Source organism: Nelumbo nucifera, chromosome 3 (assembly GCF_055504915.1).
Source record: "Nelumbo nucifera cultivar China Antique chromosome 3, China Antique-T2T, whole genome shotgun sequence".
NCBI lineage: Eukaryota > Viridiplantae > Streptophyta > Magnoliopsida > Proteales > Nelumbonaceae > Nelumbo > Nelumbo nucifera.
Genome location: NC_142651.1, coordinates 67088061 through 67160149, shown reverse-complemented (window position 1 = coordinate 67160149; position 72089 = coordinate 67088061). Strand labels below are relative to the sequence as shown.

Genomic DNA, 72089 nt, shown 5'->3' with positions numbered 1-72089 from the left:
CTTTCTCACCGGGACTAATTGCCTAAGCAGACTTTGAGAATGATTATATGATTGAAAAATTTTTCAATTGGGTTGAGTGCCTAGGGGGACTTTAACAATGATTAAAAAGTGTGATGATTGAAAATTTGTAGTGATTTTCTCAATAGGTACAAAGTGTTTAGGGAGACTTTGAGAATGATGGAAAATGTGATTTGGTGAAAATAGTGATGATTGAAACTTTCTTAGCATCACTAAATTCCTGGGAGACTCCACAAAATGATTGAAAATGCGATTGATTGAAAATGGTGACAATTGAAACGACATGGCTGAGTGCCATGAGAGAATATACAAAATGATTGAAAATGCGACTAATTGAAAAAAAAAATATTATTGAAAACTTTCTCAACTTGGTTGAGTGCCCAATAGGACTTTTACAAAATGATTGAAAATATAATCGATTGAAACTTTCTTAATGTGATTGAGTGCCCTAGGAGTTTTTGCAAAATGATTGAAAATGTTAGTGATTGAAAAACTTTCTTAGCGAGGTTGAGAGCCCAAGGGGACTAAACAGTTATTTGATTAAAAGAATGTGATGATTAAAGATCTAAATAATTGGAAATTTGAAACAAATATATGATTGGAAAATGTTAAGATTATAAATCTAAATTATTAAAAGTTTTTTCAACAAAGCAGAGTGACTAGGGGTCACCTCTACTTTTAACTTTCTGTCACACTCTGTCATACATACATACATACATACATACATACACAATATTTTTATTTATATATAATAATAATAACTAATTATTATAATTATTAATTTTTAAAAAATATTTTTTTTTTACTTTTATAAAGTATTTAACTCACAATTGAGCTCGAGCTTATGAGCTTTTGACTCAAGTCTCTAGCTTGAACCAAGCTCAAGCCTCATACTGTCTTGGCGAGCCGAGCTCGAGTAACCAATTATTCGAATCGAATTGGCTCAAATCCACTCCTACCCGTGGGATCCACTTAGGGTCAAATACCTAGGTATGTTAGAGTGGTTTAGGATTTTACTTGAGTGGGTGATCATAGTGATAACATTAACCCCTTTATAAGACAAAGTGAATGTTAGGGTTTAGACTCTCTCTGATAGAAACCTAAAACTATCAATAGTGGATTTGAATTGTATTTGAAATCGGTTTTGCAAAGTGTATTTATACTTATATTATATTATTCCTAGAATCCATCTAAGCAAAGGGTGTGATACTATATTTTGCAGTTTGGGAAGAGGTCATTCCCTATGAGTAGTGTTTTGATCATTTAGGGTTGAGAGGCTAAGGGAAAAAGGCCATTATAGGACTTATAACCTGATGGGCTTTATCTCATAACAATCCATTATCCTTGGGCTTCATAGGGTGACTAAAACTAAGGATCAAATAGACTTAAGTATTGGGCCTAAACTAAGCCCAACTTGATTGGGTCAGGGGTCCATTGCCCTTGTGTAGTGAATTTGGCCTATTTCTTTCTAGACATGGGCTAATCCCATATGAACTTATGTGAGATCTCTACGGGTCCCATACTGTACAATAGTCGAGTATAAGAAACTATGCAACACCTATGTATGTGAATTAGTAAAGGAAATAGGCATAAGCTCATTACTAGTAAGACAAGTTAATGAAGTCACATAACAACTTAGGAAGTCATGTGATATGGATCGAATATGGGTATAAAAATGGGTATAATGCTTCATTCTGTTATAGGCATTAAGTTCTAATTCAAATATGATTTGGATCAAGACCTAATCTCATTAGGAGAGAGCTCTAAATAGAGATCAAACCATGCATTCTCTACACCCTTTCTTGCTCTCTTTCTCTTCTCCCTTGTTCCTAAAACCTAGTTCAAAAGACTGATCCCTCACCATCTTTGTGTTGAGTTTTGAAGAAAAACATCAGAGAAGAAGTGGTTCATACGACTAAACTGAATTCCACTAGTTGGAGTGCAATTTGACTAAAGTAGTGTTAAAGGATTGACCTCAAATTTTCAATTGTGTCATCTTTATTAGGGAGGTTGATCTAGGCTAATTTTAGGTTGAACTACCACTTTGGAAGTTGCAATTTTTTGACTCTGTATCAGGTATATTTAGATTTAATTTGGGTTTCAAATGCAATGCAATTCAACACAAGTTTGATACAGAAAATTCAGATTTTCAAATACTAAGAAATTTGTTCCTCGGTTGGACTGGTTTTTTTTATATAAATTCAGCCAGGAACCCTGACAGGTTCATACATGAAATATCAGAATTTCAGTCCTTCCAACAAGGGAATGCTCTTCATATCTTTCATCACTATGTGTCATGCTCTCTTATTGATTAGGGAGGATTTTGATTTAGAACAAAATGTAAATGGGTTAAGGAAATCGAAATTGGAGGGTGAATGTTAGTGATAAGGAATATTACACTAATTGGATGGAACTACTCCTAATTCGTGAATGAACTTCTTCATCTATACTACTTCCTTGGCAGCTTCACTTACGGCAATGTACTCAGCCTCGGTCGTGAAATCTGTTGTGGACCCTTGTTTATTGCTTTTCTAGCTAACTACACAGGACCCCATCATGAAGATGTATCCAGATGTAGACTTTCTATCATTTGAATCTGATTGCAAGTCAGCATCAATATACCCTGGGATCTGTAGTGAACTACCATCGAATGCCACACAAAACTCTTTTATCCTTCGAAAATATTTGAGTATGTTCTTCATAGCTATCCAGTGCTCCTGTCCTAGGTTTGATTGGCATCTACTTACCACACTCACGGCCTGAGCAATGTCTGGTCGAGTGCACAACATGGCATACATGATGCTCCTTACGGCCGAAGCATAGGAAACTTCCTTCATGCTCTCAATCTCCTTAGGAGTCTTGGGAGGCATACCCTTGGAGAGAGTGGCTCCATGCCTAAAAGGGACAAATCCATTCTTAGAGTTCTCCATGTTGTATCTTTCGACAATCTTGTCATTGTAAATAGATTGGGATAATCCTATTATCCTTTTCAATCTATCTCTATTGACTCAAAGTCCCAAGATATAAGAGGCTTATCCAAAATCTTTCAAGGAGAATTGCTGTGAAAATCATACCTTCGGCGTAATCAACATTCCTACATCATTCTCAATGAGTAGAATGTTGTCTACACACCAAACCAAGAACGTAACCTTGTCTCCCACTGCTTTCCTATAAACACAGGGTTCATCCAGATTTTGCTCAAAGTCAAACTGTTTGAAAGTAGAGTCAAATCGGATGTTCCAACTTATTGAAACTTGCTTAAGTTCATAGATGGATCGGTTAAGTTTACACATCATGTGTTCTAGACCTGTAGAAATGAAACCTTGCGGTTGCTGGATATAGATATCTTCAGTAAAATCTCCGTTCAGGAATGCGGTTTTGACATCTATTTACCAAATCTCAAAGTCATAGTGTGCTGCTACACATATCAGGATCCGTATGGGTTTAATCATGGCCATTGGCGAAAAAGTTTCCTCATAATTGATTCCCTCTTTCTAAGTGTACCCTTTGCTATAAGATGATCTTTATAGGTCTCAACCTTCCCATCATAACCCTTCTTCCTCTTGTAAATCCATTTACAACCACTTGTAAATCCATTTACAACCACTTGGTTTCCATTAAGTCAATCTTGGCTTTCATGGCATCTACCCACTTCAAGGAATATATGTCCAACATAGCTTCTGTATAAGTCATGGGATCTTCCTCACAGATTGTAGCTTCCATAAAATAACTTTCTTGATCATAGTCATAATGAACTGGAGGTCTAGAAACCCGGGTAAATCTTCTAAGTTGGGTATTATTTGGAATGTGTGGGACATCTCCCACTACTCCTGAGCTCTTCTCATCAAGAACAACTTCTTGACGATGATTGTCCAAGATGTAATCTTCCCCCAAGAAATAAGCATTTCAACTACAAAACACTTTTTGTTCTCTTGGGTCATAGAAAATGTATCTTACAGATCTTTTGGGGTAACCTACAAATAGGCAATGGCTGGTCTTGGATTCCAATTTGTCAGTAGCACTTGCTTTTTTAACATGTTCTGGACAACCCCAAATTTTCAAGTGTCTCACACTTGGTTTCTTACTAGTCCAAAGCTCATAGAGAGTCTTGAGAATGGATTTGGTTGGAACATGGTTCAACATGTAAATCACAGACTCCAATGCGTACCCCAAAAGGACATAGGTAGTTTTGAGTGGACGAGAATTAACGGACTTGGTTGGTGTCGAATCCAACCAAAGATAAATGTCCTGCTCAAATTAAATATTTGTATATAGTGAAGAGCAAGGTCATCTCCACAGGGATTGGGTGGATTTATTTCCAAGCAAACGAAATAGGGGTTGTAAAGATAAGGAAAATAAGATGAAATAAAAGAAAACAACAGAAAGCAATGATCAAATCGATGGGAGATAGCTTCTGGTTGAGGGGACAAGTTCAACTTTGACTCTTATCATTGATCATCGATGCAAGGATAAATTCATATGTTTATGAATAAATTGGTTATAGCCATTAACAAGCTCTAACAGCCAGCCTCTACTCGTATCATTCGGAAACCAAAACAAGCTCTTTGATTGCTTCTCTTATTAATAGACTGTCCTAAACAAACTCTTAGGATTTAATCTATTAATAGCATTAAGAGGGGAGAGACCCAATTCTGGTTAGCGATCTCACAAGCTCGGACCATTTAAACTAGATCATATATCTTCCTAACATAAATCGAAATTTTTTCTATAATCAATTATGTTAGTTGCCACCATGATTAAACCTACCAATCATATACGAAATTGGAGGTTCAATCGGCCATAGATTATTCTTGTTGAATGAGCAAGGGTGCCTTCTTGCTTAATCAATAAAAATAATCTTCACAGGAAATCACAGAAAACATATGAATACCCATAAACAATGAACTAAAATAAAAATCAATTAGATCTCACAATGTTTATAGAATCAAAACTTCCCTAACCTTTTAACCAGAAAATAAAACCTTACACACACTTCATGTAGAAATCATAGCTTCTAGAAGAGAAGGGGCGAACTCCGCCTCTTCCTCCTTGGTTGTTGATTGCTCTCTTCGAAGGTTGAAGCCCTCTTGGAGGATAGTCCGCCCCCTTTATATAGACTTAGGAGGGAGTTGTCTCTTGCTCCTCTTAGGAGTTCTTTCTCCATTAGGAGTTCAGTTCTCTAAAAGATAATGCCTATATTAGATCTAATTTACTCCTATCTCTTAATTGGTAATCTTAATTTCTCTTATCTTTCTAGAAATACAACAGAAAGTTGAATCTGATAGGACTCCTTGATGCTTCAGCCGAATTCTTATTAGGATAGATGGAGTGGGCCCATTCTCTTGCATGCTAAATTCGTATTGGGCTTCCTCAATAATTTGGGCCGCGGCAAGGCTTTTCTGTGAATTGGGCTTCTGCGAACTGGGTTTCTCTACGAGTTGCTTACAATTCGGGCCCCATTTTGACCTCGATGCATTCCGAATCTATCAAAACTTGAAACATGAAAGTTGTAGAGTTTTTCCTATCTTTCCAATGCAATTTGAATCATTTCAATCTAAGTCCGTATGGGAGAGTTATGTCCAAGTTACCATGTGGCACCGAAAATATGCAAAATTACCCGATTAGCCTTGTTTGTCACCTAACACCTTCTTTCGTGCCCTAAATCAAAATACAAGAATAGTGAGTCCAATTAGGCATTATATAAGTATAAAAATCTGAATATTACTGGTCCAAAGCTCATAGAGAGTCTTGAGAATGGATTTGGTTGGAACTTGGTTCAACATGTAAATCGTAGACTCCAATGGGTACCTCAAAAGGATATAGGTAGTTCTGAGTGGACGAGAAGTAAACGGACCATATCTAATAGAATCCGGTTTCTCCTCTCTGAAACACCATTTAATTGTGGCATAGCGAGAGGAGATAACTGTGATACAATTGAAAGAATGGTAGGATCCATCGTATGGATGCCAAAAAAGTTGCGGAATGGGTGGGCGAATTTCAAAAATTTCCTACCTTTCTTTCAACTGAGAATCGCATTCCCTTATTTTAGAATCAAATATTCAAGGATCTACTCGAACCAAACCATACCAGATCAGAACCAAAGATCAGGGGAAAGGGTTATACCTTATACGGAGAATCAAAATCTCCCAACGTCGGTGTTCACACCCAAAGAAAGATCCAAGATCTGCTCCCGCTAAAGATGACACAGCGATGGTGGGGCAGAACCAACAGTGTACATCTCACATATCGAACTCTTCACAAGAACTCGTTGGAGGCTTAGAGCACCGAACCAAATCAGCCTTTCAGCAAAGACTAATATCAAGAACAGATTTCTTGATTCTCCCTTCAATGAAGTTTGAACTATGCAACAAGGTGGCAGCGGCAGGAGGAGATCCCTAAGGCTGAAAGTGGCGTGAAGCAGTTTTTCAGCTTAAGGAAGATGAGATCCTATCTCAGGTTGCAGAGAGAGTTTACTACAAAACCCTAGGTCAAATTCTTGTAATTCTTGATTAGGGTTTTCTCCTTTCTTAGTGATTAAGAAACCTCCTAATCTTATTAGGAGTTATCCCAATCCAAATATGTATTTGGATAGGGGACAATCTTAATCCTATCTACAGATTAGATCAGCCCATTCCTAATCTCATTAGGAGGTTAGTCTTAATCTTATATGCAGATTCGCCCCCTTAAGTGGGTGATCATATCAGCACAGTTTGAAATGGGCTTTTAAGCCCAATAAGTAATTAGTGCTCAAAAAGTTTCCAAACTACTGCCCAGTTAGGCTTCTTTGTATGGTGTGGGACCCAAGCATTGATCTCCACATCAGCCACATGGGTTCGGCCCAGCCTTTGTTAAGGCTTAGCCGAATTCACTAGAAAGCCCAGTGAACCCCTTGAGCCCATCACATGGACCCTATGGGCCCAACACTTACACTAAGTGGTCTCTGGGCCAAGCCATCTCATAAAAACCCAGGGACTGTGGGCAGATGCAAGATTAGCCTATCAGGTATTATCCTAAACGGCCTTACACTTAACCTCTCAACCCATAATGATCAAGCATTGCCCGACAAGAGAGGACCTCTCCCTCGGCTACAATGAACAATGTTGCACTCTCTACTCACATGGATCCCGGGAATTAAAACATAGGGACTGTGTGGTCCCTGGGCCAAGCCATCTCATAAAAACCCAGGGACTGTGGGCAGATACAAGATTAGCCCATCAGGTATTATACTAAATGGCCTTACACTTAACCTCTCAACCCATAATGATCAAGCATTGCCTGACAAGAGAGGACTTCTCCTTCGGTTACAATGAACAATGTGGCACTCTCTACTCACATGGATCCCGGGAATTAAAACCATTTGCAAACATTTTGAAACCGTATATAAATATATATCATATATATAATTTTTGCAAAACAAAATTCCAACGATTGAAATCAACTGCCGACAGTTTGGTTTCCTTCAGAGAGAGTGCATCCCCGATCATTACCTTTGTTCGACAAAGGGGCTGATTTCGTCACTATGATCACCCACTCAGATGAATTCTTAGACTGTCCCAACATACCCAGGTTTTGACCCCCGCTAAGGATCTCACTGATTGGCATATCAAAGACAGCCCAATCCAACATCTAGTGCAGCACCATAATCGGGTCTAGGGGTCAGGTGTAACTTTCCAGTTTTGCCCATCAATCTCCAAGGTCCAGGGCAATACTAGAAATCTGGTCCGGTTCAAGGGTTCAAGTAATCCAACACTACATGTGCCTTAGGTCTCACCCCGGCGACTGAGACAAGCCACCCCAACAGTTGACAGCACAGCAGTGTCATCCTTGGTAGGATAAATCTCCCCAGACTTATCCAATGGTTGTGAACATTTAAAACTAACACAAGTTTCATTAAGTGTCCAGTTTTAGGGTCTTACACAGAAGCATACCACACAACATGAATCAAACATGTACTTTATTTATTTACATTAAATATCAAGAGTACATCAAAACTGATTGGAGCTAAGGGCATAAAAAACTGTCCAACAACAATCTCATTGTCCTTTAAGTAGTCATTGAATTCGTCAGAGAGATATTCGCCTCCTCGATCTTATCGAAGGGCTTTGATTTGTCTCCCAAACTATTTCTCGACCTCATCTGAACTCTTTGAACTTTTCAAATGATTCGGACTGATGTCTCATTAGGTACACGTAACCATACCAAGAATAATCATTGGTGAAAGTTATGAAATAAATGTGTTGGTTACATGTCCTAACATTTATGGGACTACATAAATCAGTATGTATCAGCTCAAATGTGCCCGTAGATTTTTCAGGCTTTTCCGCAAATGGTCGTTTCGTTATCTTACCCTAAAGGCAATGTTCACAAGTTGGAAGATCTTTTACATTTTAGAAAATCCAAAGGACCGTCCTTTACCAGCCTTGTGATATTATCTATATTAATATGGCCAAATCGGTAATGCCACAGGCACGTGGGATTAACTGTATCACATGTTTTTTTCTTGGGGATAATTTTTTATGTAGTTTTGGTTATGTTTATTTCCAGAAAAGGACGGGGGACATAGAGACCATTCTCAAGTTCTCCATAAGTGAGGAATTTGTTCTTCAATTTAATAGTAATCTATTACTAAAAAAAATAGAATAACCATCTTTGCATAATTTTGAAACAAAAATCAAATTTCTTCTCAAAATGGTACATAAACACAATTTTTAAGTTTGATAATGTCTTCTCTGAAAACTAATTCTATAGTTCCTATAGTTGTACCTGCAATAATTGCAGAAGTCTCCAAGTAAAGTATCACCTCGTCGTTACTCGGCCTTCTACTTTCTTTGAACCCCTGGAATGTGTTAAATGCCTAAGTAGAAGCCCTAGAGTCAATACACCAGGATGCAGAAGTGACCAATATATTGGTTTCTATGACAAGAGATTCAAAATTACCTTCTTTGTTCTTGGTTTCTAGATACTGAGGATTGTTCCTCTTTTAATGCCCGGTCTATTTGCAAAAGTGACATGCATCTGATGCCTTGTCTTTCTTCTACGTTTTTAGCTTGCTTGTTTTTTTCTGAGGCCTCTCATTGCCCATCTTCTTTCTCTTGTCTGACTTGCCACCTTCAACAAGCATAGCTATCAACTTATCCTTCTTTATCAGTTCTTCGGACCTCTGCAACATATTGCTGAGTTCCTAAAGGCTAACTTTTAGTTTGTTCATGTTGTAGTTCATGACAAACTGATCGAAGGAGGGAGGCAGAGAGTTTAAGATTGCATCAGTTTTGGTGTCCTCATCTAGCTAAGAACCAAGAGCCTCCAGTTCGTTAATACAACCCATCATTTTTAAAAAGTGGTCATGGACCTGTTGACTCTCGGTCGTCTGGGTGGTCATCAACAATTTAAGGACCTTTTGACGAGTAGAACGATTCTGCTCATTGTACATGGTCTTTAGATTGTCTAGGATGTCTTTAGAGACTTCGATCTTATCGAATTGCCTCTTGATAGCATTATCTAAAGATGCTATGATGTAACACTGGGCAAGAGAATTTTTCTCCTCCCATTCCTAATACTCTTTTCCATAAGCCTTAGAAGCCCTGTCACCCGGACATTCCGGAGAAGGGTTCTTATCAACCTTGTCCAATTTCTCGGACGTCAGAACCATGTTAAGGTTACGAAACTAGTTAGCATAATTGGGTCCCTCAAGCTTATTATCATCCAACAACTTGGCGAATTATCCATTTGCCATTTATGATAAAAGGCAACACCGATTAGTCCATGACCTAAAATTAATTCATGTTAATTACATAGAAAGGTCTTTTGTCTATGTTCCATTTCTATTTATTCATCTCTGATATTTCCCTCCTATCCTAATGACGGAGAAACGGTACATGTCTCTAAAAATGTGAGAAATCAATAGGTGCATGGAGCCAACTGTTTCAGCTGCAAAACCCCACCGCTTTCTGCAAAGGATCCTATCCACTCATCAAATGAGCTTTTCCTTTGGCCCCTATTAGATAAGGTTCATTACCATTTTAGGTTAAACCTTTTTGTCTAGTAAGTGTTGACCTGTCATATCGTGGACCCCAAGGTATCGTGAAAGAGTCTTCCCTTTTAGGATAGGCCTCTCTCACATTGGTCTATGATGCCCCTTTCATCTTATGAAGCAATCCAACCAACTGGACACGCAAATGGATAGCCCAATTTTATGGTGCATCTCGTCATTGCCGATTCAGCCCGCTTTCAGGCTAATGATGGAATGCCTTTAGAGAATTCATCATATGAAATTCCCTATCACCTACACTTATATTAACTGGAGAGAACAAATAAAAATTGTCCCTAGGTTTGATTTAGGTCATACCAAAGTGGCTCCCAATAACTTTCATAAAGTTATATTCAAATGGGCCCAAAACGGGCTAGGGTTCCGCGAGGTTCTTCTTGAGGAGGAACTGATCTGGGCCTATTAAGAAGGGAAATCATCCAATGATCTGATAGGCATCATGGCAATGATGTGCATTCAGCCATGATGCTCGTAGAGAATCACATACGATTAAACATGGGCCAAGTGCTTATGGCCCATGTGCGAATCACATTCAGCACATCACATACATTCACATCCACAAATTGATCTAATCAATTAATAACTTGTAAAGATCCTAATTAATTTAAGTTAACACACAATCAGCCCATTGAGCCCATGTATTATCAAATAATAACATCTAGGTATATGAGCTAAACTGCAAAAAGCAGTTCAACCCATATAGCAGTTGGGCGGATGTTGCTTTTACTTAGCAGAAATTAGGTCTTACAAGGGAGGGCCGAATTGTATTATGTGATGGGCCATCAAACCCTTGGCCCATTACCAAATTTGAATCACCTAAAACGTGACCCACGGGTCTGAGATTAGACCCTATTGAACCATGGGTTTGGTCCAACCAGTTTGGACCAAATTGGGTCAATTCGGCCTAAGGTTTGGTGTCCAAAACATGTTACGATTTTCAAGATATTGATCTGAAATTATTAATAGCCGAAATTGACATTCAATCAAAGCAAGAAAATACATAACCTAGGGCTGTAAGTGTGATGGTCCGAATCTGATCTGGACGAATTGCAAACCCGCAAGAAAAGGGTTAATCGCAAATTACAGATTTCTTTTCTGCAAAAATTCTTCTTCTCCTCCATGCTTTCCAACAAGTCTTCCAATGTAAAAAAAAATAGAAAAACCTAATTTTCTATTAATTACATCAGAATAAATCCTATACACTTTGTTTAAAAATAAAAAAAAAATATATTTACGGACCAAAATGAATAAATAAAATTCTAGGGTGCACTAATCTTGGCGGCCATTAAAGAATTCGATCTCCATCACACCAACAGCCCAAGAATTCAAGAAACAATAATAGAACAATTCTAAAATCATTATAGAGTAATAAAGAATTAATTTCAGATCAAAATGCCCAAAATCTAAGAACTAAATCCTCAGAAAACTGCTAATTGCGCAAATTGGGTATAACAGTTCTACCGATTTGGTTCTTGCTTCAGATCTAGTTTATTTTGGTTCAAGATTGAACCTAGCTCTGATACCACTGAAGGGAAGGGAGATCCATCATATGGATGGCCGAACCATGTAGGGTGGCTGGGCAAAATTTAAAAAATTTCTTTTTCTCCCTTCTGGGAATCATATTCCCAATTTTAAAAAAACTACATTTTTCATGGATCATTCTTGCACCAAACCAAACCATATCTGAAACCAAAAAAAAGGAGAGGAATACCTGATATGGAATCCACACGTGTAGTTCCCAAAGTAGGTGTTAACGCCCAAAGAGGGTACCATAACCCGTTTCCAATGAAGATGGTGTAGTTTGAGATGAAGCAAGTTCAGCAATGAAGTCCATTAGCAAGAACTACAATCCAACAACTTGGATCGAGCAAGGGAGGTGAGCACGAGTTGGATCTGATTTTTCTTGCAAAAATCAGAATCAGAACTGATCTCTATCAATTCAAGAATGGAGGATCGAATAAGCTATGGCGGCAAGAGCAAAAGGAGAGAGGGAAAACTGAGAGCAGTGTGTAAACCTAGAGCAGTTCGCCCTCCACTATTTAAATACCTTAAAGAGATGATCTCTTAATCTAATTAGGAGTTTCCTAATCCAAATCTTTGTTTGGATCTAGACTCTTTAAGTGGATAAGACTTATCCTCTTATCCTTATTTGCTGATCTAAATCCATATCCATACCCAAATTCGCCCATGTCACATGACTACTTAAGCTATCATGTGACACCCTGGTTAATTCAATTAATCTTTGGGCTTTAGGCCCATTAAGGAGGTGGCTCATGTTGCTTATAAATTGCTGGCTAACTTGGCTCTCTTTGTATGGTATGAGACCCTAACATTGACCTTACAAAAGTCCACATGGGTTCAGCCTGACTTCTATAACAAAGCCTAGTCGAATTCACTATTGACATAGTGAACCCCCGAGTCCATCACTATGAGCTCTTAATGGGCCCAACATTTACACTAAATGGTCCTTGGGTCCAGCTATCCTATGAAGGCCCAAGGACAATGGACTTAAGTGAGATTAGCCCATCAGGTATAAAAGCCCTAAATAGTTTTACACTTAACCTCTCAGCCCTTAATGATCAAACATTACTCAACAAGAGAGGACCTCTCCCTCGGCTGCAAAGTACAGTGTTACACTTTGCTCGGATGGATCCCAGGAATTAAAACCTTTTGCAAACCTTTTTCATAAAACATAATATATATATTCATATAAATATATTTTGCAAAACAAATCTCAAACAAGCTTGAAAACAATTGCCGACAGTTTAGGTTTCCATCAGAGAGAGTGCAGTCCCCAATCATTCACTTTGTGCAACAAAGGGGATGATCTTGTCACTATGATCACCTAGTCAAGTGAATTCTCAGACTGCCCCAACATGCCCAAGTTTTGACCCCCTCTAAGGATTTCATTGATTGGCATATCAAAAACAGCCCAATCCAACACGCAGTGCAATACCATAATCGAGTCTAGAGGTTAGGTGTAACTTTCCAGTTTTGCCCACCAGTCTCTAAGGTCTAGGGCATAACTGAAAAATGGTTCGGGTTTAGTGTTTCAAACAAACACACACTACATGTGCTTCGGGTCTCACCCTAGTAGTTGAGACAAGCCACCCCAACCAACTTGGCAGCACATTAGTGTCAGCCTTGGCAAAATAAACTTCCCCAAGTCTATCCAATGGCTGAGAACATTCTAAACTAACATGACTTTCGTAAGTGTTCAGTTTAAGGGTAATTACACAAAAACACACCAAGTATAACATGAATCAATTATGTACTTTTGTTCATTTACAATAAATGTTTAATGTACATCAATTTGATTGGACTTAAGGCCATACACTGTCGAACATAATAAAAATATTATATATATAAAATTTTTATTTTTATATATAATAATAACTAATTATTATAAATTTTAAATTTTAAATATCAAATAAATAATTTTTTCTCAAGTCGAGCTCGAGCTTACGAGCTTTTGACTTGAGCCCGAGCTTGGCTCAAGGTTCTAGCTCGAACCAAGCTTGAGCTCGAGACTCGTACTGCCTTGGCAATCCGAGCTTGAATAGCTAGCTATTCAACTCGGCTCAGCTCGAATGGTTGGCGATGTCATCCAGTGTGAGTTTGTGCATGGGACAGGCATTGGTGCTGACCAGTCATGACCATGTGTGAGAGGGTGCAGAGGGGCGTCCAGTTTTGGTCGCTCTTGACCTGGAGTTGATGGACGAACCAGTTCGTTCCTTCGGCGTCATTTCATCTTCCCGAGGTTGACACAATGTGTAACTCGTCGGTTCAAGCTATCAAATCGGCTAGTTTGTGGCCATTGGGTCAAAGAGATTTGAGGTACATGTTTTCCTTTAAATAGGGACACTGGTTGAGCGAGTCTCGCTCGATCCTTGAGTCTTCGCTTGTGATCTTAGAGACCTCAAGTACCAATCAACTGATTCCTTAAGCCTTCTTTTCTCACACAAACATTACGTAAAGGACACTTGTCTTCAATCATGTTGGCTTCAAACTCTGGACCTGAGTGCTATGAACTAGGGGTTACCCAAATTGTGGGCCTTTATTGTGAACCAAACTAATAGTACCAGTTATTAGAAAACCGGTAACCAAAATCGAACCGAAACTAGTCGGTTAACCGGCGATTCGGTTTGTTAGTTTTTTTCTTTATAATATTTATTATAAAAATATATATATATATAAATATATAATAAAATATTATAAATATATATTTATATATAATGTTATTTATTAATTTATAATGTATAAAATATATAATATAAATAAATATATAGAAAAACATGTATACCAGTCGGTTTGGTTAATTGTTGGTTTTTTAAATTGGTTAACCAAAACTGAACCGATACCTTCGATTTTTAAAAACATTGAACTAAAACCGAATCGACTAGTTCGGTTAACTGATTTTTCGGTTCGATTTCAGTCAGATTTTTCAATCAGTTCGATTTTTCGATTTTTTTTTTTTTGCTCACCCCTACTATGAACATCCTGACTTGTGTGACCCTAGCAGCTCCTCTTCCACCTCAACCAATAGTGGGAGCTACAATAGTGCCTCTGAGAGCTACCCTCAGGCGTCTGGCATCCAAGTACTAAGGGAGAGGACCACCCTAGAGGGAGCCAAGTGTGACCGATGGGTCGTAGATTCTCCCGATAAAAGTATTGGCTCCACGAGGCCGAGGGCCGACGCCATGGGGAACGCCCTTGTGCTTCCTGAAGTGGTGGAGCCGGAGAAAGCTGAAGAACCTACTCCCATCCCGAGGAGTGCGTCAAGGTTGAACGCTAAGGCGTGAGGCTGATGCATTTCCCCCACTCTGACTTTGATAGTGAACTCGGTAGAGAGCAAGTGAGGGATTTCTTCGAGATGTACCATATCCTAGGGGGCTATATGGTTAGAGTCCCATGTATAGGTGACCGGCCGTGGTAGCCCGCCGAGGGGGAGGTGTGTGTGCATGAGCAGTACTTCCACTTCGGCCTCTGTTTTCCCTTGCCTCCTCTCGCCCCTGAAATCCTTTATCATTACAACATTTCCCTCAGTCAGCTTACTTTGAACGTTGTTAGGACCATAGTGGCTGTGTTGGTAATGGCTCGCCTTCGAGGTGTGTCTGTGACCCTAAAAGTGTTATGGGGTCTATTCGCCTTGAGGAAGCATCTCGATGGTGATGACCTATGGTACTTCCAAGGTCAATGGGGTAGGGTAGTGGACAACCCATCATCCATCCACAACTGGAAGAATAAGTTTTTCTTTGTTTGCTGTCCATAGGGATGGTCCTTCTAGTCTGACTGGGGGACGCCGGATTCGCTAGCCGAGAGGATTAGGCCGTGCAACAGCGAGGAGGAGTCAACCGTGATGAATTGGATACGACTGATTGGGACAATTTACACTAGATCCTTAATAATAGAGGAAGCCTTGGTGTGGGTTGGCCTCAGCCTTGCCCCCCTGGTATGGGCATTCCTACTGTTAGCTAACTGTGTCGTTTGTTTAACCTTCATTGTCTTTCTTCTAATGTTGATTGCCTTTCTTGATTGCAGAAATGGACGGTGGCTTGAAGGAGAGGCTCCTGCAGGTGGCAATGGTTAACTCCAAGAAGGGCTCGGGTAAGGGGCCTTCGAGGAGGTTGGTGCCAAATAAGAGGCCGAGGGCAACAAGGGGATTTCGTTGGTGTCCGAAGCAAACAGATCCGACCTGTAAACAAGATAAAAGTACACGTCAAAGGCCTTGGGTGTTATCCCAGGGGCGGAGACTCCGACGGTCAAGTTAGCCAATAGCTTAAGAGGGGCCAAACCAGGCTAGAGACGAGGGCTCATAGCTTAATCCTTAATAGCCAATAATGATTTTCTTGGGATTCTGAATGCAAGAGAGTAAGTGTCTTTACCTTGAGATGAGCACCCCCTTTTATAGCTGACATTGCCTTGGAATATTTGGAAGCAATTGGTGATGTGTGGCCAGGATTTGATCTGACTGATGCCATGTTGTCATGGGGGTAGTTCTACAGCGGAAGAAACCCGTGCGGCGTCCTGGCCAAGGCAGGCCAGGACAAGCCTTTATGCGCTTAGAGGCTAGGAGTTGCCCGATGGGATGGCTCCACCAAAGTCAGTAGCACTGGATCATGACCTCAAGTCCAATGGCCGGGGCACTCTCTTGGCTTAGACCGGTCCATGGGAGGCGCCGCTTACGTGCTAAAGGGGGACAACCATAATGGAAGGCGACCATGCGCCGATGAGTTGACTTGGCACCGATGTGAAGGGTCTCCTGTATGCCGATGATGACAGGCACCTGTGTGCCATGATGATAGGCAACCGCTTGGGCCGGAACCCACCCGTGCACTAGGGGCAACGGGATAGCTCAATCAGCTTGGGCAAGGGGCTGGCGAAGTGAAGGACATGCTTGAGCCAGGCCCGCATGCCAAGCTTCCCTTGAGTATCGGTAGCGCAGTGCCGGTCCAACACTGTCCCCATGAGCAAGTGTGCGCCCATGAGGAACCCTGGTAGCCATGCTAGCCATTAACCAGGGCCGCCCTGCAAGGGGATGAAGGTCTAGGAGTGCCAAGGTTAGGCACCTAAGGAGGTCGACCACCCCTCCTCAAAGAGTACGTTAAGCTTTTGGTGGTCTGCCTGAAGATGACATCAGTTCTCCCAAAAATCTTACAGGCGAAAATGACGGGCATGTCCCTAACGTAAGCCTGCCAAGCGTAGGCAAGGCTAAGCCTGCTTTGAACCGTAACAATGTGGCATAATTCGAGGCCCACCAAGTGTCTTTACATAAAAAATCAATAAATATTATAATATAATTAGATTTAGATTTTAATTAGATATGATCGAGTAAAATCTAAAAATGATCTGATTACTAATCGAATATCTATACTACTAATAAAAGAGTGAATAGCCCCATTTTTTGGATTTTTCATAAGACATTTTTACCCCTTATCTAAACAACATAAAAAGGACATATATGTCAATTACTCTCACTCCAAAAACTGTCCACTTAGTTCAAAAATTATCTATGAATTGTAAATAGTTTTATCTTGGAGATACTATTATGTGTAAATGCAAGTACATATTTAATATTAAATTATAAAAATCTAAATCTGATCCATTTACATAAACACGTCATTAGAATGCAAAATAATTGGAATGCAAAATAATTGGATCAGATACGGGATCTGGCGCCGATTTTCGGGTATCATTGACCTTGTTTTTAGAGTTTTACATCCACTTCAGAAGTGGTCAATTTTTTATCCCAAAAGTATTTATGCCCAACTCTTCCTATAAACATCATCCCGTGAATTTGGCATATTTCTTCGTAGTATTAACCCAAACTGTACGATTGTGATATGATTATGAATTATAAACCCCACTTTTTCTTTTATCATTGACCGAGATGAGGAATTGAAGCGGATAAACAAAATTGAATTGTTTTGAGTACAGAAAGTTGAGAGATTCAAAAGCTAAGCTGATGTGGCGTTCTTCTATTCGTGGGTACAGAGAGTTTTCGCACTGTAGTTTGTTGTTGAAGCTTACTGAAATGTTCTTCCGTGTCTTTGCCGCCCACCGACTTTAGCCGCTCTGGCAGGGACCCCTGCATCTCCCACTCCCTTGTTCTTTTCTTTCTCTATTTCTTTGCAGTTGCAGAGGTAGAATAAAAAGAACGAAAAGTTGGGAAGATTTGTTGTTTTTATGGATCTCAGGAGTTCGATCTATGTTATTTGTATTGTGATTCTATTTCTTGCTACAAGTGTATCTGCCAATGGGGTATTCAGGGTTCAGCACAAATTCGCGGGTCGGAAGCGGTCGTTGAGCGATATTAAAGCTCATGATGAGCGGCGTCACCGTCGGCTTCTTTCCGGCCTTGACCTTCCTCTGGGTGGAAATGGCCATCCTGCAGATACTGGGTTTGTTCTTTATTTTCTGGGCTCACTTTTATTTCTCTTGATGAAATTCCTGCCTTTTATTTGATAGGTTTGGGCCGTTTGGTGTAGAATTTGATGCCTTGCCTTTGTAGTTGAGAATTGTTCTTGTTATTGTTGCTGTTTTTTCTCCAAGTCCGTGCTTTGCTAACGTTGATCCGGATAATTGCCTAATTGGTAGATTAATGGATTTAGCTCATTTTGAGTTACGTTGCTAAATGAGTCAAATTTTGTTGCTGCTTGTTTAAGGCTTTACTTTGCTAAAATTGGAATTGGGACTCCTCCAAAGGACTACTATGTACAAGTTGATACAGGAAGCGACATTCTATGGGTGAACTGTATTCAGTGCACCCGGTGTCCAACGAAAAGCGACATCGGTGTATGCTTGTTCTTTTGATTTATATGCATTGATTCCCTTTTTCTTCTTCATCCCACTTATTTTATGTCAACTTCATGTTAGTAGATTACCAAAAAAAATGTTAGTATTTGTCATTTCTGAAATGTTTGTGGGATTTGTGCTTGTTGTATACAGGTAGAACTCACTCTGTATGATTTAAAGGCCTCACAGACGGGAAGGGAGGTTACATGTGATCAAGATTTTTGCTCTGCCATGTATGATTTCCAAAATATTCCTGGCTGCACTGCCAATGATTACTGCCAATACCGTGTGGTGTATGGTGATGGGAGCACAACTACTGGATACTATGTAAGAGATTTTGTAGAATATGCTAAAGTATCTGGAAACCTACAAACAAAACCAGCGAATGCAAGTGTTATATTTGGGTAAGTCAGACTTCTGTTATCTTTATCTAAGTATGTAAATGACAATATTTAGTATAATGGCTTCAGATATTAATGACCATAGCTTTGGTCTTTCCCTTCCTCTAAATAGAAGTGTGTAATGAGTTTGTAAGATCTAATATGCTTGCATTTTTCCATTAACAATCAAAGGAATTTTATTATACCAGAAAAGAAAAGGGTTAATTGTGTAAAAAAATCTCAAGAGAGGGAGTTTCCGGTTAAAGATACATAGTTGGGCCCTATTCCTCAAAAGGTTTTGGCTTTTTGCTGGGAACTGGGATATCATCAAAAGATAAATACATATTGTTTGGACTCGACTTAAATGGGGTATTTTACTCCTTACATTAAATTACGTTATTACTATGTATATGTATATATGTATGTTTGTTTGATTGTTCTTGCTTGATTACTGGAGGAGTGGTTGGGTCCATTAGATGATCCATTGCTGGAGTCAAAATTGTCATTAATATCCTATATATGTCTAACTTAGTAGTTGAGAATGCATTAGGTAGTCCCGTGTCTTGTAATTTTTGGAGTCATAGTAAGTTGTGACTGCATTAAATGGTCATCTTGTTAATTGTGTTAGCCAAAGAGTCCTTTGGGAATCATTGACTGTTGGGGAATGTGGGAGTATTTATAATGTAGGTGAGTTCCTATGAAAGTGTCATTAGTACTGCTGTTGTTGAAGGGTTTATATAGATGGAGTGAAACTTTGCAGTCCAGCACTTCATTTTGCAACTTGATGGTTTCTAGTTTTTGAAATTGTTGTGTGTTCAACTTTGCAACTTGATGGTTTAGGACTTAGGAGGTTGAACAACAATAGAAGATGAACTTCTAGTAAAAGGAAGTGGAGCTAGAAGAAAAACAAAGGAACTATCAGTAGAAAAAGTAATACATTCAAAACTGTAGAGACAGATGGAGAAAGGCTTTGTACCAACAAGGAGATGGAGAAAGGTTCTGAATATGGAGGCAAAGACATTCGTTCTGGAAGAAGTGTGGACCAGGAAAACAGCTGCATTGAAGATTGTAGAACTGAGACAAAGGTGGTTTGTCCATATAGGACAGGCATTTTGGAGAAGAGAAGTTCTAGGTGGACACACCTGTTTAGGGCAAGACAAAGGTGGTTTTTCCATATAGGACAGACCATTTGAAGAAAAGAAGTTCTGGGTGGATATTGAATGTCTTTGTTACAAGCATCATTACGGGAAGTTCAGTTTTCATCAACAGCGAAATGGAGAAGAGAAGTGGATATTGAAGCTAAGAAGTTCTATTCTGAAGAAGGTAGAAACAAGGGTAGGTGGTCATTAATGATTAGAGAAGAAAAAGAGCCACCATTTACGCAGCTGAGGAGGTGATTGGATGGCTGAAAGGCTTCATGGATGGGACGACTTTCTCTATTAAGAAACAAGGTTGGAAGAGTGCAGTGTGAGCAGATGGGAAAAGGTTTGAAGTTGAGATGAGGAAAAAGGAGAAAGGTTGGTTTGTAGTGGTCATGCAAATGCTTGGTGATAACAAAAAACAGATGTTATGTGTTCTGGAAGATAGAAAGAAAACAGGATGGAGAATGCTTGTAGACTTATTACAGGAGTTTCTATTGAAGGTGGAGGAAAGACCGAATCCAAAACAAGGCAACGGTCTAGAGGTCTGTGATAAACACAGCCATAATGAGAACTCAAAGAAGGGAAATTAAAAAAAAAGCTCTAGAAGCTATAGTGTGTAGCGGCACCAAAAGTCAAAGGATGATGACTAGGGGTGCAAATGGATCAGATCATGATCCGACCCAATCCGATCCTATTTGGTCGAATTCGGATCACCCCTTTTTGGATCTGATAATAGGATCCGATTAGAAATCGGATCGGATTCGGATCACCTCTATTCGATTCGACAAGATCCGATCCGATATATATATATTATATTTATAAATATAAATATACATAATACATATATATATGTTATTTATTTATTTATAAACATATTTTTTATATTATATTTTTATAAATTTGTTATATTATTTATTTTTTTATAAAAAACATGTACATATATGATGAAAATTGTGAATAGGTTGATTAACCCTAGTTCAGTTCTAGATCTGGAGTATGTAAGAGAAGAAGAAGAGAGAAAGAGAGAAAGAGAAAGAGAAGAAGAAAGGTTCGGCTGTTTCTTATTGTAAGTGAATGCAACGAAAAGACCCGGAAATAACGAATAATGGGACAATTCATTTATTGACATTTCGTGGGGAATCTTGGACAATGGGCGAAAGCCCGATCCAACAATATCATGTGAGTGAAGAAGGGCAATGCCGCTTGTAAAGCTCTTTCATCGAGTGCGTGATCATGACAGGACTCGAGGAAGAAGCCCCGCCTTATTCCGTCACCCGAGATCCAAGTCAGTACCGACAAAGATCTCTTGATTCCTCGCGGCCGGGCCGGCTTGGAAGCAAGGTAAGCTACCGAAAGCTTCTGACGACTCGCTTCTACGCCCGGCCCGCCACCTATCCTATTGGCTTGGTAAGTCCTCTCTTCTAGCCGACCCACTTTGTATTTATATTGTATATACTGAATTACAAAAGTTAGTATTGTCCCTCACATAACTTAAACCCAGACAAAATGGACTATTCAATCTCAATTAGATAGTCAAAAGACCAAAATACCCTTGCACTGTCGACTCTAACACTCCCCCTCAAGCTGGAGAATGTCATATGGTCCCAGCTTGTCACATATCCACTCTGCCCCGAGACAGTCCCTTTATAAATAGATCTGCCCATTGGTTTACTGAACTCACATGAGCTGTAGTTATCACTCCATCGATAACTTTTTCTCTTAAAAAGTGGCAGTCGGCTTCAATATGCTTTGTTCTCTCATGGAAGACTGGATTAGAAGAAATGTGTACAACAGCTTGATTATCACAGCATAACCTCATGGGTCTGTCAATTGAGAACCCCATTTCTTGTAAGAGATTTTTCAGCCATACTAGTTCACATGTAGTATGAGCCATAGCCCTGTACTCAGCTTCTGTGCTGCTCCTTGCCACCATTGTTTGTTTCTTGCTCTTCCAAGTTACTAGATTGCCACTAAGGAAGACAATATCCTGTAATTGACCTTTGGTCTGACACAGATTTGGCCCAATCAGCATTAGTATACCCTTTTATTCTCAAGAGTTCCTCCACTTTTGTATAACAGACCACAATCTAGAGCACCCTTCATTGACCTGACTATTCTTAAAACTGCTTCCCAATGTGGAACCCGAGGATGTTGCATAAACTAACTCACCATACTTACAACAAATGATATATCTAGCCGTGTGATAGTTAGATAGTTAAATTTTCCCACCAACCTCCTATTACCTTCTAGGATCATCAAACTCTTCACTTGCATCAATACTCAACTTAGCATTCGGTTCCATGGGTGTTTAAGCTGGTTTGGCACCTAACAGCCCTGTTTATTCAAGTAAGTCAAGGACATATTTCCTTTGACACAAGTTAATTCCATGTTTTGACCTTGCAATTTCTATTCCTAGGAAGTATTTCAGCTTACCAAGATCCTTCGTGTGGAAGTGATCCTGTAGGAAGTTTTTCAATCTGTCAATCCCATTGATGTCACTGTCAGCTTTGACAATATCATCCACATACACCACTAGCAAGATTTTCCCATCTTTGGAGTCACGGCTGAACGTAGAATGGTTTACTTGACATTGTTTCATGCCAAAGTTCTTCACTACTTCATTGAATCTACCAAACCATGCACGTGGAGATTGTTTCAGCCCATAGATTGCCTTTTTAAGTCTACAAACTTTACCATCCTCCCCTTGAGCAACAAACCCTGGTGGTTGCTCCATATATACTTCAGTTCCTCAACTAGATCACCATGTAAGAAGGCATTCTTGATGTCCAGCTGAAAGAGAGGCCAATCATACATTGCTATTAATGAAATTAATACCTGAATTTAACCAATTTTAGCCATAGGAGAGAATGTCTCTGTATAGTCAACACCATATAACTGAGAATAGCCCTTGGCTACTAACCTGGCCTTTAATCGTTCCACACTGCCATCTGAAAGATACTTCACTGTGTAGACCCACTTACATCCAACAACATGCTTATTGGGAGGGAGAGTAGTAAGTTCCCACGTGTGATTATGTTGTAAAGCAGACAATTCCTCTTCCATTGCTTGTTGCCACCCTAGAGAAGTAAGGGCTTTCTGGATAGTCTTAGGAGTGGAAGCAGAGGATAGCAAAGATATAAAATGGCGATGGGAAGTAGAAAGGTGAGCAACAGATACATAATGAGAAATAGGATGAGATGTACAACTACATTTACCTTTCCGCAATGCAATAGGAAGATCAAGGTCAGAAGGAGAAGGCGCAACCACAGGATCTGTTAACGAGGGTTGAACTGGAGGAGGGGCCGATGCTCTTCTATGAGTATACACTTGTGTTATTAGTGGCCTCTCAGTATTAGCCTACACTGGAGAAGGTGGGGATAGAACTTGAACAAGAACCACGGGAAGGGGGCCCTCAACTAGAAATGGAAATGGAACCATAGGAGTAGGAGGAGGAGCATCAGTACTCGAGAAAAATGGAATGGACTCAAAGAAAGTGACATCTGAGCACACAAAGGACCAATGAGAGCTAGGGTTATAACACTTATACCCTTTTTGGGTCTTGGAGTATCCAAGGAAGATGCACCTGGTGGCACGCACATCTAACTTGTCTAAACCAGATCCTAAATTTTGAACAAAGCAAACACAACCAAAGACTCTAGGAGTAAGAGGTAATGGAGAAAGAGTACGAAACTAGTGTTTTAAAAGCGAAAGGCGCACAAAAAGCGACAGGTTCCAAATGCACCTGAGGCGCAAGGCGCAAGGTGAAGCACACGCCTTTTTAAAAAAGGCGCACAAAATAAAAAAAAAAAAACTAAAAAAATAGAAAAATAGAAAAGGGGGTGGAGCCCCTGTTTTAGTGTAAAACAGTTCCAGAAGAAGAAGAAAAGTGAAGAAACACAATTAAAAAAAAAGATTGGGCAGAGCCCCCGTTTTTCTGTGAAGAAGAAGAAGAAGTACTTGATGATCGAGCTGCTGAAGGCCCGAGGAGTTGAAGAGGGGCACACCTTACGCTCAGAGGTGAGCGCCTTCCTAAAGTCTGGCCGCCTTGACCCATGCGAGGCGCCTACTCTAGAATGTGCCTCAAGCGCACCTTTTAAAACACTGTAGGGAACAAGATTGAGAAAGGTGATTGGCTTCCAAGGATGGACATAGACATCCGATTGATGAGGAAACATGACCCCCTTTTGCTGAAGGAGCAACAGGAAAACAAAGTGAGTGGTGTTGACTCTGAATCCGATGCGAGACAGGAGCCGCAAAATAATGATGGTAATGATGGTGAACTAGTGAGGTGACCCTCTAGGAAATTGTGAATACAGAGGATACACTTAGGAAAAGCTTGGGTCAGTTTTTTTTTTTGGGTTGATGCAGGATCTTTGTGATTCAGCAGTATACTTGCAAACAACTTAGGCCTAGATGTGTAGTACAAACAAAGAACTAACAGAGAAAGAAGAGAAGAGATGGAAATGAGATGAAAACCCTAGGCAATCACACCCCCAACTTGGCAATCACACCAAATTCTGTAGAGAACTTTCTTTCTTCATTAGCAAAAACTGTCTTCGAAATGAGGATAGAGAGGTCACAGTTGGGAAAGCGTGGACCTGGTGTTCTGGAGTGGGGAGGAATTTGCTAGGAGGGCGTTCGAAGAATTTGAAAGAAAAAAGCATGGCAAAAAAGGAACAAGGAATGGGATGAGGAATTCTCGAATCAAGAGGATGAGTTCACAGTTGAAGACTGATGTGGGCATCTGGAAGGGTTCTTGCTTCTGATTAGATTGGGGGGATGGTTTCTAGCTTTTTTGGGGGATTTTGTAATGGGTCTGTCCTGTGATCTTTTTTCAGAGTTATTTGGGGTTTCTTCTATTTTTAAGGTGTGGTTTTATTAGGATATTTTTTGGGTTTTCTGAGGATGTTCCTTGCTTCTGGTGATATCTTATCACCTCCTGCTGTACTTTATCTTTCTTTTCATTTTTAATGAAATTTTATTTTTATTCTTCAAAAAGAAAAAAAAACTGTCTTCAAAATGAGCCATACAAGGTTAATAAAAAGAAGCTTTCAAAGGGAGAAACTTGCCCCAGAAGCTAGGCTAGATTAAACCTGCCCCAAACAATTACAAACATAAATCCAAATGAAGGGAAGTTACTAGACTAAGATCTGTTCCCAAACATAACCCCTAAATATGCAAAATTTCAAAAATACCCTTGCTGTCCAGAAATGTAAGAAAACCAAATTAGTCCTGTTCAGCAGCAAACTCATCCACACAAAGAGCATCTTAAGGTGGATTGAAGACTCTAGGGTCTTCCCAAGTTGATCCACTGCTAACCTAGCTCTCATGTGGGCTCCACATATTCATAATGATGCCAAATGAGCATGGGAGCAGCTTTGGTTCTCCTTTGATATGCCTTAAGTTGATTGCCAGCAGGGGTGGTGAGGAGTTTGCTAGAAGGGCTTTCGAGGATTTTGAAAGGAGAAGAAAGGAAGAGGAATTGAACCAAAAAGTTTGTCGGGAAGGAAGACAGGGTATGGGTTGAGGACGAGTCAACTCAGGATGACACACTCAGATGAATGAAGACTGAAATCTTGGCTGTGAGGAGGGGTTTGTGTTTCTGGTCAGTTAACAGGTTGATGGTCTATGTTTTAATGGGGATTTGTATGAGGTATTTTCCTTGATCTTCGCTGAAATAGAGCCTGTATAGCAATCCAGCACAAAAAAAAAAGAAGAAAAAAACAGTTCTGAAATACCTAGAACCCTAGAACTGATCTGTTCTCAGTAGAAAACCTAGAACTAGCCCTAGAGATAATAGAAAAGATTCAGCTGCTCCTTCCAGAAGAGCCCAATCTCCTTCTTCAAGCTGTCAATCTCAGAAAAAGAATTGGTTTCTACTCAGAAAACCCTAGGCGCTGGCACCAATTGAAGGTTTAACTGCTAAACCTTAATCCGATCCAAAGAACTCTGGTCCTTCCTGGTTATTGGTGATCTCCAAGATTGCAGATCTTGGGCAGCACAAATTCCTCCAACAAACCTCCAAGAATGAGGAAAATCTGACTGAAAAATCCAGCCCTAGTTTATCCTCATGTAGTTGGCTTGGACAAGACTACATGAGAACCCTAGCAGGCCTTAAACCTTGCTCTGATACCAAGATGGCTGGTGTTGTTCACAGTTGGCCAGTGCTCTGGTGCAGTTTCTGCAAGAAAACAAAGAAAGCAAAGAAAATGAACAGAAGAAAGAAGAGAGGAAGAAAAGAGAAGATAAGAAGAATGAGAAAAGAAGGGAGGCATATGCAGTAGATTCCTGAAGAGGGAGATTTTCCAGAGGAGGACAAGGCAGAGGAACTGGAAGATCACCGCAAGGTTCGCCTACAAGGCCGGATTTTAGAATCCCTCTCCCATTCCCTTATGCAAGAAAGGAAGTCCTCACTATGAGGAGGCATAGATGATGGTAAAATCAACCAACCCCAGCCCCATTGCCCAACCACAGAAGAAGAGAAGAGAAGAGAGGACTCATCTTTTGTGACTTCCACCAATCCACAGCACACGGCCTAATGGACTGCTACAAACTCAGAATGTTTTTTGAAGATTTAGTTCGCTCCGAGAAAGGACAAGGCAACAACAGCAGCATGGTAGACACCGGTCCCCTCCCATCACACCCTCCCTCTGGTAGCATCGATGTCACTGGAGCAGCAGTGATCAGCAGTTTTGCTGATGCACCATTAGCAGCAAGGTTCAGCGGGAACCAGCACTTAAAACAATTCTTCCAATCAGAGGCGATTAGGAGGTCCAACATAGAAGTTATTGTTATTTGGATCTTGTGGGAGGAAAGCAATCCAAGAATGAAGAATCTTTGAGGGTAAAAAGAAAGAAGTAAGGAGGCAATAGTTGAAAGCATTATAGTGATGGTAGAAGATTGGGTGATGATAATGAACTTGTTCTCAGACTTCACAATGGATGATGTCTTTAGAAATTGGGGGGTAGTTGCAGGGTCATCATCTAAAAAGCCAAAATTAAAGAGGGACTAGACATTGCTAGATAGGGGGTGGTCGAAGCTGAGATTTGATGGAAGTAGTTTGGGTAATCCAGGGTCATCTGGAATAGGGTAGTAATAAGGGATGAGCATGGGGGGTTTACTTGCTATATATTCAGGTCCAGTAGGTGAAGGAGATCCAGTTAAGTTTGAACTTATGGCAGCAGTGTATAGAGTGCAAAAGGCTAAGGAGATGGGAGTTGAAAGAATGATTATTGAAGGCAATTCCAAAGTGGTTATCAGTTGGCAAGTGAAGGGGGTAGTAAAGCTGTTTGGAGCTATAGAAATGAAATCAGACACTTTAGATCAAACCTATCAGCTTGATTAGTAACTCATATAAGTTGTTAGCAAAGGTGTTGTTGAAAGCAGAAACAAATGTTTGAAGATCTCTGTTCAAATTTCATTGAGAAGATCTGTACAAATATATACAACTTCTAAGAATCAATCTAGGAGCTATTCTAGGAAACTAACCCACTAATTTAGCCTAAAGAAAAAAAGGAAACTAAATCACAGCCTAAAAAAAGGAAAATAATCACAGCCTAAATAAGAAAATAAATAACTAAAAAAAACAGGAAAGATTCTGACTCGGATTCCACAAGGAATAATCCTCGTCATCCCTTTCCAACACTCCCCGTCAAGCTGGTGAATGTATATCAATCATTCCCATTTTGGATACATTTGTCTCAAACCCGATCCTAAGTAATGGTTTAGTGAGGATATCTGTTTCCTGTGATCCAGATGGCACATAGGATAGACAAATTTTTCCACTTTCGATCTCTGATTTGATGAAATTTCTGTCAATGCGAACATGCTTCATTCGATCATGTTGAGAATAGGGTTGTGTACAATTGCTATTGTTGACTTACTGTCACTATACAGTTTCATTGGACTATCAAGTGGAACATTTAAGTATGATAGTAGTCGTTCAAGCCATATTAACTCACAAATCCCTTGTGCAATTGCCTTGTATTCTGCTTCTGCACTACTTCTGGACACAACAGTTTGCTTCTTACTTCGCCATGTAACAACATTCCCCCAAACCTTTGTACAATATCCTGTAGTAGACTTACTGTCTTCAACCGAACCAGCCCAATCAGCATCTGCAAATCCCTCAACTAACCGGTTATCACTTTTCTTGAACAATATACCCTTTCCAGGAGTTCCTTTCAAATATCTAAGGATTTGATCAACAACACATTGATGTCTCTCGGTTGGAGCATGCATAAACTGACTAACTATGCTAACACTATAGGCAATATCGGGCCTAGTAAGTGATAGATAGATTAGTTTTCCCACAAGATGTTGATATCTCTCTTTGTTAGCTGGAGGATCATTCTCAGAGATCTTATGCTTTCAATTCTTCTCCAGTGAAGTGCTAGCTGGACGACAACCAAGCTTCCCGGTTTCCTTCAACAAATTTAGGATGTATTTTCTTTGAGAAATGAAAATACCAGTTTTGCTTCTAGCAATTTCCATCCCAAGGAAATACTGAAGTTTTCCAAGATCCTTAACTTTGAACGCAGATTGTAGTAGGCCCTTGAGATTCGTAATCTCATCATTGTCATCACCCGTGATTACCATATCATCAACATACACAATCAAGATTGATTTTTTTCCATCCCTTGACTGTTTTATGAATAGGATGTGATATGCCTGTCCTTGTGTGTATCCAAATCTTTTCATAGCTGTGCTGAATCGAGTGAACCATGCCCTAGGAGATTGTTTTAACCCATACAGAGACTTCTTCAATTTACACACTGATCCTGGTTTTTCTTTGTCTTCGAAGCCAGGAGGCAGCTTCATGTAGACTTCTTCATCAAGAGTTCCATTCAGGAAAGCATTTGAAACATCCATTTGGTGCAATTCCCAATCCAAGTTGGCTGCCATAGACAAGAGAACCCGTATAGAGTTCAATTTTGCAACTGGTGCAAAAGTTTCTTCGTAGTCAAGCCCGTATTTTTGCGTTTACCCTTGAGCAACCAAACGCGCCTTGTATCTCTCTATTTTCCCTTCCAAGCCTACTTTCACCGTAAAAATCCACTTACAGCCCACTAACTTCTTCCCTTCAGGCATGTTTACAACTTCCCATGTATTATTGTCATTTAGTGCCTTCATCTCTTCCAAAATAGCAGCCTTCCATTTTGAATCTCTCAAGGCATCATATATATTTGCAGGAATTGTTACATTATCAAGTTGAGATACAAATGCCCTGTGAGTGTTAGATAAACGGCAATATGACAAATGATTTGAAATCGGATGTTGAGTACAAGATCTTACCCCCTTTCTTATAGCAATGGGAACATCCAGATCATCAATTGTAACAACACCTCTTTGTGAATCTTGTGGCGAATCTGCCATAGGTTCTGATGATTGGTTTTGCTGATAACACGGGGCCTCCTTGAGTAAACAAGTAGTTCACTTTGTTGTTGGACTGATTCTCCCCCTTGACCGAGACCTGTGGTTGTATCTGGTAGGGGTAATGGTGCAGACTCATAGGATGGTAAAGTGGACACTGATGGAGACTGGGGCAAAGACACAGGAAGAGATATCGAAGGGTCCCAATGATTATCTTCAATTAAGTTCTCCCCCTGAAGAGAATCATGGGAATAGAAGGATTGATCTTCTAGGAATGTAACATCTTAGGATACATAGAATTTTTTTGTGATAGGATTGTAACATTTATATCCTTTTTTAGTGGGAGAGTATCCTATGAAGGTACATTTGATGGCCTTTGGATCAAGTTTTCCCCGAGTAGGACTGGTATTATGAACAAACACAGAACACCCGAATATTTTTGGTGGGAGAGAGTTGAGTAAACGAATATGAGGGAATTCTTTTTGGAGACAACTGATTGGTGTACGAAATTTGAGGGGTTTTGATGGAAGTCTATTGATTAAATAGGCAGCAGTTAATACAGATTCTCCCAAAAAATGATGTGGAACAGCACTAGAAAACATGAGTGATCGAGCTACCTCCAACAAATGACGATTTTTTCGTTCTGCAACCCCATTTTGTTGTGGGGTAGATGTAAATGAGCTTTGATGAAATATGCCATTCTGAATGAGGTAATCTCCAAGAATCTGTGCAAAGTACTCTCCATTATCTATGCGGAGTATGTGAATGTTGCATTGGAACACATTCTTTATCATTTTATGGAACTGTTGAAACACATACCCGACATCAGATTTGTTCTTCAAGAGATAGACCCAGCAAGCACGAGTATGGTCATCTATGAAGGTGATGAACCATCTCTTGCCTGTTAAATCCACAACCCGTGATGCTCCCCAAATATCACTGTGAACAAGATGGAACGGTTTGGAAGGTTTGTAATTGTTAATAGGATAATTTTTTCTGGACTGTTTCGCAAGAATACATGACTCATGAAGGAAAGAAGAAGGATCTTTATTGAGAAATAAGTTTGGATACAAATGTTTCAAATATTGAAAACCAGGATGTCCTAAGCGTTTGTGCCATAGAATTACATCTGAATTCAACGAACTAGACGCAGAAAGAGATAGATGTGGTTTTGGCCTTGGAGAAGAATCAGTGAGATAGTAGAGATCATGTCGTTCTTCAGCATTGCCAATCATCTTCCCCGAAGACCGATCTTGAAAAATACAACGATCACAAAGAAATGTTACTTTGCAATTTTGATCCTTAGTTAACTTACTAACAGAAAGGAGATTATATCTTAAACTCGGAACATGAAGAACAGATTTCAAATAAAGTCCTTGGTAAAAAACATCTCCAACTCCAGCCACAATTATTGTATTCCCATTTGCCACTGAGACTTTTATTGTATTCAAAAAAGCTGTATGATGTCCTGTCATATGATCTGATGCACCGGTGTCAACAATCCAGTCATTGAGATAATCTTTTCGTGATAATAGAGATGATGAGATGTTACCTCGTTGTGCAATTGCTGCTGTAGGTGTAGAACTTGATGCCTCAGAAATTTGTTGCTGGTGAAGAAGAGACCTTAAAATCTCCATTTGTTCCGGTGTGAAAGCTGCTGTGTTAGGCTTCTTTGTCTCAGCAGATTCGGCTACATGAGCTGAAGGGTTGCCTTTCCTCTAATTCCGTGGTTTCCAATCTGGAGGTTTTCCAAGAATGTCCCAGCAAGTCTCCTTTGTGTGATACGGCTTTTTGCAGTGTTCACACCACTGGTGGTTTTCTTTTTTCTTCTGTGGTTGAGACCGAGTAGATGCAAGTGCAGATCCTTGAGATTGTTCCTCTAGGATTCCGTGTGAGGATGGGTTCAGCATGACTTTCCTCCTGCTTTCTTCTCGTCGAACCTCAAAGAACACCTCATGAAGTGAAGCAAGGGGTTTGATTCCAATAATATGACCTCGTACTTCATCCAGGTCTTTATTGAGTCCTTGAAGAAAATCAAGTACTCGATCTTTCTCAAGGACTTGATTGTACAGTACTCCATCATCAGTACACTTCCATGGAATTGTATAAAACAAATCCATTCTTGCCATAGATCAATCAGCCTATTGTAGTACTCTGTTACTGACATTGATCCCTGCCTTATGTTCCGCAGGAGAGAACGAATTTCAAAATACTGAGACGTGTTTCCAAGATCTGAGTACATCTCCTGAACAACCTTCCATATTTCGTGAGCATTCTTGTAAAACAGATACGTGCGTCCTATTTGCGGCTCCATGGAATTGATTAACCACGCCATGACAATGGAATTTTCAGCTTCCCATGTCTTGTAACTTGCATCACTGCTCGCTGGAGGAGGGATTTCACCAGTAAGGTAATCCACTTTTCCTTTTCCTCGAATCACTAATAAAACGGATTGAAACCATTCACGAAAGTTGGACCCATTTAATTTGTGTTGGGTAATTTGCAGAGAATGGCTTATGTCAGAGGTGGTGAAGGAGGTTCCTAGGGATCTCGATGCATTCATGGTTGAATCTACTGCTGTCGAGTCCACTTTTGATGAAGAATGGCTTGTTCCAGACATTGTCGCAGGCTCTGATACCATGAAAACATAAACAAATGTTTGAATATCTCTGTTCAAATTTCATTGAGAAGATCTGTACAAAACTTCTAAGAATCAATCTAGGAGCTATTCTAGGAAACTAACCCACTAATTTAGCCTAAAGAAAAAAAGGAAACTAAATCACAGCCTAAAAAAAGGAAAATAATCACAGCCTAAATAAGGAAATAAATAACTAAAAAAAACAGGAAAGATTCTGACTCAGATTCCACAAGGAATAATCCTCATCATCCCTTTCCAACAGTTGTCAAAAAGGTTAAGAAGTGTGATACATGAGGTGGTGGGGGAATCCCAAATGGCTTTTGTAGAAGGCAGATCTTGGATGGGGTGTTGATTCAAGAATTAGAAGAGGGAGGGCAGGGTTGGTATGCAAGATTGACATCGAAAAGGCTTACGGACATGTGGAGTGGGATTTTTTCGAGGAGATTCAGAGGATAATGGGTTTTAGTGAGAGGTGCAGAAGCTGGATGCATGCATGTGTATCTTTGGTTGCTTTTGGAGGCTATTTGTTGTTGGCAGACCTGCTTGGCTGGTCTGACAAGGGTTTTCTTTTTTATGCAGCTACTTCTTTGTTAAGCATTTTAATTCTCTTTATTGTCTGGTTGGGTGTTTGGTGTGATTGGTGTTTCTACTCTATTTAGCGAAGTTTTTTTTTTTTTTTTTTTGATAGGTTATTGTATTTAGTGATGTTTATGCTCTTTGGTGAGACATAACAATGGCAAGTGAAGATTCAGCCATATCTTCTATTAAGGGCACTCATGTAATTGTCCTTATTTTTTACAACAAAAAAAAAATAAATAAAAGAGATCATTGGGGGCTGAAGAGAAGTTTTGAACTACTTTCTCTTCTTCCCTCTATCACTTCTCTCTTTTCATTCTCCTTTTCTCCTGTTCTTTTTCTTTTAATTCAGATTATTGCAGGTGTGATTTACAACTTCTAATTTTTTTTGCTATTTGTGATTTGCTGTTCTGATTTATGTACTTTTGGGGGCCACATTCTGTCTTGGTTTGAATTGTAGTTCTTTTGTAGAACTGGTCCTTTTTTTTTGATAGCATAAGGTTCTCTTTGTACATGGCTTCCTAAATCTTTTCTATATTATTGGGACAGGTGTGGTGCTAAACAATCTGGAGATCTAGGTTCATCTAGTGCAGCACTTGATGGAATACTTGGTTTTGGGCAATCAAATGCATCCATGATTTCTCAGCTGGCTTCGACAGGAAAAGTGAAAAAGATGTTTTCCCACTGCTTAGATAATGTGAATGGAGGTGGAATCTTTGCAATTGGGCATGTGGTGCAGCCAAAAGTTAAGACTACTCCATTAGTACCAAATCAGTAAGTGATTTAATTTGTATAGAAGTTTATTATTATTATTATTATTGTTGTTGTGTAGACCAAGGTTCAAAATTTCGATATGGTACACCCTATCGTATCGTATCAGTAGCTTCTTGAAACCCCAAATAAGGGGTGTTTTGGGATTTGGACACTTTCAGGGGTAGGCAAGCATAAAACCGACCCCCTGAAACATTTTTGAGAAAAAAAACAAAAAAAAAGTTGTGAAGTATCAAAACACCCGATATGCCTGTTTGTGCGTATCAATACTTTAAACTTTGGTGTAGAATCTCCTTATTATTTTAGACTGATTTTATTCAAGTTTTACCAAAGGAATGTGGTCTGTTATCATTAATGGCATGATATCCCTTGAAATTAGTAAAATTTGGAAGGAAATGTTTTTTTATCAGTGTAATGATTCATGGAGAGTGGGGGAGAAAGAGAGAGAGAGAGAGAAGAAAAAAAGGAGATACGATTGAGAGGAAAAAAAGATACTTCTGGCAGCCGCCAGTTTTCTATTTATATTAACTTAATAAAAGAGAATAGAAATTACAAGTATGCCCCTGGCGGCACACCCTAGAACCAAACTAATAAGAAAAAAAGACAAGTAACTAACTGATAGTATCTTAAGGAGTCAACCTACTAACAACAACTATAAAGTAACAATTAAATAAGCCTTACAACACTCCCCCTCAAGTTGGGCTGAATATGTCTATCATGCCCAACTTGTCACATAATTCATTGTGCCGCGAGTATGGAAGCCCCTTTGTGAGGACATCAGCAAGTTGTTCTTTGAAGTTGACATAAGGGATGCAAATCTCCCTTTTTTCCATTTTTTCCCTTATGAAGTGTTTGTCCACCTTAATGTGCTTGGTCCTCTCATGTAGGACAGGGTTGCTGGTGATGTTTATTGCAGCCTTGTTGTTATAGTAAAGGGACATAGGACTATGAACAACAACTCCAAGCTCCCCTAGAAGATTCTTTAGCCAAAGGACTTCAGCCACCCCATGTGCCATAACTCTATATTCAGCTTCAACGCTTGACCTTGCTACCACACTTTGTTTCTTTCTTTTCCAGGTCACTAGATTTCCTCCCACAAATGTGCAATACCCACTTGTGGATTTTGTCATCCACAGCCCCTGCCCAATCAGCATCTGTAAAGACTTCCACCTTTAGGTGATTGTGTTTACTGAATAGTAGGCCTGTCCTGGGATATTTCTTCAAGTATCTAAGAACTCTCTCTGCTGCCTCCATGTGTGGTTTCTTAGGAGAGTGCATGAACTAGCTTAGGACCCCAACGGAATAGGCAATATCTGGACGGGTCATGGACAAATAAACCAGCTTTCCCACTAACCTTTGGAATTGTTTCACATCTTTCAGAGGTTCACCAACATAGTCACCTAACTTGTGGTCAATATCCATGGGAGTATCTGCCGACCTTGCACCTAATTTGCCTATATCCTGTAATAGATCAATGGTGTATTTCCTTTGAGAGATATAGATACCCTTTTCTGAGCGGGCAACTTCAATCCCAAGGAAATACTTCAGGGGACCTAGATCTTTCACTTCAAATTTAGATGCAAGGAATTATTTCAAGTTCTGTATCTTTGAGCTCTAACTTCCTGTAATGATGATATCATCCACATACACTATCAATACAACAACCTGTTCCTGACATCTCTTCACAAAAAGTGTATGATCAGACTGACATTGTTTGAAACCCATCTGTTGAACTACCATGTGAAACTTACTGAATCAGGCTCTGGGAGACTGTTTTAAGCCATAAAGTGACTTTCGCAGCTTGCACACCTTATTTTCACTTCCCTTGGCATAAAATCCAGGGGGTTGAACCATGTATACTTCCTCCTCTAAGTCACCATTCAGAAAAGCATTCTTTATGTCCAGTTGATGCAATTCCCAGTCAAGATCAGCAGCTAAGGACAGGAGAACCCTAATTGAGTTCATCTTAGCTACTGGAGCAAAAGTCTCATCATAATCAACCCCGTATACTTGGGTGTACCCTTTGGCTAATAATCTTGCTTTGTACCTTTCAACTGTTCCGTTTGCTTTGTGTTTGAACGTGAACATCCATTTACACCCCACGGGGTCTTTCCCCTTTGGAAGATCCACCAATTCCCAAGTTTGATTTTTGTGAAGAGCATTAATCTCCTCCTTCATGGCATCTATCCATTCAGGGCATTTTAAGGCTTTTGCAACATTTTTGGGAATAGGGATGCAATCAACTGCAGATAAGAAGGCTCAGTATGAGGGGGAAATGTGACCATAGGAGACAAAATGGGTAATGGGATGTTTGGTAGTGCATGACCTGACTCCCTTTCGTTGGGCAATAGGAATGTCAAGGTCATCCACAGTAGGAGTAGGGTTAGGGAGTGGACTTACCTCCTGGGAGTCTAATGGTGTCGGTTGCTCAGTGTTTGGCTGCTCCATATCTCTATCACACCGCTGATCTCTACGACGTGTACGTTGGAAGACACGGAAGGGAGTAAGGTCCGGAATAGAAGGAAGAGATACCTAGACTTGCTTCTCCTCTTCCACACTACTACTCTCCCCCTGAGGAGAAGCAGGGAAGAATGGCTCAAACTCAAAGCAGGGAGTCTGTATCAGCATCGCCCTTCTCCTACTAGGGTTTCCTTGGTATTACGACCAAGGAAAAAAACACAGGAAGTGCCGCCAGAAACTGCTAGGGTTTCCGCCAGTAACCTACTAGGGTTTCCACCAGAAATCTGCTAGGGTTTCCTCCAGTAACCTACTAGGGTTTCCCTGTCTTCCACGTCCAAGATTTTTAAGAAGGGAACCTTTCTCAAAACAGTAGGGATCGTAGGTCTTTTACAACCTAGAAAACCTGCTCTGATACCATGTAATGATTCATGGAGAGTGGGAGAGAAAGAGAGAGAGAGAGAGAGAGAAGAAAAAAAGGAGATACGATTGAGAGGAAAAAAAGATACTTTTGGCAGCCGCCAGTTTTCTATTTTTATCTACTTAATAAAAGAGAATAGAAATTACAAATATGCCCTTGGCGGCACACCCTAGAACCAAACTAATAAGAAAAAAAGACAAGTAACTAACTGACAGTATCTTAAGAAGTCAGCCTACTAACAGCAACTATAAAGTAACAATTAAATAAGCCTTACAACAATCAGCAACAACAAAAAATTATTAAACTAAATTAAAAGTACAACAATATACAGTTTTATGAATGATTCATGGAGAGTGGGAGAGAAAGAGAAAGAGAGAAAGAGAAGAAAAAAAGGAGATACGATTGAGAGGAAAAAAAGATACTTCTGGCAGCCGCCAGTTTTCTATTTATATTAACTTAATAAAAGAGAATAGAAATTACAAGTATGCCTCTGGCGGCACACCCTAGAACCAAACTAATAAGAAAAAAAGACAAGTAACTAACTGACAGTATCTTAAGAAGTTAGCCTACTAACAACAACTATAAAGTAACAATTAAATAAGCCTTACAACAATCAGCCACAACAAAAAATTATTAAACTAAATTAAAAGTACAACAATATACAGTTTTATGAATACAAAAAGGATCATAGCCCCCATTGTCGTGCCCTAATAACAATGTATTACAATACAACCCAAAATGTTTGGTTTCTATTGACCCCCTGGCTAACAGTTCAGCCAAACCCTTGACAGATTTAGTAACCCACTATACTTTGATTTGGAAATTCCTTGATAACTCATAACCATTTGAATCAGTGATTTAAAAGGTGCACCTAAGCGCACGGGCGAGGCACATTTCGAGGCATATGCTTTGCCTAGGATTAGGTGCAGCTCCTTTTAAAAGGCATGTGCCTGATGCACCTTGTGCCTCAGACCAGATGTGCACCTCTGTAATTGTGCACCTTTTGCCATATTTTTATCAGTGGCAACCCCAAAGAAGCTTATGTTAGGATCTTAAATTCTTAGCCCATACACAAAATATTGGTTTTGTAATTGTAATTATAGTTTCTTATCTTTGAAAAATTTATTGTACTAAAAGAACCCCATTTAATGCTAATATGGTTCATTCATCTTTTTAATACAATAAAATTTCAAAAGATAAAAACTATAATTACAATTACAAAACCAATATTTAATCTATAGGTTAAGAATTTAAGATCCTAAGATGTGCTTCTTTGGGGTTACCTCAAGGGGCTTGGTACAAAGTTGGCTTGTAGAATGAAGAATACATTAGCTATTTAGGCTGTGTTTGGTTTAAAAGAAAAGGTAGGGAAACTTGTGCCAGGTTTCCCTACCTTTCCCTTTCTTTCCCTACCTTTTCTTTCAAACTAAACACAGCCTTAAAGTAATGTGACTGGAAAAAAAATAAAGAGATCGACTATTTCACATGTTTGAATATGTTTTATATGTCATATTTGATTTTATTTTACGTTTTTACTTTGAATATATTTCATGTATTATGTTTATATATTTTAATTTGAGCCAATAGAATTTTTATGACATTTAGCTTAAAACTTGAGTTCGCATCTTCTAAGTTAATACTATTTTAATATTTTTAATTTATTTTGAATATTTTACATGTTTTGAATTTTTAAATTTTTTGTGCCTTGCTTCAGAAAAGGCGTCTTGCTGTGTGCCTTGTGTCTCAGGCACAAAAAGGTCCTTGCTCTTTTTTTGCTTGTTGTTCTTTCAAAAGACTAATTTGAATTTGTTGGGCAGATTTCTGTATGTTCAAATTGCATTCCCCTCGCTCAACAGCCAATTAATTACAACTTTTGAATCACCCTTTACAATTAACTTAGTCACCTTCAATTCCACAGCCTTTTGCACTCCATATATAACCTCCACAAATTCAGTTCTTATAGAATCCATATTCCCAATTGAGCCTGAAAACATAGCGGCTGCATTTGCATCCTCATTCCTGAAAACTCCTATTCTAGAACCTAGATGGCCCTAGTTTCCTATACTGCTAGCATCAAGATTTAACTTTAAAGCCCCTATACAGCTTAGTCCACTTACTAATATTCTTCATATTCCATGAGGAAGATCCTGCTTTCACAGCCCACTTTCTAATGATATCATTCATCCACAGAAAAAACAGCAAAAAGCTGCAAAGTCTTCAATGATGAAGTAGCTCTATATGTAATGCATTCAATAATTTCCTCTTTACTTATTTCCTTATCCTTAAAGATCCTTGCACTCCTCTTGTTCCTTATCCTCGGGATATGAGATTTGGGATGAAATATCTTCTATTTTTCTTTTTTTGATAAACAATCTGTTTTTTCCTTTTGCAACTGGTGTTTGCACTGCCATACTTGAATGTGAGGCATATTCAAGCTATTCTTTTTGTTTTTTTTTTTTTTTTTATCAATAACTGCTTTTTATTAATAATAAGAACAGTTTAGAAGTACAGAACAAACAATGAGAGATAAACCCTCTTATCTCTCCCTATGATATATTCTCACCCTTACAACTGTCCCCAGAATAAAGAATCTCTCCCCACCCCTTGTTTAGTTAAAGCATCAGCTACAGGGTTAGCACTCTGCTTAACCCAACTGTAATTTAATTCCATGTCTCTAGTTAGCCACCTGATTTTCTTCCTTCCATTGCTATATATCCACATCTTCATCTCCTCATTTTGTATCCGGTTCACAACCAGTTTTTAAACTCCCTACATGATTAATTGATTAGTTTACGAAGGTTCAGTGACTTCATCCTTTGTATGCCTTCCAACACTGCCATCACTTCTGCTCTAAGAGAATCTCCCTCCCCAGATGGTCCTGAGTATAAAGCAATGATTATACCCTCCTCATCTCTAAAGACACCTCCGATTCCTAATGGTACTGGCTTTCCCAAGCTGCTACCATCAAAATTTAGTATGATGAACCCTCTTTCCGGTGGAGACCTTTGATGATTGAAGACAGTCTTGTTTGTAGAAGAACTCGCTGCTTCCTTCCAATTCCTAAACATATCATTTGTTAATACTCATGAGAAACCTTCCAAGGATTTCAGCCAATGCACCATTTAATCATTATTAACTCCACTAAGTCTTCCTTATCTCTTTCTTTTTCTAGAAATAGTCTTGAATTCCTCTCCTCCCGTATTGTCCAAATTATAGTTGGAGCAAACATGCTTTGTACATCCATCAGAGGATTCCATCTGCACCTAAAAAAGAGAGACACCATTTCAAAATAGAAGTAATAAAAGGAGAAGAAATAAGTAAGTGATAGCAACTCTCACCATCAGCCTTACATAATACACACCAATGAGGGGATAAACATCAATTTGGTAATTTTCTTTGAAGATCACATGTGTTAATCTTTCCATGTACAACTTTCCCAACAAAAGATTGCAACCCTTGGAGGAATAGGCTTGCAGCACACCTTTTTCACTGGAAAAAGAAGGCAGAGAGCTAATGGAGGGTTGTAACAAGGCTTTGAAAAAGGAAGCACAAGAGAAAAAACCAGGAGAGGTGCAAGTCCAAATTCGGTTATCTGGCTTAGATGGTTCAAGGAAAAGTCCTTCCAAAATTTGAAGTAGATTAACCACACTTTGAAGTTCAGAATCTCTTAGACCCCTTTGGAAGCCCAAATCCCAACTAACACCATTACTTAAGTTGATGGGACAAGAAACTTGGAGATTGGCTCATTTTCAAAGCTTGTTAAGGCTTATAAGGAAGGAAATTGATCCTTTAGTGAGGAAGTCCCCAACCATACGTGCTCCCAAAATTTTATACAATTACCACCACAGAGATTGTACCTGAAATGAGGGAGGAACAATGGTAAGATTGCATTGGTGGCCTTCCATGGGGAGATTCGACTTTCTATAGGCAATATTCCAGACCTTTTGGGTAGTCTTTAAGTGAAGTTGCCATGTTATCAGTAAACTGCTAATTACTTCCATACCTCTTTTGTTCGCCCCTGCTCAATGTGTTAATGTTTGGTCTTTGGAGATCCTTGTCTATCTCCTTACATATCCCTTGATTTTTGCTGAAGATTGGGTTTTGAATCTCTTTCTCTCTCCTAGGTTTAGCTTCATCCTTCCATTTTGCCCATCCTATCTATCTCCTTACTTCCATCTATGCAGGTCTTGTTCTTTCCAGATGCACCCCTCCATTTTGCCCATCCTGCTCTAATTCTTTGGGTGACATCCTCCTCAATCTCTCCCTTGTTATGAATTACTGAATGATTTGAACCAAGGTACCGGAAATGGTCACATTGAGTTATCTCTTGGTCTCCAATCCTAAGTGTGTCTTGATTTACATTTCTATTGTTACTAATTGTACATGTCATATACTTTGTTTTAGTCCTACTTACTTTAAAACCTCTTGTTTCTAAGGCATTTGTCCACAAGCTTAATTTTGCATTAAATCCTTCATTAGTTTCATCAATTAAAAAAAATGTCATCAGCAAACAATGTGCACCATGGAACTTCCTCCTGAATATGTTTAGTCAATTCATCTATGATCAGTGTAAATAGATAACCTTCACCCTAAAAAGGATAGGGCTCTTGACATTATGGACTTCTGTCCTATAAGTTTGATTTGCAGCCCTTATAAGCTGGTTGCAAAAGTTTTATCGAGAAGGTTGAGAGGGGTGATTCATGAAGTGGTGGGAGAGACTCTAATGGAATTTGTTGAAGGTAGACAAATCTTGGATGGTGTTCTTGTTGCAAGTGAATGTATAGTTTGGTTTGGAAGACGGGAGCATGATTCTTCCAGAAATCTCCCAAGATAAGGGTCTGAGAAAGTTTGGTTTGGAAGAGAGTTTGGTGTGCTCGAATGAAAATAAGAGCATTGAGTCCTCAAATGTGGAGATGGAGAAGAAAAAGAGAGGAAGCGTGAATTTGAAGAGCTTAGTTGATAGAGAAGTGGAAATTGGTAAGTCACTAGGCTTATTCTTCTTGGGAGGGGAAAGTCGTGTTAGGAAAGCATTTGAAGCCTTTGAAAGGAAGCGGAAAAAAGAAAATGCAAGGAGAATTGCAGATGTTCTTGAAGGAGAAAATTGGGACGAGGACGGAAGCTGTGAAGAGTTTGGAGAGTTTAAGAGTAATTGTGCTCCAATGCCACTCTGTGCATATGAGTATAAGTGCCATCTTTTTTCTTCTGAGCTTGTCTTTTGAAGTTTGTTGTTTAGTTTGGTTGGATGTCTTAAAGGGGGACTTGTGGGATGTTATCTTAACACCTGCATCATTTGTAATCTTTTTTATTTTTATTTTCCCTCTAATAATTTTTTTCTTTTACTTATAAAAAAATGTATAGATTCAAGAATTAGGTCTGGGAAGCCGAGTCTGGTTTGTAAGATTGATATTGAGAAGGCTTATGACCATGTGGAGTGGAGCTTTATGGAGGAGATCCAGAGATTGATGGGGCTTGGGAAAAAAGTGGAGAAGTTGGATTTGTGCGTGTGTGTCCTGTGTCTCATTTTCAATTCTGATGAATGAAGTCTCTTCAGATCTATTCAAGCCTCCAGGGGTTTGAGGCAGGGAGACCATATTTCTCCTCTGCCTGTTGTGTTGGTAATGGAAACCCTTGACTTGTTGCTTGGTAAGTGAGTGCAGATTAGGCTGATTGAGGGCTTCAAACTAGGGGTTGAAGGTCCTTGTATCTCTCATTTATGGTATGCTGATGATACCTTAATATTTTTGGATGCATCAGTGGACCAAGTATTTAATCTGAGAGCTATTCTGGCCAATTTCGAGATGTTGATAGACTTAAAGGATTACCTAGCAAAAAGTACCGTTATTGGAGTTGGGGGAGTTTGCAGAGAAATTCCGGGGAGCTGTGCTTCAGTATTTGAATGTTAGGTTGGAGAGCTCCCTTTTTCAGTACTTGGGTTTGCTGGTTGGGGCTAAGGCCTCTGCAGTTTCTATTTGGAAGCCAATCATTGAAAGAGTGGAGAAAAACTTGATGGGTGGAAGGCTAATATTTGTCATTGGGAGGCAGAATTATTGAAAGAGTGCCCTTTCTAGTTTGTTGACACACTACATGTCTACATCTCTCTTCTAAAAATTCCAGCTGAAGTGGCTGAGAAGATTGAAAGATCACAAAGAGATTTCTTGTGGGAAGGATTAGGGGTGTCTAAGAAGTTTCATCTAGTGAGTAGGGAATTGGTTTGTAGGCCGAAGAAGAATGGGGGCTTGAGGATTAGAAGATTGAGAACTTTCAATAGGGCATTGCTGGTTAAATGGTTGTGGAGGTTTGGCTTAGAGAACGGGAGGGAATCTTTATGGAGGACGGTGGTGGTTGGATTTGGGTGGGAATCAAGAGAAGTCTCGACTTCATTTGGGATGAGGGTATGGAAAGGAATCATGAAGTTTAACCGAGAATTTAAAAATCTTACTTGTTTCATGGTTGGGGATGAAGCTAGAATAAAATTCTGGGAGAATGACTACTAGTGTGGAGTGGGTAGGTCGAATGTGATATGTCCAAGATTGTATAGATTGGTTGACCATGATGTTTCCATTATCCAATGCTATGAGATGAGGGGGGATAAGGTGATTTAGAGCCCTAAACTCAGGAAGCCTCTTCGGGAATGGGAGGTGGAGCCGTGGAGGAATGTGTTAGGTTGTTGGAAGTCTTGGAAAATTCAAATGTGTCAAGTTCTTCAAGGGATGAACTGTGGTGGAAGGAGTGTAAGAATGAGAGGTTCACGGTGAGTGTTTAAGGGATGTAAGAATTTCTTATGGGGTAAGTGTTTGGAAAGGAATCATGAGTTTTAATCAGGAGTTTAGGAGTTTGGTCAGGTTCAAAGTGGGAGATGGCTCCAGAGTTAGATTTTGGGAAGATGAGTGGCTCAGGATAGGGAAACTTTGTGATGTCTGCCCAAATTTATACGTGCTGACTGAACACCAAATCACTATTGACCAGTGTTACGAGTGGAGAGGGGAGCAGTTGATTTGGAATCCGAAATTCAGAAGACCTTTACTTGACCAAGAAGTGGAAGAATGCATCTTGCTACCGGAAAAGTTAGAAGGCATCAGCATCTCTAGGTCCACAGAACATGACTTATGGTGGAAAGAATGCAGAGAAGGAAGATTCTCAGTGAAGTCATTCTACAAGGCAATAGTAAGAGAAGGTATGGAGGCAGATCAGATAAAAGGTGTGTGGGGAAACCCAGTACTCCCAAGGGCAGAAGCCTTTGCTTGGCTGGTAGCACATGACAACATCCTTACTACTGATCACCTGAAGTCTAGGGGTTTACATTTGGCAAGCTACTGTTACTTATACAACTTGGAGGAAGAAACAGTCCTTCACTTGTTTTTGTCGTGCAATGTAGTGAACTTTATTTGGTAGTTCTGCTTCTTGTTTGGAGCGAGTGTCTTCCAGCAGAAATCTTTTTCAAATGGCAAGTGAAGGACTGTTACCTCTCCCATACCTTTCCATACTTATAATGGAATCCCATAAGGTCATAATGCCTTTCCCTTCTCCATCTTATTTAATGTCTCTTTTACTTCAGTAGGCCTAATATGAAGGTATGTGTTTTTTAACACTACTAGTATTGCTAGATTCTCTTCCATTAGCAGTCTCTCCTTTCTGTTCATTTAATGATTTTTCAAAGTAGTTTTTCCATCTTTATTTGATTTTCTCATCTTTTTCTAGGACTCTTTGATCTTCATCTTTAATGTACCTAACGTGGTTTAAATCCTTATCTTTTTCTCAGCTTTGCTAGTTTATACATTCTTTTTTCTCTCTCTTTAGTGCCTAATTTATAATAATGCTCATCATAAGCCTTACATTTAACTCATTCACTTTCTTTTCAACTTTCTTTCTTATGGTTTTATATTTTTCCAGTTTTCTACATCTCTAGCATTTTTCCATTCTTAGTAGCATGCTCGTTTTAATCTAATTATATTTTAAACCTCTTCATTCGACCAAGTTTCTTTAGTACCTAGCCACTTATATTCTCTTGAGAAATCCTTTGCTACTTTCTTTATATTGTTTGCCATTTCAATCCAAGTATCATTAATCTTTCCATATTAATTCCAATTTCCTTCTATTATCAATCTGTTTCTAAATTGATCTAGTTTTTCCTCCTTCAGGTTTTTCCACCTAATTCTTGAACACATTTTCTTCCCTACTTCTTTTCTATTTCCTAATGTGCTCTACTACCACTAGTCTATGCTGTGTTATTAAGCTTTCTCCTGGAATAACTTTGCAATCTTTACACATCATTTGCTCTGTTCTCCTCGTAAGGAAAAAATCTATTTGACTTATGTTTGACCCACTTTTAAATGTTATTAAGGGTTCATAATTTTTGTTTTTGGAAAAAGGTGTTTAAAATTTCCATATCATAAGCTACTGCAAAATCTAGTATTGTACTTCCTGATTCATTCCTCTTCCTAAACCAAAATCCTTCATGCGCCGTATCATATCTTACACTTCTTTTCCCTACATGCCCATTTAAGTCTCCTCCTATAAAAATATTCTTTTCATTTGGAATTTCTTGGATTAATCCTTCTAGGTTTTCCCAAAATTGTCTTTTAATGTTTTCTTCAAGACCTAAGTTTTGGTCTATCACACCTACTCTCTTCTTAGAAGTCACATGCTCACTTAAATGGCACGTGACCTTGGATCTTTTAAGCTCTCTTGCCCAACTAATGGTTGTTGAGCCGGCCCTGAACTAACTTGGGTCTGTTCGAAATAAGACTCCATGCAACCCCTACCAGTTTGACCGCCGTGGCGCCGCCTGCCTTAATCTTGCTATCCATGTGACACTTTAAATGCTACTTGACTTTCCTCGCCACTCCTCCTTTCATGTCACATCACATGTACTTTTTCCTTCCCTATTAGGTTCTTCTCCACCTGCACTCCCTTCCCTCCACCATTGAGCTTTAATGGAGGAAGCAATCCACACTTTGAAGGAAATTCCATTGGAGAATACCTCTATCATATGCGGTATCATCTCTGTTTTAGCTCCTACCAATTTCATATGAGCTGCTTGAAGGTCTGAGGCATCGAAGGAAGCCATTTAATCTCCTCAAAACTTTAAAGTCTTAATGAAAACCTCTTCTGATCAGAGATGGAATTGAAGCCTCACTATTCTTAGGTCAACAGAGATTGTTGATTCCAGAGACTTTTTATTTCTTGACAAGCCCCATCGTTGAGTTGTAACCCAACCCTGATTTGTCTCCACCGATGTTGCAGCAAACTCCAATGGAATCTTCAGGAGAATCAATAGTGCCTTGTTAGTCTCGAAGGGAACAATCTCTAAGTCTCCTGAGCTCTTCAAAGCTCCTTTAATTTCTGCTACCAAATTGCCACAGTCCTTGACTCCCTTTTTGCACCTAGATCATCAATCTATTTTGTTAGATTTCTTTAGAGCCATTAATCCAAGCTTTCGGTGCCATTATGCTTAACACACACTAAATATCCTTCTTGAACTCCTCTTGCAACCTTGCCTTCTCAGTAGAATCAGTACTAATTGCTGCCTCCATTGCCCTTATGGTCTTCTTTGTATCGTTTTGCATTACTAAATTGGTCTGTGAGTATTCCTGTACCGCCTTTGGTAACAGCATTCAACCAGAGGCATCTCTTCCTTCTGGAAAGTAGGTATGTTGTGTTAGTCCTTCTCCATAATACTAATAAATACCTATGAATTGGCCTTTCTGTTTTCTTTGCTTTTTGCGTAATATTTTCTACCTTCTTCATTGTGACAATGCTTCCACTGCTTCCTAGGTTCTGCATCTTTTGCTCCTTCCAGTATTCTTGGAAACCATGAAATGATGAAACAGCTCTTCCGGCTAGTATCAGAGAAGCTTTCCTTAATTCTACGATCTTCAAGACAGTTACTCTTCTTGTCCCGACTTCTTCCAAAACAAACATCTTTGTCTTTGTCCTTAGAAACTTCCTCCAATTTCTAGCTAGTGAGAAATCCCCCATCGTTTCTCTTTCCCTCAGTCAATGTTTGGAGGCCTTCATTTCATTTCAAAGTTTTTTATATTCAAGATATTCTTGAGAGCCTCTCTCTACGGAGAGATCTCCTTCCTTTGGAATGTCTACTGAAGTTGTTCCATTTGGGTTCAGATGGACTGGATGCTCTAATTGCATAATAAGAGATGTAAATATAAAAGTGGCAATTAGGGCAAGTACTGCCATGACATTATTACTACAAACTAAAATGGAAGCTATAAATAACTAAAACCGGATTTCTTCAATATATCTTGATTCCCTTGCTTAAGAATGAAAAGTATTATGCAAATTGTTCTGCTTCCTGCACCATCATGCATGTTCTCTTCATGGCCTTAGTTTCTTTCCTTCTTTTATAATCAGGATAGATCTTAGTTTATTAAGATCAATGTATTTATAGATTTTCCATTATCTTAGGCCACATTACAATGTGAATTTAAAGGCAATTGAGGTAGGTGGTGCTGTTCTACAACTTCCAACAGATGTATTTGATACCGGAGACAGGAAGGGAACAATAATTGATAGTGGCACAACTTTGGCATATCTTCCAGAACTGGTTTACAACCCATTAATTACTCAGGTATGAAATGTTCTTGGAACTCTTTCAATTAGAACATTTATGAAAAATTCTTACACATTTAGTTTGTTATTTTATCAGATAACTTCTCAACAGCCTGGTCTGACATTTCATATGGTTGATGATCAATTTTCCTGTTTCCACTACATAGAAAGGTATGATATTTCAATCAATTCTATTTCTATATTTATATTATTCTATTGTTAGGTTTCATATTTAATGCTTTACAAAATAGGTCAAACATTGTTTCTTTTTTTAATAGCAAAGATAAAATTTTATTAAAATGGAAAAGAGAGAGTGAGAACACCATAAAGGATCACCTTGTAAAGGAAGAAGCCTGTGGTTAACTTTCTCACTTTATCGAAACCAAACTGTTCCGTTCAATTGAAGCCCATTTGTAAATGTCGCTAACATCAGGATCTGATCTTATGAATCTATCAACTAAGCAAGCCCTTAAAACTGTAGTCATTCTACAATCTTTCCTCCACCCTCAATGACCACACCTAAAGACATACTATCGTTCATCACTTCTTTCCTCTTAACAAAATTCATGCATTTATTGATGTGATAACTGGGTCTCTACAAGAAGCTATTGAATTCTGAACCAATGTGAAACGTGAAATTAATTTTGATTAACATTTTAAAATCCACAATAATTCATGCTATTCTTTTGCTCATAACTCCTGCAACTTGGTGAGTACTGTCTTCATTGCAAATCAGACTAACTTATTCATGATTAATAAATTGAGGGTAAAGGGAGACTGGTTTTGGTTTTATCAGCTTTCATTAGACGTTGTCCTTAAATCAATCAATTATGAGAAACTTTGGCACACCAAAATTCCATAATCTTAATCTTTCCAATCATGATCTATAAAAATTGAAGATTTAGCACATCTGGTAAGTAGTCTTGGATCAAGATCAAAAATGCTTCAGACAAGTCAAAGGAAGGTGAATGTGAATATAAAAATTCAGATCAAGGCTCCATTTGTTTTTGGGATTTTGAAAGGGGGGGAGAGTTGGTCAATGGGATTGTGGTTCCCATTGACCAACTTACCCATGTTCTTATTTCAGAAACATGTGGGACCCATGGAAAAATTGATTTTCCTAGGTACCACTTATACCCGGGTTAGTGGTACCCTTCTCAGATTTGGATAAGTTGAGCTTCCCAAGTAGAGGGTAAATGAAAAAAAAAATTAAAATGGTAAAAAATTCCCCCACAAGGTACATTTACCCGATTAAATAAAACAAAAAGGAACATGGATAAGTGCACTTGCCCGGGAATGTAGGGCCCTGAAAAATAAGCAGGACCCAAGTGTAGTGATGAGTAAACTTTACGGTAGATGTTGGTCTAGGGGCATGGACTAGAACTTCTAGGGAAGGGGGAGAAATTCAAGATGTAAGTAGAAGCAAATGGGGAGGTGTGGTTGGTCTTTACTAGGTCCTTTTAAGTTAAGCATTTTAGTTAATATAAGTGTTCCATTGAGGCTCTTCATGCATTTTTGGTGGCTTTTTCATGGGGTTTCTGTCTTGTGTTCTGTTGGGCTGGGGAGTTGGGTCCAGTGGGTTGTTTGTTGTTTGTGTAGTATGTGATTGGCCGCTTGGGTGGACTTTCTTCACTGATAAGAAAATAAATAAAGAAACACAATAAAGGTAAAATGTAGCACTTATTTTCTTTAGAAATGTGTCCCTTTCTTTCTGTGCAGGACTGTGGAAAAGGACTTTATTTTTTGAAGAACTTGATGTTGAAACTTCTTATTATGTTTTGGGATATTTCACCCTCAGCTTTTCCATGTGATTCCAGAAATATCTTATTGTATTAACCATAAGTTAGCTTTGCAAAGTTATACAAGTTTTTGGATTTCAGTAGTAGCTCTTCACTAATTTTCAGCATAAGTAATGTATAGTTTTTGCTGAGCCAGTCTTTTCTATTCCTGCCCAGATTATTACTATTAAATACCAACTTTTCTGCAACAATATTAGAAAGCTTACTCAAAATTGCAGTGAAGACAATCATCTTACTAATATTCTATTTTCTCTTTATCAAAATTGCAGTGTGGACGATGGATTTCCAGTTGTTACTTTTCATTTTGAAAACTCCCTTTCATTGGTAGTTTATCCTCATGACTATCTGTTCCAACTTCGTGTAAGTAACCTGGAGTATAAATATTTATTTATATATATTTTTTTGATTTTCATTTTGGGGATTTTTTTTGTTTGTGGTTTATGCACTTCCTAGTTCCTATCACCTTTCATTCCAAAATCTGACCCTATCCCTATTAACCACCTTAAAGCAAGAGCTTGCAATGAAATAAACTTTAGTGGTCATTATCCCTTTCGACATGCAATGGGATAAGATGCATAAACTTGCCAGTAATAACACCTCAGATTGCATATGCCATAAGCCATCCTTGTCTTCAATTCCTTTCCTCTATATGGTTTAATGGTTAATTCTTTAAGTTCTGCACATTGAGTTTTAAGTCTTCAGATTGCAAAAATGTTAATTATAAAATCATCTTTTTGATCTATCTTCACGGTTTGGTTAAGTTCTTTGTAACCATGGTTCACTTAGTTATTTTATTTGCATTCTTTGGCATCTTCACAGGAAGATATATGGTGTATTGGTTGGCAAAATAGTGGGGCACAGTCAAAAGATGGAAAGGACATGACCCTTTTGGGAGGTATGTGGAAGAAAAAATCATAAAGCTTGATACTTCTGAGGTTCTGCATTTTCTTGAACAGCTTATTAACATTCTTATTCCATTAGTGAATTTTACAAAGGTGAAGACCTTGTGAAACTAGAAGAAAAATTGAAACAAATTTATTCCCATCGATCACTTCAGAATTTGTAAATTACAGAAATTTAAAAACTGGAGGAGGATTTTTATGAGTACGTCCAGAAGTTCTGTTAGTTGGCTGCTTAAAGCTTGTAACATTCAGAGTATTGTTTTATTGATAAAAAAGTATGGTTTGTATTAATTGTCTCCTTTGTTCGAAGAAATTCATTTGAACACCAGGAAAAGAATCTTCAAAACATTAAAATATCCTGAACGTTTCGTCAGATGAATCTAGCAGTCTATGGTTTTGCATATTTCAGTGTTTTTACCATGTCTATAATTTTACAATATTTCCTATTCAATGTTTCTGATCTGACATTCCAAATATGTTTCCTATATTTGGATGACTGTGTTTCCACTGTTGACATTTTAAACCTTATGTCGTCTACAATAACAATTCAAACATGAACAGTAAAAAATAGAGCTGGGTGGCGATATATACTTATAAAAGGTTTCACCAAATATTCTCCAGGCATCCAATTAGATCTTAGACCACTTTTCCTATCTCTACAAATATGTTTTGAATCAAATAAAACAAGTCCCATTCATAGATCATCAACCTTGTAGCTGTGGCAACAAAAACCATATTTATGGTTTTCTGATTTTTTCACTATAAAATAAAAAGTAACTGTAATATGTCTTGAAAAAGGATTGAATCATGCATGGAAGTTACACTAAAATCATCCTCTACTAGGATTTGGGGTTTTTAGATGGGATGGACAGTCAACCATACCGCTGCAGACAGTCATCCATTTAGCCAGTGATGTCAATACTATCTTGAGAGGTATATCAGGCCTTGGGAATCTTCGGTACTGCTCGATACCGAATAGGTTTAGAGATTGTGATTGAATTCAAAGAAAATAGAGTGACATCGAAGAAGGAAAGGAGAAAGAGAAGAAAATGTCTTGGGAGGCATGCTCCACTCTGTTAAATACTAATGTAATATAAAGAGAAAAGAAAGGCTAATCTGCCCTAGGTTATGATTAATGACAAAAAGCCAAAGTTTACACTCAACTCATAACTACTCAACAGGGAAAAATGAAAAAGAAATTTAGTTAACTTATTTATTTATTCAGCCACTTTATTCCCATGTTTTTTCTTGCAGATTTAGTTTTATCAAACAAGCTAGTTTTGTATGACCTTGAAAATCAGACTATTGGGTGGACTGAGTACAACTGTAAGTATCATGTAAATTGTGCATTTCAGGGCTTAGTTCTTTTATTAAGTTAATGAAGGAAAAAGGAAATAGAATATTTTGTTTTCTGGATGCTTGTTTGGATTCTAAAAATAGCTTTTCTTGATTGGGTTGCACTTGATTTCAGGTTCTTCAAATGTTAAAATTAAGGATGAACATTCCGGAGCAGTATATCTAATAGGTGCACATGATCTTTCTTCTGCAGAGAGTCAGGATATTGGAAGGGTTATGATGTTATTGTTACTAACTGCCATTCTGCACAATTTAATTTACTGACTTGTTGAAATATATGATCATGCATCTTCCATTATTTTTGTTGTATTATAATTGTTTTAATGAAATTGTCTGCTTGGCACAATTTTACATCCCCTAACAGTCATGATGATATATCTTCAAGCATGGATCACAGCTATGAGAAAATTCATGCACATCATAAAGGTGGTTTTTCCCACTTAAATATTTCTGATCCTTAGATTGTTTCATTTGGGGATTTGAAGGTGTAAGCCTTCAGACTTAGCAAGGGAAATGTATCCTAGATTTGAGGGTCACCTGCAACTACTTCATATGAGTTTGAGTTGGATAAAAAACTCTAATATTCTTGGATAATTCATTCATAGAGAAGGTTGGATATATCATGGATATGTCACTGGGGTACATCGGAATAAACTTAAACATGATAAAATAGTATACTGAAATTGGGAAGTCCTGAGAAGACCAATGATCATCCATCGATACTGCATGGCCCAAGGCTATTCAAAACAATTACCCTTTTTTTGGGTTTACTTGAATTGTTTAGTGTTTTGTGCTTTCACGTAAACTCTGTTCTTTGATACGACTAGCGTCTGATACACAATGAGGATGGATTTGGTGTTTTGTGCTTTCATATAAACTTTGTTCTTTGATACCACCAGTGTCTGAATACACACTGAGGATTGAGAAGGAAAGACTGCAGGTTGGGGCGAGGCAGCAGAGGAAGATGGACGAGCGAATGAGGGCTCTCAATGCGAATCTGGTTGGAAGGTTGGAGTGGATTTGGAAGAGGAGAAAGTGGAAGAGTGAGTGACATTTGAGTGGGGTAAGAAAGAGTTCTGGGTGTCAGAAAGTTGAATGGAGGTTTATTCTTGTTTATGTTTCATAGCAGAAAAGATACTGAGTGGGTTTTGGAGCTAGAAGAAAGGAAGAGTAAGATAAGTAATTTAAGGTTAAGTTGGTGGTTTCTGGCATTCGGTCTGATGAAGAAAGGGCAGAGAAGGAGAGCGATGTCGATTGGGGTTCTGGGAATACCTTTCGTTACTTTTAAAGCAATTGGGGACTTGTGTGGTAAGTTTCTGAGTTTTGACGATAGGAATAGGATATGAGAGAAAATAATATTGCAAGAATTTTCTTGGAAATAGAAGATATTTCTGTTATCCGAGTTCGGTGGTGTTCTGTCTTTGCAGGAGAAGAATACAATTTTAGGATATTTGTAGAGGGAGAGGAACATGCTTTCTTTAGGGCAGAGAAGAGTATTGATAGGAGAGAAGTAGAGGAGAACAGAAAGCCGAGAGGAGGATGGTATCTCGTTTTCACAATTCTGTTTAGTTGGAGAAGATGAAAGGTTGTTCGGAGGTTGAAGATGATGAGGGGGGTAGCCAAGGGGTATGGAGGTAATTTTGGGTGGGAAGGAGGCTTTTTTTAGGGAGACACGTGGAAGAAGGTGAGGGAGATCTGGAATCTTGAATTAATGAGGATGGGTGGTCAAAGGAGGTTATCGAAGAGACACATTCTACTTTAATTGAGAAGGGTATTGGGAGTGGGGATGACTTCCTAAAGTTGAAGTTTTGGAATAATAAAAGAGGTGATTATTTAAAGAAGATGAAGGTTGTTAAGGGTAGGGGTTTTAAGGTCAAGGTTTCAAGTTCGAGACTTGAGAAGAAGAGTTTTTTTCCAAAGCTCAAAAGGAAAGGGTGAGAAGTGGGTTCGGGTGGTCGCTAAATTCAACAGTATCGGAAGAAAGAGGTTGGTCGAGACAGCGCTGAAGAAGGTTGAAGATCTGACAATTATGAGTTTCAAGTTGAATCAAGTGTGCATGCCGAGGGAAGAACTGAAACGGCAGGGTGGAGTGCAGTCGGTAGTCCATGTTATTAAAGGCCTGGTTGGGGATGGTCCACAAACAAATACAAAAGAGTGTTCAAGAAACAGGGATAGAAAAATCAAAGGTCAGAATAAGGAGATTATCGAGAGGAGCATCAGGTTTAAAGTTTCATGTGGGGCGAAGTCTCAATCATCTGTTGCATATGAGAAAATTGCAGAAGAAATTGCTGGGTTAGAGGACAATGAAGAGGGGGATGGATGCTTTATAGAGAAGAGACAAGTTGTGGTTCTTTCAGTTAGCAAAGAGGAGAAGGGAGGAGCTGTGGAGTTTGAGAGTTTGATTGACAGGGATGTAAAAGTTGGCAAGACTTCAGGTATGTTCTTTTGGGGTGGAGAGAAGGTTGCTAAAAAAGTGTTCTGAAGTTTTTGAAGAGAGTGAGGAGGAAAGATTGAAGAAGATCATAGTAGGGGAAGGAGGATAGAAGTGGAACAAGGAAGGAGACAGGTAGGAAGAAGCGTTTGAAGGAGATGATTAAAGTTTCTGTTGAGTGAAGGGGTGGGGTCGTCGTTCTGTCTGTGCATCTTTCAAACAGAAACTCGGTGAAGGCATTTGAATTTTATCAAGGATTTTGTGTAATTTTCACCTTCTTTTCTTTTTATTTTGGTGATGACTAGTGTCTAGGGTGTGGTTGGTTCAGGTGTTGCCTTAACACCTGTTGTTGATTGTATTCATCTCCTCTTTTTATTTTAATAAAGTTTTATTCTTTTACTATCAGGAAAAAACAATTATCCTTTAATTGTGATAATACTAGTGCAATAAACCTATCCAAGAACCCTATACAACATTCAAGAACTAAACATATTGAAATTAAACATCATTTTATCAGGGATCACATCCAAAGAGGAAACATTAAGCTGGTATTTCTTGATTCAAAGCATAAACTAGCCAATATATTTATCAAATCAATTGGTGCTGAAGCATTTACTAATATCAGAAGGGAGAAGGGAATGATTGAACATAGCTATGTGTTTTCTTGTAAAAATGATGTGTTTTTAATGAAATATCCATGGGCCTCACTTGCCCACGCGTTGGTTTTGATGAAATGGTTATGTGGATCCCCCAGGTTTGTGCTTAATAGTTATTTGTTCATCTGTGGTTAATAATCTGCCTTGATATTTGTGCATATAATGCTTTGGGGGGGGAAAGTAGAAAAGGCAACTCCTCAAGAAAATAGGGGGAGAGTTATCATAGAGAGTCTTCTCACTTAGGAGGAGATCAAAGAAAAGAAAATCTCCTTATCAGGGAATGAAAAGAAAAACATGGTCAATCCCTCACATATTCAGGGGGAGCTTCATATAATGTGCTCAAATGATCATTTTGCTCAAGGGGAGCTTTAAATAATTGTCTCACTGAAATATATTTTATCTTTGTGAATACTTGTGCTGAATTGATTATGTTGTGCATCAATATTTTTGGGTAGCATGTTAACAAGGGGTTATCGTTGTGCTCTCTAAATTGTGCTTATTTATTATAATTTTTTCATCAATGGTTTGCCATCAACAAAAAGGTGGAGAATTTTGGCCCTATGTGTTTTAATGATAACAAACTCAATGAGAGTACTGATGATTTGTGCCAAGTGTACAGTTGTTTCATTGAAATGAAATTATGCAAGGTTCTAAGGTTTTGAACAGTGGGGAATCGACTACTCAAAATGATGAGTTGACCTCCCTTGACAGTCAAGACATGTTTTGTGAGAATATTGTTCACGATTCAGCTACCTTGGATAGCCAAGATATGAAATATCTTGTCATTGTTTATGAGTCGACTATAAGTTCTTGATGAGTTGATTACCTTTGATAGCCGAAAGTTGACACTGTTGACACTATGTGTTTTGATGATAACAAACTCATTGAGTGTACTAGTGGTGTATCTAAGTGTGTAGCAATCTATAGTAAGCTTCTTTGTGTTAAAAGAGTATTATAGCTAGAATGCTACAAAGGATGAAGTGGGAGCTCTGCTGAGTTGGTTGCTTGTACTTCAAAGAATACTTACACCATCATCATCATCATCATCTCTCCAACTGATGAAGTTCCAAGCAATTTAAGCATCAAGGCTACTAAAGGACTTAATTGTTTTAGAGTTGCTCAAATAATATTTGCTACAACATCTCATCAAGGAGAAGACTACATCAAGTTGAACTCAATTGTATTTATCTTTTAGGATCTTGATGTAATAGTTGTATGATGCACTCTTTAGATGTTCAACGAGACTGAACTCAACCAATCAACCTTAGAAACCACAAACTATAATGGATTTGGTTCCTAGGCTTTCCTAAGCTTAAATAAGAATTAAGAATTTGGAAAATACTTGTTGAAAGCCAATGGAAGAGTTTCCGAACTTTTAGACAAAAGTCTTCAAGGTTTCTAAGTGTTGGGCTGTCTATCAGACAAATTTGTCTGGACTATGAAGAGTAGTTGACTACCCTAGTAAGATGTGTCACCTAATTGTGGCAGTCAAGACATGAAATGTTAGGCCTGTGAAGAATAGTTGACTACTCCTACAAGATGTGTCAACTAACTATGACAGCCGAGGTATGAAGAATGCCTTGTCAAAGAATATGTATTTTCGTTTTTTTGTGAATGAGTAAAGAAATTTATTAATCAGAAACTGTGAGAGTTACAAGCATTCCAAAGAGAGACACGAGGTGCAACCTCTCCTGAGAAAATAAAAAAAGTTTTACAAACTCAATTAGAACAAGTCACAGAGTAGCCCAATAAAGACAGTCTCGAAAAACCCCTTGTTTGGTTAATGAATCAGCTACAACATTTGCTGATCTGCCCACCCATTGAACACTAACTCTTATATTGGTAGTTAGCCATTTCACTTTTTTGAACAAATCTCTGTAATCCCATGTGATAGACTCCGGGTTCAAGAGCCACCCCACCACCACCTAAGAATCACCTTCAATTATTAAGTGCTCCACCCCAAGCTGGTTTGCAATCTGGGTTCCTTGAACAGAAGCTGCTACTTCTGCCCTTGTGGAGTCACCCACTCCCACCAGTCCTGAAAATAAGGAAATGATCTTGCTGTCCTTATTCCTTAGGATCCCTCCTATACCCGAAGTCCCTAGGTTACTCTGGCTTTTCCCATCAAAGTTCAGTTTAATGAGACCCTTGGTGGAGGTATTGCCCACTACTAGCCAATTCCTCCACATATAATCAAAACTAAAATCAGAAAAACTGTTTAGTGTTTTCAGCCAAAAAATTGCCCATGTCAGAGTGCATTCCTTTACTCTAGAGAGACTTCTTTCCTTTCCTAGGAAGATTTTGGCATTTCTTTCTTCCCAAATGTCCACAGGAGAGTAGCTCTAATGGATTTCCACATAATTCTCCCTTTCCTTGTGTTTCACCCAAAAGTAAATGGGTTAAACAACGTACTTACATTAGATGGAAGGTTCCACCTACATCCAAACAAATAAAAAGTCCAATTCCATAAAGCTGCAACAAAAGGACAAGATATCAATAAGTGGTAACAATCCTCATTCTGAGCTTTACAAATGAAGCACCAATTAGGGGATAAACATAAGTAAGGTTTCTTCTTTTATAGGTTTTCCAAAGTATTAATCTTACCGTAGTAGATTTCCTAGAAAAAAACAACTTTGGGGGGTATAGGTCTATCCCACACTTTTTGCATCGGGAACACCCAAGGGGTAGAGTTGAAGTTGAGGTATTTGAAAAAAGAAACACAAGTAAAGGTGACATTTAGGGTAAGGGTCCAAATTCTGTTGGTAGGTTTAGAAGGACCCAAGCTAATAGACTCAAGCACCAGTAACAACTAAAAAATACAGGCAAATTCAACATCCCTTAACTCCCTGCGAAAGCCTATGTCCCAATTTAAAAACAAAGGAAAAATTAGAGAAGTGATCAACTTTGAGATGGGCTCTTTTTTGTACAATGATAGAGAGTAAAGAGAGGGGAAAAGGTCTTTAAGGGGTTGGTTACCCACCCAAGTATCTTCCCAAAACCGAACAGATAAACTAGAGCAAGCTTCATACTTGATTAAAATGAGGAAAAAGAGCATAATACCATGAATAGTCTTCCAAGGTGTAATGAGAGTAGCTCGACGAGATACCCTGGCATCCCAACCATTCTAATAGAGCTTCATTCTTATGAACTAAATTCCCTATCCCCAAACCCCTTCTTCCTTACTCTGATTGGCAACCTCCCATCTAATCAAATGATCCTTTTTCACCTCCCTTGGTTCCCTCCAAAAATCCCTCATTGCCTTTTCTAATTTCCTAGCCTTTCTCGCAGGAATCCTAAAGACTAAAAGGAAGTTGGAAGGTTTGAAAGTGTAGCCCTGATCAAAGTCACTCTAGCCCCTATAGAAATGTAATTCATTTCCAAGCTGCCAACCGTTTTTCAAAATTTTCCACAATAGGAATCTAGAACCGACTCTCTTTGGGGTTGGCACCTAGGGGAATACCTAAGTAGGTCAATGGCCAAGAAGAAGTGGAACTATCTAAGCACCTTGCAATAAACTCCATTTCTTGATCCTCCAAATTTAAACCAACCACACAAAAAAGTATAGTTGACTGTAGTAGACAAATTGAATTCAAATCTTGCCAGTGAACAAATAAGGAGGAATCATTCGACTAGGATAGAAAAAGATTCCTTTCTTCATCAAGTGGTTGACTAATAAAAGTGATAGTCAAATACTTCAAAGAAAATTGACTATTTGAAGACTATAACAGCTATTACTTTCTTTGGAAAGCCTTTTAACATGTTGGGGAAAATTTAAATGATTACCAAAGAAAGTAAAATTCATCAAATGACTAGAAAATGGTCACTTACTCTCAAATCCTCTATAAATAGTGGAGTTTGGCTTGATCCAAAGACAAAAAAGAAAAAAAGAAAAAGAAAAAGAGCAAGAGGTTTGAGTCAAGGCTTGTAAAAAAAATCTGTGCATTCCTTGTACATATTGTATATAGTTGTTTTCAAAAGAGAGCAAGTTAGGTTAAAGTCATTTTTGAAGAAGAGATCCTTATGCTTTAATAGTGTTAGAGGTGAGCAAAGATGAGAAGCTTTTAAGTTTGTATAGTCTCATCCATCTATTGGGGTTTTGTTTTTTGAGTTGAGAATTTGTGAATACTTTAGCAATTGAGATAGTTTAAAGTTTGTATTGTATACATCTACCTATTAAGAGGCTGCTCTTGTTTGTAAACCTGCTCCTATGCTCAAGACAACGAATATTTGAGCAGGTAGGTGTTCAACCTATTGAACACCATTAAGGTCTTGTTGGAACCTCTGTTAAGCCCAACTACAAGGTATTGCAAGCACCTGAAAGTCTTGCCAGTTCAGGTTGGGAAGAACCTCTGAAGTCCAATCGGTTCAGGCATTGCAAGCACTCGTGAAGTCCTGTTGGTGGTAAAAGCTTGGTCAATGCTTGGGAAGTCCATCGGTTAGTGAAAATCCTTTGTGGTGGTTTGAGGTAGAGGACGTAGGCAGGGCTAGCCTAACCTCTATAAAAATCTTGTGTGCTTTGTGTTTGTTTCTTTTCTTTCAAGTTTTGCAATTTATTTTACTTAGCTTACTTTCTCAGACAACTGCAATAACATAAGCTCTTAAGATCTTGCAATAACTTAATCATAACCATAGTGAATATCTTCTTTATAACCCTTTGCAGCCAACCGGACTTTGTAAGTGTCAACTTTACCATCTAGGCCCTTCTTTCTCTTAAATCATCTTGTAACCATTTACTTTCACATGAAGTGGTGGTTCCCAAGAGCACAAACTCTATTGGTTTTCATTAAGTCCATCTCAACCCACGTAGCATTCATCCACTTTTGAGAATCTATGTCTAACCTAACTTTTTTATATAGGTTGAAGAATCTTCCTCACTTTCCTGATTTTCCATTAAGAATATTTCTTGATCATATCCAAGTTGAACACGAGGTCTGGGAACTTGGGTATACCTAGTGATTTAAAAGGTGCGCCTTAGGCGTGCCTAGGTACTAGGCCCAGCCCTTTCAAAAGGCACACGCCTGATGCGCCTTGTGCCTCAGCTCAGGCATGTGCCTTTTGAAAATTTCACGCTTTTTTTTTCTTTTTTTGAACCTAGCAGTTGGGCCGAGGGCTCCGCCCCCGGACCCCCTACCACACCCCTCGAGGCAAGCCCAACATTTGGTAATGGCTGAAGTTGCTGAACTGAATGACTTGTTGCCATTTCTTTTAGCAGATAAAATGGCTTAATAAAATATTCAAGAAAATAATTATCTATAGAACTTTTAGCTTCAGAAATTATGGGGCCTCTAACCTCGAAAACTTGTTCATTAAAAGACTAATCAGCAAGCTTTCAATTAAGTCACTTTAGTCATTATCAAACGACCCTTAAGTTGGTACCCTATAGTAGGAACTACAATACTAGAATCTGGTTGGGACTCTTCCACTACTGTAGTGTTCTTGTCACCAATAATTACTTTTGGCACGTCTTATTACTAAGTTTGAAGGCTTCTTCTATTGATGAAGACTTCTTGCTCACTAGGATCATAGAATTTGTACCCTATAATATCTTTAGAATGGCATACATATAGGCATTTATTTATTCTAGATTCCAATTTTTTTGACTTGTGCTAGACAATCCCCATATCTTCAAGTCTCTTACACATGGCTTTTTACTAGTCCATAGCTCATAAGGAGTTTTTGGAATTGATTTTGTTGGAACTCCATTCAACAAGTAGATTGTAGTCTCTAATGTATACTAAAGACCAGGGTAATTCTAACTGACTGAAAAGGGACCTAGCCATATCTGATAGGGTTGTATTCCCTCTGTCTACTATACCATTAAGTTGTGATATTGTTAGTGGTGTTAATTGTGATACAGCCTCATTATCCCTCAAGTAATCTCTGAATTCATTTAAAAGATATTGCTATCTTGATTTGATTGTAGGGCTTCCTTGAGCATTACAATAGGCTTCTTCTTTATTAGCTCATCAACTCTTTGTAACATATTATAAAGTTCAGGGAAGGTGACGTTCATCTTGTTCATATTGTAATTCAATATGAATCAATTAAAAGAATGTGGAAGAGATCTGAGGATTTCATCAGTTTTAATGTCTACATCTAAACATGACCATAGGGACTCTAGCTTATTGTTGTAGCTTATCATCTTCATGACATGGTCATGAACTGGTGTGCCCTTTTCCGGTGTTTTAGGCGGAGAGTTTTTGCGCTCATTAGGTTGGGCGCCTCGCCTGGGATAAGGCCCAGCAACTTTCACCTCTTTACCTAGTCACCCGCCTCAGGACAGGCACCATGTGGCCCAAGAGAGCAACTTAATAAACCTCTATAAATTTTTATGTTTTAGGTTTTATTGAGAGTAGTTAGTATGTATTAAAGGCCTGCTTTTGTTTTATTTTCTATTTAGTGATATGGTATGTGAAGATAAACACTATCTTTTTTTTCTTTTTAACATAGAGAGAAAGACAAACCAGTGTTTGAAACTTTGAGTGTTAGTGAAAAAAGCCATTAAATTGAAAAGGCATGATCTTTCTCCTCCTTTTCCTCCTTTTCTTCCACTGGTTTTTGACACCAAAAGAAAAGGCTCCATGCCATTCTTGTTTCCCTTTTGTTTTCATGCCAAAACAGGGGCTCTGTCCACTCTTATTTTTCATTTTTTCTTCTTGGTTTTTACTTCTAAAACAGGGGCTCTGCCCCATTCTTATTCACCATCTTTTTCTCTCTGTTTTTACACCTAAAACAGGGGCTCTACCCCATTGTTCTTCAATTTTTCCTTTTTATTTTTACCTCCAAAACAGGGGCTCTTCCCCATCATTATTCTCCATTTTTTTCTCTCTATTTCTACACCCAAAACAGGGCTTTGCCCCATTGTTCTCCTTATGTTTTTTGTCTTTTGTTTTTATCTCCAAAGTAGGGCTCTTTCATTTTCCCTGCTGTTTTTTGACATCAAAACAGGGGCTTTGCCCCATTGTTCTTCTATGCTTTTCCCTGTTGTTTTTTTTGACGCCAAAACAAGCTCTGCCCCATTGTTCTTCTATGTTTCTTCCTTCTTTTTTGATGCCAAAATAGGGGCTTTGCCCCATATTTTTGTTATATTTTATTTATATTAATTGTTGTTTTGTTTACGTGTAAAGGTAAATTCACTAATGTCAATGTATTTTAATACATATTAAATGCAATATGTAAAAATTTTATCCACTTGTGTCCATCCACACATTAAGAGTTGCTCCTTGCGTATGTTCAACCAACAAAGAAAATAACAAAAAGATAAATAAGTATTCATATTTTGAGCATATAGAGTAAATTAGGTGAACTATTAAATTTACATGTGCTAGGAAAATGAGGATTGATTATGCATTTGATCACTAACATTGCTTGTAAAGTTGGTGTCTCACAATTAATTTTATTAATTAATTATTAACAATTCATTAGTAGTTCCCAAAACCGACTTCATGCTTTTTAGGTCCATGATGTTTTCCACATAGTCCAGAAAAACTACTGTGGATGAACAACAAAATGCAAACCTGTTTGCTAATTTGTTAGAGATGGAACATGTAAGAATATCCCCAAGTTTCTCCCTTGTTAGAGATGGAACATGTAAGAATATCTTCAAGTTTCTTCCTTGCTATCCCTGTACTAAGAGTTTGTGCCAAGGAAATCATTTGAACAAAAACAAAATTCAAATTTTCCTATGAAGAGGTTGACTATTTAGCCATGTGGACCGTTTGGTTTGCAATTGGAATTGGAATCGGAATGATTTATTCATGTAGTCTGTTTGGTTCATATAGGAATCAGAATAAGCTGGAACGGGACTTCATTCTCAAGGGAGGGAGGATGGCCATTCCCTTAAATGGGGAAATGCCATTCCACTAGGAATGGGAATGGGATTCCGATTCCATCCAACCTAACTATTGGAATTGGAATGGCCCATTTCGATTATGATTCCAGACCCCTATTTCCACGAACCAAACGGGCCCTAAATATTAGTAGAAATATTATCAAGTAGACCTTGGTGTAATAACCATATGTAGAGGACTTATCAGCAATTTAGAATGCTCAGCTGAAATCATTAATATTCAATTTTTATTTTTGTCTTTTAAAGATAAACCTCAATTTGGATTCCCTAAAAAATCCAATCATTTCTCTGTTTTCTTGGTTCACCATAGGGAAGCATGTCTGGGTCCATACCAACACTAGCTTACAATTGTCCAATATTCAACACCTCACCTTCCAACTATGATAACTTTTTCGTTCCAAAGCCCTTTGTCACATGGCAAGAATATAGCTTTTCCACCATATTGTCAGAAGGGAACACTTCATTACGCCATCAAGTGCCATCACCATGCTTGCAACATGCCATTAAAGTGTCATTGAGTGTGTCTTGGGTGAGGCGATACATATTTTGTATGAGGGAATGCAAATGGCATTATTGTAATTATCAATATGATTTTCAACACCTTTAATGTATCCTTTTATCACTCCCCAAAAAGCTTAAGTTGTTCTTTGAGGGGGGCAGGTAGTTAAGTGGTGGTAAGACCATGTAAAGGTTAAGCACGAGGTCCCCTCGAAACTAACTTGTGTGCTTGTGCTTTTCATCTATTGCAACACAAAGTGCCTTTATGACTAATTTGTGTGCCATCTTTATAGTATTTGTTGTGTTATTGCTTTGTCTCGTAAGCTTATTCGACACTCACCGAGTGTTGAACGGGGCCTAAATAACTAGCCTCATGATAGTTGGTATTGGAGCAGGAGCTCCTCACATACACATTGGAACCTGCACAATTGTCTTTGAGACTGAAGAAGGTATTGCCAGATATCGTTGCACACTATCAAGGAGCTTTTGTGAGTGGAAGACAAATTACAAATCAGATTTTAATTGCTAATGAGAGTGTGGAGAACTTTAAGAGGGATAAGAAGAAGGGAGTGGTCTGTAAGCTGGACTTGGAAAAGGCTTATGACTTGGTGGACTAGGATTTCTTGAGGAAAGTTTTAACTAAATTCGGGTTTGGGGCTAGATAGAGTAAGTGGATCATGGGTTGTGTCCGGAATTGTCATTATTTAGTACTAGTGAATGGGATAGTGGTAGATTTCTTTCCAGCTAGTAGGGGTATAAGACAAGGAGACCCCCTTTCTCCTTTCTTGTTCATTCTAATTGCGGAGGTTTTGGGGAAACTGATCCACAGAGCAGATTCTAGGGGGCTCATTAGAGGCTGGAGAGTTGGGAGGGTGGAAACCCCCCTCACTCACTTACAGTTTGCTGATGACACGATTCTGTTTTGTGAAGGCGGTAATGTGAGGTTTATCAGGAACTTGAAGTCGGTGATACAACTGTTTGAGCAGATGTCCAATTTGAAGGTTAACCTTGGGAAAAGCTGTGTAGTGGGGGTGAATTTGGAGGAGGGAGAGATCAGGGAGAGTGCTGAAGTGCTAGGGTGTGAAGTTTCGGGGTGACCTTTGAACTACTTAGGGTTGCCATTAGGTGATAATCCCAAGAGAGAGTTTTTGGAACCCGGTGATGGAAAGGTTTGAAAAAAGACTGGTATCCTGGAAAAAGAACTACCTCTCTCTTGGTGGGAGAATTACACTAATTAAGGCCATGCTTGCTAACTTATCCATCTTTTTCATGTCGGTGTTTAAAATCCTAGTAAAGATTGCTAACAGATTAGAGAAGCTAATGAGAGATTTCCTATGGGAGCCGGGAGAGGAGAAGAGGGATCATAGAGTTAGTTGGGAGATAGTGTGTAGGAGTAAGTCGTGTGGTAGTTTGGGGCTTGGGAGTATTAGGAGAAGGAATATGACTCTGTTGGGGAAGTGGTTGAGGAGGTTTTCTATGGAGAAGGAGAAGCTATGGACTAGAATAGTGGCAAGTATACATGGGCTGGAGCACAATGGATGGGACGCTGGAATCAGAGATAGGACCACAAGCAATTCTCCTTGGAAAGCCATTCATGACCTGCTACCAGTTTTCTTCCCTAATATCAGGTATGACTTGAATTCCGGTAACTCCATAAAGTTTTGGGCACAAACCTAGGTGGGGAGCGCTCCTCTAAAGGATCAGTTTCCGTCTTTGTATGCTCTTTCTGATTTGAAAAATGAGTCGATCTCGTCTTTCACCACCCCGTCCTCTTCCACTTCTGGGATTGGGTGGAACTTGGGTCTAAGAAGGGATTTGAGGGACTCAAACTCAGTTCGAGCCTTATTGCACTTATTGATAACATTGTCTTAGACCCCACTAGGGTGGATTCTAGAATTTGGACACCTACCCCCAATGGTATTTTCTCTTGTGCTTCGTTCTTCAAAGTCTTAAGTCAGTCCACCAGTCCTACCCTTCCCCCTTTCCCTGTTGGTGAGGTTTGGTGCAGAGCTATACCCCCTAGGGTTGGTAGTTTTTGTTGGGAAGCCTATTTGGAAAGAATCAACACTGGTGATCCATTCCAAAAAAAGAGACCCAATACTTGCTTGTCACCTCAGTGGTGTGTTCTGTGTAAAGTGGATGGGGAGACTGGTTTTCACCTACTGGTGTCTTGCCACTTCACGAGGTCAATTTGGGATTGGGCTTTCTCCTTATTTGGATGTAGCTAGAATCCCCCATTAGACTTGTAGGGCCTTTTCTCCCCTTCCTTTTTCAGGTGGCGGATAAAAAGGGGAAGGACAATGTGGAGAGGACTAAGGGCTGCAGTATGTTGGACACTGTGGGAAGAAAGAAACTCCAGGATATTCTCAGAAACTTAGAGAGGAGCAGCAGATCTGAGGGCTATCATACATATTAGGGCGGTACAGTGGCTGAAATCTTTGGAACTATTCACAGATTACACTGTGGATGACATGTTGAGGAAGTGGGGTGAAATTGCAAATTGCACGCAGACCAAGTCAGTAATGAGTGTGGCTTGGACCCCCCCACCTAGTGGATTCTTGAAATTAAACTTTGATGGGTGTAGTAGGGGAAACCCAGGACAATCGGGGATCGGGGGTGTTTTTAGGGATGAAAATGGGGTCATCTCTGCTATGTTCTTAGGCCCAATTGGAGTGGGTGATTCCCTTAGAGCTGAGATCTTTGCAGTTATGGAAGGAGTCTGGAAAGCTAAGGAATTGAACATCAAGAAACTCATAATTGAAGGGGATTCAGAGGTGGTGATAGGGTGGCTGACTAAAGATCAGAATGATTTATGGAAGTACAATAATGAGAGGAGGAAATTCAAGTGGCTGGTGCAGGAAATGGAAGTTAAGACATGTTGGATTAAAAGATTGGCTAATTCCCTAGCTGACGGTTTAGCTAAACAAGGGGCAGAAAGGGATACATTGTTTTGGGCTAAGCTGTAACGTTAGTGTCTTTTTCTTTTTTCCTTTCTTGAAGCTCTTTGTGACTCTTGGAAGATAAGTGTGTTTGTCTTCTACTTGTAAATTTTCTACTGATGAATTAATGAAAGTGTTATTGATCAAAAAAAAAAATGAAGAGCAATCGCAACATTGCCAATGACATCTTGCTTGGTATTGCCCAAGCACATGACACCAATGTGGCCTTGAAAGATGAACCTCTCAAAAGCCAAGCCCCAATGGGCCAAACCGCTTAAATAAACAAGTAGGGAAAATTAGGTGATTAGCTAGCAAGCATGGACATGTGTATCCTACGTTGTGAAGCAAATGTAGGTGAAATACAAGATTAGGTTGAACTCCACCTCAATGTGGAGATAGTTGAAAATGCCGTGGTAGAACTGGAAGACCATCTGAATGGAGCCCTAAGGGAGATCCATGGCAACTTGCAACGTTCGAAAGCTGGGCCTTCCCAAAGTAGCCTTCAAGGCATGTTGGACTGATTTCAAGCACAATTGGACGAAATGAGAGATGAGATGACTCTCCTAAAAAGGGTTGTGGTTAACACTACTAGCACATTATCCTCTCCAGCTTACATGCACATAAAGATTCACTGATTGACTCCATACTCAGGTGCTCGGGGTGTTCAAGAGCTTAACAATTTCCTGTGGCTATTAGAGCAATATTTCTTTGCTACTGTCATCAATAATGACAAAACTCAGGTATGTACAGTCGCCATGTATTTAATTGACATTGTGATGTTATGGTGGCATAGGTGTTGCCAAGACATTGAACATGGCTCACGTACCATCGACACCTGGGCCAACTTTAAGCATGCGATTAAGTGACAGTTCTGCCCCGACAATGTGGAGTACTTGGTATGTAGGAGAATGAAGAACCTTAGACATCAAGACTCACTACATGACAACGTCAAAGAATTATTGGCCTTGGTGCTTGAGATCTCCAACATGTCTGACAAAGATCTCTTGTTCAACTTCATGGACGGTATCAAGCCCTGGGCTTAGCTTGAGCTTCAATGTTGTCGGGTAAAGGACCTTGCAACAGCCATGCCGGTAGCTGAACAACTTGTTGATCTAAGAAGACCAAAAACCATCCAACCCACGTATCATGAGCCTGAGTGGGAGAGACCAACAGTTGGTTGTCACTCGGGAGAAACAAGTGCACTCCAACAAGCCCAATAACTACCTACAAGGAAAGAAGCCACAAGGAGCCCAAAGCTATCAAAGCCACAAGTACACTAGGAGACCTACAACTCCTCCCACACCTTGCTTCATTTGCAATAAAATGCATAGGACCAGTGATTGCCCCATGCAAAAGAAAATTAATGCCCTCATTGCCAAATTAAGTGATGATGAAGAGAGTGATGAGAAGCACACACAAGCACCAAGACTAGGTGCCCTCTAATTTATAAATGCCATGGTAAAGAAGGAGACCACATCCAAGCGGCCCAACAAGGCCTATAAGGCATTGAAATATGTAGACATGACCCTCAGCGGGAGGCCAACCTAAGCCCTAGTAGATATAACTGTGACCCACAACTTCAACTCTCTCGCCAAGGGAAAATGACTTGTCTTGACCACCTCTATACAAACAAGTTGGATCAAGGTCATTAACTCGAGGGCCAAGGCAATAGATGCCATGGCCTGAGGGGTAGAGCTTCAAGTGGGACCATGGAAGGGAAACATCAACTTCTCCATGGTACCTTTGGATGATTTTCAGGTTGTCCTTGGAATGGAGTTTCTCATGCAGGCAAAAGCAGCCTTCATGGCACACATCGACAACTTACTTGGACAAGCATGTCTCCTACATGGTCCTAGTGACAACAACACTCAAGGTACATGAAAAGCAGCTTTCAACCTTGTAGTTGTACTTAGAAGCAGATACCCATAAAGCTAGCGCCACACCAGTAGTAGAGAAGGCACCCACTCCAGCATCTTGCTTACACTAGAACGGATCTGGAAGTCACCCCAAAGAAGTAGTCTCCATCAAAGCCATTCCAGCACCAACAATAGCACAACAAACATCCAACAAAGAAGATGCTTGGAAGACCCAAGGCCATCTCTAGCCACAACCACTTCCGCTACCACCACCATCGGGTGGAAAACACATAGGTACCCTTTCCACAACATTCCTCAATCCAACCCTCATAGGAACCTTGTGAGGATCCATCCTTCGGGGAAAAATCATGGGAACCACTTCCCAAACAATCCAAAGCCTCATTTTGACCAAAACCTGGCCCCAACTTTTCCTTTAACTAAGCCAAATCCTTTTATGTCATACCTTGAAGTGGCCAGGAGAGGACTTAGCCCAAAACTTAGCCTTAGGATTCCCCAACCTAGGGAGCAAACACCAGCCTACCATCCAGGCATATGTTCGGGCCTTGGAAGAGATGAAGTCCATGGAGTAGTTGAAGAATCCTCCCTCATCAACAACAGACCTAAGCAGTAAGCAGAAGCTGGTCTTTGAAGACGAAGACTAAATTGAGTGGGAAGACTATCACAAATGAACACTATACCACGCCATCAAGTGTCATCACTGTGCCCGCGACATGCCATTAGTGTGTCATCGAGTGTATCTTGGGTGGAGCAATACATGTATTCTGTATGGGGGGAATGCTAATGGCATTATTGTAATTATCTATATGATTTTTTAACACCCTTAATGTATCATTTTGTCACTCCCCTAGAAGTTTAAGTTACTCTTTGAGGGGAGGTAGATAGTTGAGTGGTTCCAAGACCGTGTAAAGGTTAAGCACAAGGTCCCATTGACACAAACTTGTGCACTTGTGCACTTGTGCTTGCCATCTATTACCAAACAAAGTGTTGTTTTGACTAATTTGACATACACCAAGTGTCACATGGGGCCTCAACGACTAGCCATGTGAAAATATGTAATGAAAAGATGCTGAAGTAACAACCATTGTTTAGAAGGAAGCACATCTAAAGGGTACAAGGTTGGCATGATTAATGACACCATGTACGTACAACCTTTTTTTGTATTTTTTATAGATATAACCTTACATTTTTTTTCCTTAATAGTTTATCATAAACATAGAAAAAATACTTCTAATTACTAAAACGTCAAGCATTGCAGATCAACTAAAAAAGAAATGAATTTATGAAGCAACCCAGCAATAAAGAGAGCAAAATCTCTGTTTTAAAGGAATATGATGTATTCTTGAAACGGAAAAATATGGTATCTCAAATTTCACATACATAGGAAATTCTCTCTAGAGCTGCTTCTTCAACAGTTATTAGCTCTCAAGTTATACTCCTAGACAATTTATTAGTTAAAGAAACGTAAAGAAAAGAACATGTATAGTAAATTACAGAGCCCATTCATCTATGGCCATTGACAATGAAATGTGAAATAGGACTGTAACCTTTGACCTTTTTGCTGAATGGAAATAGAAAAGGAAAAGTAGAAGTTGGGCTAAAGAGTCGTTGGAACATACAATTGTGGTAAGAATGTCACCCTTCGCAGTTGGGTTGAAGTAGAACTTGCATTAGTTCTTATGAACCAATGCATAATATAACTATTGAAGCATTTGGGTACATACTAGTGAAATTTGATATCATTAGATCAATCGCTTTCTCCTTTGTTGGTCTACCTTGAGCTTCCAGTAGCACTCTATCATTTAGGCCAAGCTTACATTCAGTCATTCCATTGTAACAAATGAAGAATGGTAATTTTCTACCTTTCTAGATAAAATCACTCCCAGGTTAAATATTAACAAGACCAATCAATGGCCCAAATCTGACTTAAAGGAATTGAGTAATTTAAAAGATATTCCTCCCAATAACTTTCCCTAGTCATATATGAATGGTACTTGAGAGTTGGTGGATCTTTCCGAAGGAAAGGAATTGGTGGGATGTAAATGGGAATTCATAGCAAAGCACAAGGTACATGACATAGTAGAAAGGATTAAGACCAGGTTGGTGGCTAAGCGGTTTACACAGGTGTATGCAGTGGATATGCAAAGACATTTGCACCTATAGCTGAGATGAATTTGATCAGAGTTTTACTTACATTGACAACTAATTTGGGTGAGAATTGCCATTAGTTAGATATCAAGAATGCCTCAAATGGTGATTTAGAAGAGAAAGTACACATGGTTCAATCTCCTGGATTTTGTGCTAAAGAGAGTGAGTAGAAAGTCTACAAATCGAAGAAGTTTCTATATGATTTAAAATAGTTCCCTAGGACTTGGTTTAGCATATTTCACTTAGCAATATAATAGATGGGGTTTAGATAGTGTCAGTCAGACCACACCCTATTTGTAAAGAGGAAACAAGGGAAGATTGCAACTTTCATAGTCTATGTTGATGACATTGTCATCACTAGTGAGTTTTTAGAAATAAAGAAGTTGAAAGAATTCTTAGTCACTCAGTTTGAAGTAAAAGGTTTGGGTTTCATATGTTATTTCCTTGAAATGAAGTTTTCTGTTCTCGAAAGGGGATCTTCATTTCACAAAGGAAATACATTTTGCATCTCTTGTTGGACACATGTAAGGTAAACTAGGAATAAAGCTTGTTGATGCTCCTATTGACTCAAATCATAGGTTGGGCGGTTATAGTTGGGATCCCATAAAAGATGTGAAATAGGTCTAGAGACTCATGTGAAGAGTCTTGTATTTATCTACAACTAAGATTGGCATTGCCTATGCAGTGGTTGTCTTTAGCTAGTTTATACATGTTTCCAAGGTTGCTTATTTAGAGGTTGTTGAGAGACTGCTTAGATACCTTAGGAAGTTTCCATGGATTAGTTTGTTGTTCAAGAAGCATGGACATTTGAAGGTTCAAGTTTGTATAGATGCAGACTACATTGGGTCAGTAGATGATAGGAAGTTTATAAGTGGACATTGCACCTTTGTTGGAAAAAACCTAGTCACTTGGAAAAGTGAGAAACAAGGTGTTGTGGCTAGATCCAATGTTTTTAGCAAGTATAAGGCTATGCTACATGGAGTGGTGGAGGTTTTGTGGATAAATAACTTGTTGGGTGAGTTAAGATTCCTAGTTGATAATGCTATATCACTTTTCCACAACAATAAGGTTGTCATTAACATTGCAGCAATCAAATACTACATGATTGAACAAAGCAAACATTTTATTAAGGAGAAAATTGAATGTGGGGAGGTGTATACCCTTTATGTCTGTTCCAAGGAGCAATTAGTAGATGTTTTTAGAAAAGGCCTTCATCACTTGCAACGCAATGTACTTTGTGACAAGTTGAGCATGATAGACATCTATATCCCAACTTGGGTAAGTGTTGTATTTGTCAATGTTTGTACTGCAAGGGAATTCTTTGAAGACTTTGTACATATTTTTTGTATTGTCGCCTTATAAGTAATAGAAAGGAGCTTCACCAGTTGACTTTTAGCTCTATTTTTTCTTGTCTTTTCTTTATCTCTTCTCCCACCTCTTATTTCTTATTCCTTTCTTGAATAAAGCACCCCTTAAACTGGCCTTAAATATAGACCACACAAGAGGAGTACACCCTTTAAAGAGAGGGAGGAACATTCATCATGTGAATTAAACCACAAACCATGCATCAACTAGGATCGCGGAGCCCTTAAAGACCTAATCAATCTAGAAAAGAACACGGACCAAAATTGATCCATATTTTGAGTCTCGGCTGCTGCATGGCCAGCCATACATCCATATGGTTGTCCAAAACTACTGTATGGTTGATCTAACAGCTGCACAACTCTACAACTTCAAACCTGAACCAAAAGAAGGAAAATTTGTTTTTTTTTTTTTTTTTTTTTTTGCATATCCCTAACATAGAAACAAATCAACTTATTAATTGACAAAATTCAAGAAAGCCTACCCTTGTACAAATCTAAAAGGAGTTGGGATAATTTTGATATTCTTAAAATTTGTACTCCCTAATTGAGAGTTACCCCCCTGCCCAGGAATGTTTCCTAAGAAAAATTCCAATTTAATTTTGATCATATTTTTCCTTTTCTTTTTATTTTTTTATGTTTTTGATCAACATGGAACTTTGATGAATTAATTTGACCAAATACTATTAATACTGGAGAAACAAAACTCCCACAAGTGCAGAAGCTCTTTAGTGTTTACACCCAAACTTCTTCCTTATTTCTTGATTAGAATTGAGTTATATAGGTTGTACAATTGTTCTTATCAGTTCTTGTGTCTAAGAGGATGATTTCCTTCCATTTATAAAAATTTAGCCCATGTTTGTTTCGTTGCCATGGGCCTCATTCTTTCAATTCTTACTCATTTTGGGCAAGAATGAATTACATGAGAGCATTTGATTACAAAATTCTTTTTTTTTTTTGGGTAACTTGCGTCACTAAAATGAGACCATAGTGCTCCATGTTGCTCATTTTCATTCTCCATAGGGTCAGCATTCATAACCCATCAGCCTAGGTCTCAAAAATTGACAACATATATTTTTACCCATAGATGGCCGGTAGTCAACTATCTGTCGGCCACTACTGTTGTGAAAACTTATGTCGACATTGATCACTGGCAATCCATTGATAATAATCTATGTTGGCGGTTTTTGAGACCTAGGCCAACAATTTATGATTGTCGGCATAGATCTTTGAAGTTTTAAAATAAGCAATATGAGGCATAATTATATGATGCTTTACTATATTTTATGGCTTTCTGAATATATTATGTTTATTGAATATACTATTATCAATTTGATGAAATTGTTATACATTTTGTACTTATTCATATTATTACTTTTATTTTTATTTTTATAAATTTTAAATTCCATTTCTATTTGTAAGTTCCGAGCTCTTTTCTTCATTTGCACGACTGCCTATCTTATTCAGCAAACTAATTTCCTTTTAATTAGTTTTAAATATGTGGTAATTGCTTTCTTTGAATTTTCTTTTATATTTTCTCTATGCAACCAAATGCAAAAGTTTTTCTAGTTTCTTTCCTTTTTTTTCTTTTTCTA

The 72089-nt window shown here is 38.9% G+C and overlaps 1 protein-coding gene across 1 annotated transcript; it reads left to right on the top strand.

Annotated features, from left to right (window-relative positions):
- Nucleotides 1-17547: 17547 nt before the first annotated feature.
- LOC104589675 (Eukaryotic aspartyl protease family protein) lies at nucleotides 17548-51084 on the top strand. The gene is made up of 10 exons (XM_010248073.3): nucleotides 17548-17964; nucleotides 18229-18358; nucleotides 18512-18762; nucleotides 33016-33240; nucleotides 46538-46700; nucleotides 46779-46852; nucleotides 48750-48840; nucleotides 49300-49375; nucleotides 50637-50708; nucleotides 50854-51084. Exons 1-10 carry the CDS (start codon nucleotides 17750-17752, stop codon nucleotides 51000-51002), a joined length of 1446 nt encoding a protein of 481 aa, XP_010246375.1. The 5' UTR covers nucleotides 17548-17749; the 3' UTR covers nucleotides 51003-51084.
- The last annotated feature ends 21005 nt before the right edge of the window (nucleotides 51085-72089 follow it).

Excerpts from the sequence above, each read along its gene's own strand:
- LOC104589675 (XM_010248073.3), top strand. The coding sequence starts at position 17,750 with ATGGATCTCAGGAGTTCGATCTATGTTATTTGTATTGTGATTCTATTT. Across the intron at positions 18,763-33,015 it reads AATGCAAGTGTTATATTTGG|GTGTGGTGCTAAACAATCTG; the intron begins GTAAGTCAGACT and ends TTATTGGGACAG. Across the intron at positions 49,376-50,636 it reads GGACATGACCCTTTTGGGAG|ATTTAGTTTTATCAAACAAG; the intron begins GTATGTGGAAGA and ends TTTTTCTTGCAG.